The sequence below is a fragment of the Mytilus californianus genome, unplaced genomic scaffold (genome assembly GCF_021869535.1).
Source record: "Mytilus californianus isolate M0D057914Y unplaced genomic scaffold, xbMytCali1.0.p SCAF_9, whole genome shotgun sequence".
In the NCBI taxonomy this organism is placed as follows: Eukaryota; Metazoa; Mollusca; class Bivalvia; order Mytilida; family Mytilidae; genus Mytilus; species Mytilus californianus.
The window spans coordinates 51,243,860-51,315,948 of NW_026262745.1; the positions used below are offsets into that span (position 1 = coordinate 51,243,860).

Here is a 72,089-nt window from a genome sequence, read left to right on the forward strand (position 1 = left end):
CATCTCGTTTCATCTGGAAGTAAAAATATATGTATGGAAGTAACTGTCATACTAAAGAGACATCAAAAGAAAGATATCGAAACTATCGATGTTCTCTTTTGTGATGAAATATCAGAACGAAAATAATACATTTCATGTGACTGTATCCGTGAGTGTGTATTAGGTATTTAATTATGGAGATGTGGCACTGTTGCAACCATACTACCAAAAGAACAAAGACGAGAAAATATAAAGATCACTATATGGATGCAACAACTAGAAACACCATTACCATATGGTAATTCATAAAATGCCCGGTATGACAATTTACGCAAGAAAATAAATTTCCTCATCTAAACACACCAATGAATAAAAACAAATACAGTATAACAGACTGTGAGTAACAATTACCACTGGATTACAGGTTCCTTACTTTGGAAAAGGATATAAAGTGTGTGGCGGTTTCAACACGTCTGCGACTGCTCAACGCTTACCTTTCACATCAGTGTAACACACACAACATTTTACTATCCGGAAAACAAGATGTGGGGTGCCGTCTCACCTAGAAGAACAAACTACTACGTGTAGCTACTCTTTGAATGCTTAACACAATAAAACATAAAGTCAAATGAGGCAGATATTAATGTCATATTTTTAGTCAACATTTTTTTTAACCAAGCCTCAGCCAAGTTGTGAGTCAAGGTATGAATGATACCAAGCTTTATACTCTGTTCTCAGTATTTCATTAGAAAACTATTGAGAAGTGGTAAGAAGATTGCCAACCAGACAAAAAGATCATATAGGACATCGATTTGAACAAATGGCTTTCTGCACTGGGTAAAACGCACACCTTAAGGTAAACTAAAAAAGGTCCGGGGTGAAAAAATGAGAAATTAAAGAAAGCTGCAATCAAAATAATCATCAGACTTTAAAAGTATCCAGTAAAACGGAATAATACATTAAAAGATGAACAAGGGACTAAAAGGAAAATATTAAACTTTTCATATTTCTATGAAAAACTAGTAAGTATTCATTTTCCGGATACAAATACAGGACAAATACGGCGGAAAGAGGCGCAAAATTGCTTTCCATATTAAGAATGCATAAATATGATATCTGAAATTAACAAACGTATTAGATATATCAAAATATGTTGTCAATTAAAAAAACATACACAAAAAAAAAAAAAAAAAAATGTTAGTATGTTCATGTATGTTTTTTAAGAGATTTATTTTCACATAGCCTAATATATCTCTATCACTCATAGGGTCTTTGCATCGGAAACAATACAAATTTTATTCTAAAACCAGTTGTTGGCATAATAGGGGTAATGTTCTTATATCGTATATTCTATGGTGGTATGATACTAAACCCCTAACGGGAGGGATTGTGCTTTATTTTTATATGATGAAGACTTTAATCTTTCAATCAGTTTAATTGAGGTCTGGAGCTGGCATGTCAGTTACTGTTAGTAGTCCTTTGTTAATGTATGTATCATTGTCATTTTGCTTAGTTTCTTCTGTTACCTACTCTGACAACGGACTCGGACTTCTTTTAAACTGAATTTTACTTTGCTTATTGCTGTGTGTTTGTTTATTCCACATTGGCTAGAGGTAAAAGGGAGTGAGATCTCACAAGACCTGTTTAACTCACTGCATTTGTGCGCCTGTCCCATGGCAGGAACCTCTGGTCTTTATTAGTCTTGTTTTCTTTTTTTTTTTTTTTTTTTTTCTCATTTATATGTTTCGGAGTTTAGTGTGACGTCCATTTCCGCTGACCTAGTATACATTATTGTTTAGGGGCTAGCTGAAGCCCGCCTCCGGGTGCGGAATTTTCTCGCTGTGTTGAAGACCCATTGGTGGCCTTAGGCTGTTTTTTTTTCTAGTCGGGTTGTTGTCTCTTTGACGCATTCCCCGTTTCCATTCTCAATTTTATAATTTATCTCTACGTAAAACATGAAACATTTGCTGACATTCAAATTGAATGTGCACCAATTGGACGTTTAGTCTTTTTTCAAACAAATTCTTTCTTATTTGATAAACTGCATTCAAAGAAGTCATTGGTGATAGGCATTTTTACATCCTTTGTGACTTTTATACTGAATAACATCCGAAAAGCACGAATACCATTAAAACATACGCATTTGAGAAATAAAATGAATTGGACTATAGTTAACAAATGGCTGGTATGGTGATTACTTGCGGCTATATATGCATGTTTAAGATTTCTAGTTTGCTAAATCAAAGAGTAATCTTGCGTCAACTGAGATATTTTAAATACATAGGATGACAAATAGGGTTTAGATAACAAGAGGGCAACAGAACTCCCCAATTTCAATTAAAACAAACAACACCATGGCAAGAAAGAAAACGGAATAAAAGACAAACAATAGTCCACAGTCACTTCACAGAACACCAACGATTGAATACGAACCCAAATTTTATTATTCGTTGCAAGACAATACTAGGTTTTAAGTTGCAATCGGTGCTGTCAATATCGCAGAAAAGAGAACCGAATTTGACTTTGACAAATATTTTAATATCTGAGATCATCTGTGGCACAAATTTCCTAACAGTCAACCTATTCATCATTACGTCTGTCAAACTTTCGAAATGATGACTTTAACTTTACCATTTTGCATTCTTGGTTCAGTTTATTCCTTCGTAATAACATGAACGGTACCAATTGTACTGCACCAGATGCGCATTTTGACAATTCATGTCTCTTCAGTGATTCTCATGGCCAAAATAGTTGAAAGTCAAAAACCTTAGAGCCGATAAAACCAAAAATAAATCAAAAAGTAAAATCAAACCCGGACAAGAAATCGGGGTTAAGCATGAGGTAGATACAATCATGGATTTAAAAAGATTTCAGAATTTATAACACAATATTGGTATTTTCGTGACAGTAGTGAAAAAATCGTAGATAGTGAAAAAAATCTTCTTCTTTTATTTTTGTTAGCCACATTTCTAAAGAACACAATTGGTTACCAAGTGTTAAATCTCTTAGTAACGATTTTCAACTTCGTTTAATTTAGTGAAAAAATTTGGCCTTGGAATACAAGTAAAACTGCTTCCTTATCCTCTAGATTATCTTTTTGCAATGTTTTCACTGTTTTCTATATAAACAACAACAAATGATAATAAAAGAAAGTAAATAAATTAACAAACAAAAAACTTTTATCAATGAACATAATAATGTTTGCAAAAACGTCCCGTGTTTTTTTGTTTTTTTTGTTTTTTGTTCTCCGTATGTTAAATGTGACATTCATCATGGTCATAGTCCATCTCACAAAATAAAAAGATAGAAAACAAAACTAGCGCAGTCGTTAAAAAAATAATCAAATTTAAAGTTAAGGTTTGTTGTGAAAAAGAAGCAACATGACTGTACAAATGTGTCGTATTTTCCAAAAAAGGCTACTAAAGTATTTAATTAAATATGCATTTTAACATTTGTATATTTAATTAAATACTTCCCTGTTAAAAAAAAGCAGTGGTGTGTATCATGGTTAATACGTTCATTTTAGAAACAACGATAGCCTGAATCATATTTAATTCTTTATATGTAAATTTAAGTTGGAAAACGTGTTTAAAACTCTTTGTTAGAACTACTACATTTGATATTCCAAAACTTTTAGGTGATTGTCCTTAAACTACTTTTCTATATGACTTACCGTTAACGTAAAGTTACGACTTTCGTTACTAAACCGAAATTAAAAAAAAAATTATTACACCATTTGGAACTCCTCTGGTTCTATCTATCTGTATATAACATAGCATAAAGAAATATTGCACGCATGAATTAATGTGAATATGTCAGCAAAAAGCCATTGACTGAAGGAAATCATAGTTTTTGACACACAACAAAACTGAACAGTTTAAATGTAATGCACATGTTTAAATTGATTAGTTCAAATGTACTGTCATATAACACCAAACGTGGTTGATAATGATCCGTATGTGTATGTGTTGGTAAAGGGGGTGAAGGAGTTGGATGTGTTTGTGTGTGTGCGCGGGGGGAGGGGTATGGGGGATAATTAGAGTTTCATTTATCTTCCATTGTAAGCTCAGAATAAATGTTTTTATTTTTGAAGGGCCCATCTTAAAAATGCACCCTTGTCCCTGTTCTACAGTCTTATAAGTCAGATTCATGTCAAAAGATATAGATATACCGACATGAAAGTAAAACTTGTACCTACATAATTGACAAAATACTTATTTCGAGTGAAATACTCATTTAGATAGGTAAGAATTCGAGTTAGAAAAAGGGAAAATATACGTATTACACATGAAGTTCAGAATCGAGAACACATTGACTTTTCTTGTTATGTTTTTTTTTTTCACTATCAAAAGGTTTCTGGATTATTTAGGCTTAATTAATATGTTACCGTATTTAGTGTAAGGATTTAATGTTCTAATACTTAATTATTATATTTCCTTTCGTTTGAAATTGGTGTTTCTCCGTTTGCTGCTTGCATAAAGTATGTAAAGATAGGAACTAGTATTATTTAGTCTAGTCTTGCAACAGTACTTATTCTAATACAGTTTGATGTTAGGTACACAACGGACAAAAAATAAAGTTTGGCGATTTGTAAGGTGTGTATGACACGTCGTAACCACTTTAATGAATTAATCCTGCTTCATCTCAGAAAAACTGGAATTACATTAGCTTAATCATGGATCACATCACTGTCTTGGTTCAAGCTGAGATAAACATGGATTTGCTAGGATATTTGGAGATAATCCGAAAAAGTAGATAAGCCGGGATATTCTTCAGTTAAATGTTTTACTTACCTTTTTGGAAAATATGTTTGCCATGGAGCAAAATTTGTCTTCATTTAATTTAATAATTTAACACAAAATAAAATCATTTATATTGTAGTCATTTCTAGAAAAAGATGCCGATACAGAACCACCGCTTTCTGGGCAGATAGTACCCCCTCCAAAGACCTACAGTCATTCATTAAACGTACAAACCAAGCCGCTAGTGCTTCGTACATTGTATGAGTCCTATGAATATGACCTCGGGTTCATGTTTTATATTTAACGATGTAACTCCAATTCATCTTTCCATATGTCAAGTAATGCTAAGTACTTATAATTAAACTGCATCTGAGTTAACCAAATGGAATGACGATGATAAATTACGCAAGTAATGTTGACAATGTGGGTCTGTATAAAAGTAATTTCGTATTATATATGTATGAAAGATAACTATGGAATATTTTCAGGTATTGATGATTGTGTTTCACGTCCATGTCAAAATGGGGACACCTGCATGGATCGAATCGATGGATTTAACTGTTCTTGTATATCTGAATATGATGGAATTTATTGTGAGAAAGGTGAGATTAAAAGTAACGGTAGTTTATATGAAAAGTTGTGTACATTTTGTGGTGTATGATTTATTCACAGAATCTGTTTTAATGCATCTTGTCTTTCACGGCCGAACTAATAAAAACTCTTCATTAAAATAAATGATGGGTACGTTTTTCTATTTATTTCATCAGAAGGTATTGGCAATGTTGGACGTATTTAGACCAAAAAAGTAAAAACACACTTGTGCACCTCGGAAAATTTTAATACATAACAGAACAAAGAAAAAAGAATGTTTGAACAAATTCCCGAACTCAAGGTTAAATTCAAACAGGGGGAGGTTAAAAAAACATTACAAATTTAACGCCACACCAACGGAACGATTTGACAACTACTGTCATATTCTAGACTCGTTACAGCCATTCTCAGAGGAAGATAATGAGTTAAACCGGGTTTTCAAGCTAGAGAAACCCCCACTTAACATGCATTGTGTGTTTTAGGAATAAGTTTTTTTAGGTATTAAGATTCATTTTTGTTCAAGACTGCAGTTGGTTATAAAATAAACAAACGTTTACCATTTATCAGACATGGTCCACTCAGTTTACAGTTGATATAGCCGATATCAATTGTCTCTCTATTGTACATGTAGATCAATACAATTCAAATCTATTATTACAGGAAGGATATATTTCAACCACTTCAACAAGCAGATCTTATTTTGGCACTTTTTGCAGTAACAATAAAATCCCACAAAACTTGTATTGTTCTAAAACTAAGAATGTATTCATTTTGATCCTACAAAATTGTAAAATTTGGAAAACTGTAGTTAATTGGTTTTAAAATCTCCTAAATCCATTTTCAAAGGTTAAAAATCAATGTAAAAATACAAAAACGCAGGGAATTGCATAAAATCCAAAAGTGTGTGCACCGAATGCGTTGAAATAGTAAGCATATATCTTCATATGAATCGGAGTTCCTTCAGACACTTGTCAAAAACAAGAAGATCAAAGAAGCCAGGTTATTTAATTTCACTTTCAGATATATTGATGATGTTCTTTCCATTAACAATCCGAACTTTTCTGATTGGGTTCCATTAGTATATCCACCAGAACTAGAAATAAAAGAAACAACAGACACGGCTTCCTCCGCCTCATTTTTAGACTTATACCTCGAATTTGACATACACAGTCATCTCAGTACCAGAATCTATGACAAACGAGACGATTTAAATTTTGAAATTATCAATTTCCCCCCACCTTAGTAGCAAAATAACAACTTCACCTGCATATGGGATATACATTTCCCAACTTATTCGGTATTCAAGAGCTTGCAGCTCCTACTCAGACTTTGTAAAACGTCACCAGTGTCTGAGCAGAAAGTTGATGAACCAGGGGTATGTCAAAGAACGTCTCGTCCTTTTTCTATAAAAAATTAATCGGAAGGTACCAAGACCTGTTGATAAAAATTCCATATCAACTTCACAAATAATACACGATCGTCTTGAAGTATAGATTCTGCGTACTGACGTTGTTTATCATCTTAATAAAGTGTTAAAGTATTCTTTTATTTGTCTTTATCAATATTACTTTTACTTTTAAGTCTGTTTTTTGAGATATCCATTTGACGTGACTCTGTACTTATGTATCCCGTCATACTTTGAACGACAAAATTATTTTATTTATTAATATTACTTTTACTGTTAAGTCTGTTTTTGTGATATACATTTGACGTGACTCTGTACTTATGTATCCCGTCATACTTTGAACCACAAAATTATTTTATTTATTAATATTACTTTTACTGTTAAGTCTGTTTTTGTGATATCCATTTTACGTTACTCTGTACTTATGTATCCCGTCATACTTTGAACGACAAAATTATCTTATGTCTATCTGTGCGAATTTTAAACGCGCGATTCTACGCCAGTAATTAAAACCTTCCATCCTTTATGGGTGGATTTTAAATAGATAAATTAAATCGTATAATAAAAAAGCAAAATGAGGATGTTAAATTTGATGTAAGCCTTTTTGTTCTTCTTCGTTACATTTGTTTGTTTTCATAGTGAATAAGATGATAACACAACGTTGACTGCTGTACCCCTATTTTTGACATTTTTATCTATTTTGTCTGTTTGTTTTGTTCACGCATCGTTGTCAATATAATGGAATTTGATGCGACTGTCAAACAAGTGTGAGTTTTAACTAGCTATAAAACCAGGTTCAATCCACCATTTTCTACACAAGAAAATGCCTGTACCAAGTCAGGAATATGACAGTTGTTATCCATTTGTTTGATGTGTTTGAGCTTTTTATTTTGCCATTTGATTAGGGACTTTCGTTTTTGAATTTTCCTCGGAGTTCAGTATACGTATTTTTGTGATTTTACTTTCTATTTCAAACGAAAAAAAGTATTGTTTTGAGAAATATTATAAAGTGAACAAGGTTAGGAAAATTGAAGTGCAAATGTTATATTTCTATGATAAGGTTAAAATTTTATCGATTCAATAAGTATAATTTATATCTTTATTATACCACAAATATATCAATCAATAATAAATAAATGGAAAAATTTCAAGTCTCTAAACTTGAATTCAAGAGACGGTAATGGAAAGCTGTAAATCAGGAATACAACTGAACACCTGGTCTATTTCTCGTATTTCTACACTCAAAATATTGTCAAAATAAAACAGTATCCAGTGAAATGTGAATAAGTTCTTTTTCATCACCGTGAAAAGGAAACAAAATATTGAAAAAGTAAAAAAGTGATCCATTTGAAAAAATTAAAATAAACTATATTTTTGTCTAGCATTACAATTTGAATTATTACAGAGGTTCATTTAAGAGAAACAGAGGTCCAAGTCAATGAAAACGAAAGTGCTTTGTTGATTGTGTCGCATATCATATGGACACGACATCAACATTGTTCTGGACAAGATCAGTTGACAATACCAGTGTTGTAGTGTCTGAATATGCAGAAGGGGGTGATAGTATGTCACCTAATCTATTTTTTGCTAACATCAAAAGGTCAGATGAAGGAATTTATAGATGCCATGTTCAAACGGTTGACGGAATAATTGAAACCAATAAGGTCCAAGTATTGTTTAACACTTGTTTGTTGTTAATAATATTAATATTAGTTCGAATAAAGTTATAGTAGATACAAAAACACAAAATATTCAACACACAAACTTATACTATCGATAAATATTGTGATAAAAACAAAAAACAAAAACCAACAAACATCAAACTTACGAACTTGCAAGAATTGTAACTTTAAACACCTGTAAAAAATTCGACATCAAGAGAAAACGTTTACTTATTAATTTTTTTGATTTTTAGTTATTCTGCAAAAAGGCTAAACCGTTTCTTGATAATTTGTTTTCTTTAAAAAATCAAGAATTCTCTAAATATACTGCCAAAATTCACTAAAAGGAACTTAGTTAATATAAACTGTCATTTCCTAACTTCAGATATTTCAGTTTTAAACGGGAAAATTTACAGAACATTTTTGACAAAAGGGACGATTTTTCGTCCATTTTCCTTCATTTTCTACATAAGGAAATGCTTGTACCAAGGCAGGAATATGATAGTTGTTTACCATTCGTTTGATGTGTTTGGATTTTTGATTTTTTCCATTTGATAAAATACTTTCCGTTTTGAATTTTCCTTGAAGTTATTTTACTTTTTGTTACTTTTCCTTTTTTGACGTTGGTGTTGCATTGGCCACATCTTACGGTGTTATATCCCAACTTGTAAAGGCGTTTTTGATTCCAATAAATGTAATCTATGTATTACTGGTAAATTATTAAGTCATGGGTTTTGTTACCACAAAATATCTAAAACATTTCTAAATCATTCATAGATACACATACAAGGTTTTGAAAGTTGTATATAAAACACTAGATATTTTCAATAAGTCATTTTCACGGACACTGTTATACCGACACCGATACCTACACTGACTAAAAAATAGAGGGACCGTATAAAAATGTCAAAATACCAGTACAGTGTATACTAAATGAATTTAATTTAACAATTATAACTAAATTAACGAGGTAAATCATTCTTAAAAATAAACGCATATATTTTTAATGTGGTGACCCTGTAAATGGGGTGGATATCCCATAGAAGTTAGTTTGTTTTCTATCATTAATAATTCGGAATCTGAGCTAAAAACAACAAGTGCTCTCATTAGTTTTGGAATTCTTTTAGTGATGATTTGTGCTATTCCAACTGTTTTTCTTCTTATTGTTGAAATACACTGATTGATTTTATTCAAGCAGTAAATTACATTTCATGTAGTTTTTGGGGGTAAAATAACCAAAATGGGTATTAATCTTATCAAAAAAGAAAATCGGGTACACCGTTTTACGTCAAGCGTGTTTGAGTTGACTGTTTTGTCCAGAAAACGTATAAAGCAAAAATATTTGATAAATCAGTTTCGCTTCAGAATCATTATTTTTATATATTTAGGCTACATTTTGATATAATAACATTACACATTCACAGTATCAAAACAGGAAATAAATGGGTGAAGTGAAATACCTTTCCAATGTGTCATAACAAAAGAGTAGGTGTGTTTGAATAAGCTTCATGCTATTTCAAATGTTTAAACTGGAAGTGTATTTCTTACTTGTATTTTGGTTTACTTTCGTTTTTTTAGTGAAAAATTTAGGCATATTAATTATTTTATTCATGAAACATATAAAAAAAAGTGGGACACATAATAAATAAGTCCATAACTTTATTAGTGGATCTTAAAAATGCATATCTTAAAAAAAACATGCGTGTGTGTGTGTAATCTAGGGTAAATATTCTTCAACCTCTGCAAATGTTTAGTCTGCCATTCCACATAATACTTAAATTAAATTTGTTTAATGTTTTTTTTTAACAATCAAAAATTCCCCCTGACAATCAATCAGACAATAGTTTTTAGTTCACAAAAGGCCTTAAAGTACATGAGATGCTTTATAGCTAGTAGATGCATTTGTCTTTTAAAACACAACTGTCATGTAAGGATCGTAATTATGCCAAGTGGATAAATGTATCGGTTTTCAAGAGCTAAATTGACAGCGCGGGTCATTCCTACAATGGCTTCAATTTTCACGATTGAAAATATTATCGGTGTAATTGAGAAATAAATTTGACGTAGTAGAATCCTGGCTTTCTGATTAAAGTTCTACTAATTTACAAAAAGCCTCCACCCTTTTTTTTAAATTATTATATGAAGATCGGTCAATTCTCAGCTTCTAAGCAAAGCTAATAAATCAACAAATTATTGAAAATATTTTTGTTAAATAAACAATATGTAAAATGTTAATGCCTGTGCTCATTGTACACCTTGAGATGACCCCATCTAAAAAAGGTTACCTGTCGTCCAAGGCATAGATGTAAGCGTCAGTGTCGATAAGTTTTCGAAAGTGTCTATTACAAACGAGATAACACATCATTATGTGTATGGATATGTTATTTATCGATACCGTAAATATATATACGATCAGGCTAAACTTATCGATCCTTTAATTAAACTTATTCTCAAAGGTTACCAATTTTAAACTGTAATTGGATCTTTTAATGTTTATTTTTTTTTTTATTATCGCAATAAATATTGTTATCCATGAATTAAACCAAACTAAATAGTATTGCTGTCCCTATTAACATTCACGTTCCTACACTCTTTTAATACCTTTATTTTGGCATTGCTTAATGAATGGCGTCTTTTACACTAATTCCATTGGATTTTGGATATGTACTGATTGATAGTCTAAAATTCTATGATTATTGTATTAGTTATTATCGGCTTTGAACTAGCTTTCAATAACTGCCAGTTCTCTCAGATCTGTACTGTGTGTATTCAGTCATGTAAGTGTTATTATTGTTTATTTTTTTCCTTTGTTCTGATGAGTTAACTCCTTTTCAACTGATTTTTATTGATAAGTCGTATGATGTGCTGTTACAACGTCGTCCCAGTTTAGAGGTAAAATAGGAGGGGAAGGGGTGGAAGACCGCAAACAAATTTAACCCCGCAACATTCTGTATGTGTTCCTTGTTGTATTTCATATTTAATTGGTTGTTTGCATTGTTTAATATTTGTATTTTCTTGGCTTTTTATAGATTTCTATGCGGCATGGGATTCTTCTTCCACCGATATATATGCTATTCAAGTGTCATGCCCTTTATTCAAACGATGCACTAGTTATTGTATTACGCATGGGATAATACACAGATAAACAAGTGGATGGACAACGGTTAACCATAACACGTGCCGTCTATTCGGACGATAAAAACTCAAATTGGCATATGATGCATACGAAATTCTATTTTGGTTTACCAACAAAAAATTAAACAAAAATTATAAATTGCATGCCTCCGAAGAGGTTTTCTTCATTTACCTTCATCAGGAACGCTCAAAGCAGTTTATTTTACATCTAAGTAAAGTGTATATATATCTTGTTTAACGTTTATTATGGACACTATTTCATCTAATGTTTGACGTTTATAAAACGTTAGAACTGTGGGCATTTCGTTTTACTGAATCCGTCATCTATGCAAGTATATGAGTAACGCGTCATCAACACTTATTATTATTGCATTTATTCAATTAGTTTAAATATATTTGGTTTGCTTAAAAACAAACCAACCTTACAATTATCATAGTCTAAGGATATGTCTAGCCATGAATATATAACAATGTAACATGCATACAAGTTATTTATATTGTACTAAATAATTTATCTATTGAATAAAGAAATTTCATTGTATTTAGAATTAAAATTTGTGATGACGTGAATCATAGAAGCCCATTGTATGCACCATGTTATGATAATTATATACATATATATGTTTGAAATAAAAAAGACAATTTATAATGTTACGGTGCTTCAGATTACCCAATGGTTAATATCATAATGTCGCAATAGTTTTCGATATTAGTTTCGAGACTTTTCAAACTGGTATGTTACACGTGCAAAATTGGTTTTAAACTGTTGGTCAGTTTTTGTATCACTTTGTTACCATGGTAACTTGAATTTAAGTGGATGTTACGTGATAAAACAATTGCTAATAAAGATTTATAAACAACATGTGGAATCAGAAATGACTTAATATTATCACTGTACTGTCAAGTTAAAATTCCTTTAGAACACAATTTTAATGATTTACTTTCAGCAACTGTGATGTGTCCATGCAGGTGTGCATACAGGAGAAAGTTAGAGTATTGGGCCTCAAAAATAGCTCCAAATAAAACACTAAATGAGCTGTTAGAAGACTTACAACCTATTATTCGGAAAATTAAAGTAGAACTGTCGGTTAAGAAGAGCAAGTTATCGTTGGAAATCAGCAAACATATATCAACTGTAGACAATCGTAAATCCTCTCAGATAATTGGGGTGGTTGGTGCCGTTCTTATCATTATAGTTTTAGGAGTAATTCTTTTACTTGATTTTTCGACTTTATTGTACCACTTTAGAACAGGATTTTCCCAGAGAATATAATGATATTAACTGATAAAATGAATGTTAAACAAGATTACATCTTAAGATGTGGAATTACTAATTACATTAATATTGACTAGCTTAAGGACATGAAGTATTAAAGAAATCTTGAAAATGCTGTTTATTTTTATGAATAAATAAAACTTGTTTAGTACACTATAAAGTAAACAATTATATATTAAATTACCAATAGTCCTAGGCCTACACTTCTGTTATTGAATTCGTTTTGTGTGTCGATGCTTTTTCTTGTTTAATTAACAATAGTATATTATAAAATATTGTAAAAAATAAAGAATAAAATTATTTTATTGAAACTGAGGTAAATTTACATTATTATTGCAAAACACTGAAATCGAAACAAAATAGTAGACAGTTGTTCTCTTTATAAATTAAAAACTATTAGAATTCGATTAGATAGAATGGATTGTATGCTTTCCATCTATTATCTTATTATTTAAGTAAATAATTCATAATATGAACCATTATTAATCTTTTGTTGTTAAGACTGCTGTATTTGTCGTTCAAACAATGAGATATAGTTTAAAAAAAAATATCATAAAACTAAAAGGTGGCGATCAATTACTATTGTCAATATCATAAGTAATCTCTATTTGTTTAGTCTTCTGTTTTTATCCCTTAAATAGTGAAATATACTTTAGCAGAACATATCATAAAACTAAATGGCGATGAAGATTTGTCTCATTGGCACTCATACCACATCTTCTTATATCTATGAACAATTATTATTCAATTCCATAATATCTAATTCTTAGAACTATTCAACCTGACAACTGAATGTTATCTACATATAGAACAATTGAAGCGTTACTTCAACTCGAAATATAAAAGGTTAAAATCAATTAAAACATTATAAAAGAAAATTTTGATCATATCGTTTCGTCTTTGAAACAAAACACACATACAACATGTTTTTCATGTTATTGGAAACGTGTAATTAAAGTGGTTGAAATTACTTTTCAAATTTGCACGTTACTTTTAACTGCGAAATCTAAATATTTAAAATGAATTTAAAAGTAATTAAACAAGTATTGATCATATCGTTTCGTCTTTGAACCAAAACACTTTTTCATATGTTTAATGTGAAAAATGTTTTTAATGTGGGTGCAATTGCTTTTCAAATTGTTTTACCTAAAACCATCATACCGATATGTATATTTTCATTTTAGAATGTTGAGTGCTGTTATTTCTTATTTCAAACTTATCATAGCAATATGTTGTATTCATAAATAAAATAAGGCAACTGCACTCTTTATTAGGACAAGGATTAGGATAAGATATTAAATGTATCAAATATGTTTGTGTTCAAAGAATATTTTATGAGATATTTTAGAAGTGTGGAATACAAATAAACAAACAAAAAAGTGCAAATCCTTATTTTAAATCCCAAATTAAACGAACATAAAAACTCAAACTTTGAAACAAGGCCTATAAAAAAATGAAAACAACACGTTAAATGATTTCATGCGTCTGAAGTGCTTTTCTTGATTTACCTTCATCAGGAACGCTCAAAGCCGAATATTTGAAAGTCGAGGATGTATAAGAACCGAAACAGTTGATGAGCTATACGACAAAAAAAAACTTAAAAAATAGCCAAATCCATCTACGGTCAACTTTGCCTGAGGGAGTTAAAAAGCTTAGTTTCTTTACAATTTCAAAATTTATGAACGGATAATGTTAGAAAGGTTTGTTATAAATCATGTCAGTACTGAAGTATTGACTACTGAGATGATGATACCCTCGCGGACTGATAGTCCACCAACAGAGGTATCGCCCAAGTGCTGTAAAAAATGAAAACAACACGTTAATTAATGTCATGCGTCAGAAGCGCTTTTCTGGATATACCTTTATCAGGAATGCTCAAAGCCGAATATTTGAAAGCCTAGGTTGTTTAAGAACCGAAACAGTTGAAGAGCAATATGACAAAAAAAAACGTAAATAGCCTAATCCATATACGGTCAACTTTGCCTGAGGCACTTGAAACCTTAGTGTCTTTACAATTTCAAAATTTACAAACGGATAATTTTAGAAAGGTTTGTTATAAATCATGTCAATACCGAAGTATTGACTACTGAGCTGATGATACCCTCGGCGACTGATAGTCCACCAGCAGAGGCATCGACCAAGTTCTGTAAAAAATGAAAACAACACGTTAAATAATATCATGCGTCCGAAGCAATTTTCTGGATTTACCTTCATCAGGAACGCTCAAAGCTATTTGAAAGCTGAGGATGTATAAGAACCGAAACAGAATAAATTGATATTTGCAAGAAAAAAAAACGAAATTAAAAATATCTGCTCTTTTGATATACGACGGCTTGTATCGATTACTTAATCTTTAAATACGTAATTTTTATATCTGCTAATGACAGGCGAATACGTTTAATATTCCATAGGTAGTTGTCATGTATTGGCAATGTAAACAAATTGAAGGACAACTTATAGTCAAATATAAGAGAATGATATGATTCGGTTGCCAGATCACTTGACAATTACTACGGAGTGATTTACGTATTGTATGACATTAATATCAAACATTAAATACTTATGTTGATTAACAATTTGTGTTTGATCAATGTCTGTCATAACATATGAAAAATACATATTATATGAATATCTAAAAAGAATTAATGTGAATTGATGATATCCACAGTAATAATCGGAAATTCTTATTTTACATTGATATCAATTAAACATTCAGAGCAATACGTATTGTACGGAATTGAAGTATGACATATGAAAAATGGTTTCCAAATTACATTTTGTTTTTGTAAAAATGGTTTATCATTATTTTAATGTATCAAAAGTAGAAGTAATGGATTAAAAATTAGATCTCATATTGCGTAAAAGAAATAAATAAGCAAATTAGTATAGACTTGAAGTGAAACAATTGCATGAGCATTTACTTGTATTTGAAGGTAAGCTTGTAACTACTAGCTTGGTGTTTTAATCAAGGTGGACGTAGAGACAGGGTCCGAGGAAGCGAATTGGGCATACAATTTTACAGAGAATGATAAGATTTAATCTCTGGTTTATATTTTTCCAGACAGTTTTGTTGTTCGACAATTTTCTGTGTATTCTCCTTATAAAATCATTAAAGTATATAAAGGCATTCATCCAACATTCAAAGATATGATTCTCTGCGACTGTCTTACCAGTGAGAGTTTAGCTATCTATAAAACAATGTTTACTCCATTTTTTACATAAGTTAATGCCTGTACCAAGTCCGGAATATGACTGCTGTTTTCCATTCGTTAGAAGTATTTGAGCTTTTGATTTTGCTATTTGATAAAGGACTTTCCATTTTGAATCTTCCTTGGAGTTCGTTAATTTTGTTATTTTAGTTTTATTTCTCCGTTCACGATATGAATGTCTTTAGAGAAAAATATGAAAAAACGGATCTTTACTATGTGACCAACTACACTTCATATTTGATTTGGCCTCCCATCAGTTTTAATTCGAGCGTCAGTGGCAAGTCTTATGCAGACGATATGGGCGTTTTCTTAAACCCAGTTAGAAACCTTGTAATTTTGATGAGTTTTTACAAACATAGAATTAACTTTAAGGTTAAACCACAAAAAAAAATATTCATGAAAACTGTGAACAGTTCATGACTTTGGAAGAAAACCCTTACATACTTAAGTAATGAATGAATAGATATTAATGTAATTACAGAAATGTAAATAAATAATCCGTATGGAGACCAACTGCCATAAGGTCAATCAAGTTAAAATGGCTGCTTTAAAATGCAGGTGCACTTGTTTGTGAACATTGATGGGAGCTACGAAGGGGTAAATGCTATCGCCGTATTAGAGGCTCATCACAAACTAATGGTGTTCAGTTGTGCAATGATGTAAATGGTTTACTTATTATGCCGAAGACTGCCGAAGAAAATGCCATTGTAATGGAGTTTTTACAGCTATGGGGGTATTATTATATCTGTTTACATTATCTAAGATACAATATACCTCACTTAATGCAGTTATAAACTTTTTGCTTTATTCATATAAGTTTCAACTATTTGACAATTCAACAAGACTACGACCATGGACCAAGAACAAATGCATGTAATGTTTTGTCTAGAGTAAAGTAATTGCAATAAATATAAGAAACAAACTGATTTGAAAACACGAAATGAAGTTAACAAAAATGTGAATCACCCCTACCATGAAAAAATAAATAATCTTGAATTTAAATGCCAATTTTGTTTTATTTTTTCTTGTCATAATTTTCAACCGATGTCAACAAATGAGTAAAGAAAATCCTCAAAACGAAATTCAATCAAACTTGCACTGATCCCTCTTTGTTATACTTGACATTACATTGTGACCTGTAATGTTCTGTTTTAGCATGCTTTATTTTTGCCGGTTCCCATACTGAAACATGGATTTCTACATGTCTTCTCATTATAATTGGAGATGGGAGGCGACATTTACCTGCAATGGAATACTTCCAATTGTTTATCGTTGGTTTTCTTCAATTTGATAATTTAAAATAAATTCGTAATTTAGATATTATTTAACGAATTTTTCCTGTGTTCGGTTTAATGTTTTTTTAAATATCACGTTTTATATTTTTTATTGATCAAGTTTTGTTGACACCTGGGTAAATTCTCATTCTTGTTTATTGGGTGTATATTTCAAAAAATCCCGGCTCTACAAGTTTTTGCATGAAATCTGTCTATGTACACGGAGTTTGGGCTAAAATAAGGAGATGTGGTATGATTGCCATGATACAACTATCCACAAAATTCGAATGAAGTGGATGTAAACAAATTATAGGCCACTGCACGGCTTTTTAACAATGAAAAAATCCAATATCGTATAGTCGGCTATAAAAGGCCCCGAAAAATATGAAACAATACAGTTGAAAAACGGCATAATGTATAACAAAACAATTTACGAAAAACAAAAATAACAGACAAGAACCAACGACAACAATGAACTACAGGTTCCTGACTTGGGACATGCACATACATAATGTGTCGGGGTTAAACCTGCTTGAAAGCGCTATCCCTCTCCTAACAGTTGTAAGGGCCATGGACACTTTCGAACTTGCCATATCGTTATCAGTTTTGTTTTTCAATTTTGAAGGTAATATCGTGATTTCGAACAATGGAGACAGATTAGACATAACAGCATTTTATCCAAGACGAACTTACTTAATATCAGAAAGTAAAAACCATATACTATCAGCAAAAATGAATTCATAACACAATACCAAAGGCAAAAACACTAATAGATGCGATACATGTATACCCAGGCATCATTTTCGTAACCGGTATTTTGCATAAATGTGCCTGAATTTTGATATCAATTTGTATCGGCGATAAGTCGAATTTAATAACGTAACAATCAAAGAAAGGAGGAGGGGTAACGGAAACGACTAATAGGACACGCCCGTTATCATCTTTGATACATATATTCCAAAATCAGTCAACTAAATCTTGGTAGAGTCCAAAAAACTTTCGGAGTGATGACTTCAACTTCAAAACGTAAAACCCTAGATTTAAAAGCTTCGTTGCAAATGTTGGCATTGCTGTGTTAACTAAATAAATTCAAAACACAAATTCAACCGAAGGAACGAGAAGGAATTGTAATCAAAACACGATACAGCATCTTTAAACGCACTTTACATAACTGTTAAAATATCTTATATAGACTTTTAGTGTATCCACCACTAATAAAAGAGGTAAATTTAACATGTAAATGTAGATTGTACTGATATTTCCCAAGTAAAAAAACTCTAAAACATAAAAAAAAAGCATCAATACATACATATAGAACTCATACTTTAAAGAGAGGCGAAAGATACCAAAGGGACATTCAAACTCGTAAGTCGAATATAAACTGACAACGCCATGGCTAAAAAAAGAAAAACAGACAAATCGGTGTGAGCCAAGGCTCCGTGTTGAAGACCGTACTTTGACCTATAATGGTTTACTTTTATAAATTTTGACTTGGATGGAGAGTTGTTTCATTGGCACTCATACCACATCTTCTTATATCTATAAACAATAGTACACAAAACACAACATGGAAAACACGAGCCCTACCAAAAACTCAGGGTGATCTCAGGTGCTCCGGAATGGTAAGCAAATATTGCTCCACATGTGGCACCCGTCGTGTTGCTCATGTTAGTACAAACCCGGTAAAGTCTAATACGGTAGGTCACATTCGTGAAAAGGGGACGGGATTTTAGTTACGATATTAGGAACATATCCGCTATCATCTGTGAAGTGGATATTCCGTAACGGTAAACCAACTCGTGATAGCGTCCGTAAAATTTACGAAGGAATGGTTTCAACTTCACCACTTGGAACTCTTGGTTTAATAGCTTCCTTGTAAGCAGCAACCCTCTATCAAGGAAATCATGATAGGAAATACAAGCCCTGGAGTATCGTATCAACTGGGAGATATATACTCCGTATGCAGGCGCTGCTGGAACGTTGCTACATAAAACTGTACCCTTAGATATTTTGATAATTTGAAAATTAATAAAGCAAAAAAAATACCCTTCTATGACAATCGAAAGTAATCCGAAAATTCGTGATAGATACTGACAGAAAAACAAAGATTGCAAGTTACAACGAGGAACACGGAGCAAATATGTTTATTGTGTAAAAGGTTTTTACCCTTACGTTCGGCTGGCATGATAATTTATTTTCTCGTGTGAATTTAAAATAAAAAGTATGCATTCACACCGATATTGAACAACTTTTGACAGATCTAATTGGTTACAATGTTGCATGATTGCAAAACGAGAATAACATTTTACATTTCTGTTTTGTTTTTCCATACGCTGACATAGCATGTGTAATTGTCTATTGTAGCTTAAATAGAATGTGGATTGGCTTATCAAATACAAACGAAAACAATGAATACACATGGGAGGACGACACAAAGCTTATCGATACTGGTTATAAAAACTGGCGACCAGGTGAGATTATTTTAAAGAACAAACACAACTACTGCAAAGTTAATGTTAATTCGGGACCTGCTTTTGGTGTTTATGGGGCAATCAAAGCGATATCAGTTGTATAACACCAATAACCTAAATTATTAGACAGTACAGCAGACCAACCCAAATTTAAACATTAGATTCCGACAAGAGGAAATAACAGCGACAAACAAAACATTATCAACATATCCAGTCATGGTAGAGGCGCACTATGTTGTAGGATTTAACCAGTTGAACACGGAAATAAACTGCACATGATTTTGAAAGCAGGGTCAAAATTCCCTGGCTACTAACAGGAGCTAGCTAGGGTAACAAATAATCTCATCATAGATATCAGGATTGAAATTGTGTACGCAATACACGCGTTTCGTCTACAAAAGACTCATCAGTTACATTCGAATAAAAAACTGAATTTCTTCAACTTAAAGCATTCAAAGTTCTCTTGTCTTATGCTCAAGTTATGTCAAAAGTAAAATCACAAAAATACCGAACTCCGAGAAAAATTCAAAACGAAAAGTCTCTAATCAAATGGCAAAATCAAAAGCTCAAACACGTCAAAAGAATGGATAACAACTGTTATATTCCTGACTTGGTACAGGCATCTTCTTATGTAGAAAATGGTGGATACAACCTGGTTTTATAGCTAGCTAAACCTCTCACTTGTATGACAGTCGCATAAAATTCCCTTATATTGACAACGATGTGTGACTAAAACAAACAGACATAAGAGGTAAAAATGTAAAAATAGGGGTACAACAGTCAACATTGTGTTATAGTCTTTATCACTAAAAAAAGCAAACAAATATGTAACAAAGAAACACAAAAAGGCAAAACAAACAAAGCACACAAACAAAAATAACAAAAATTTACCATAGCACAATAACACAATGATGTGATGTATAAGTACCGAGCCACGTCAAATGGATATCACCAAAAATAGACTAAACAGTTAAAGTAATATTTAAAAACACAATTAAAAGAATACCATAACACGTTATTAAGATGATAAACAACGTCAGTACGCAGAATATATACTTCAAGACCATCGTGTTTTATTTGTGAAGTTGATATGGAGTATTTATCAACAAGGTCTTGGTACCTTCCGATGAACTTTTTTAGAAAAAGAACGAAACGTTCTTTAACATACCCCTGGTTCATCAACTTTCTGCTCAGACACTAGTGACGTTTTACAAAGTATGAGTAGCAGCTGCAAGCTCTTGAATACCGAATAAGTTGGGAAATGTATATCCCATATGCAGGTGAAGTTGGTATATTGCTACTAAGGTGGGGGAAATTGATAATTTCAAAATTAAAATCGTCTCGTTTGTCATAGATTCTGGTACTGAGATGACCGTGTATGTCAAATTCGAGGTCAAAGTCTACAAATGAGGCGGAGGAAGCCGTGTTTGTTGTTTCTTTTATTTCTAGTTCTGGTGGATATACTAATGGAACCCAATCAGAAAAGTTTGGATTGTTAATGGAAAGAACATCATCAATATATCTGAATGTGAAATTAAATGACCTGGTTTCTTTGATCTTCTTGTTTTTGACAAGTGTCTGACGGAACTCCGACTCATATGAAAATAAGATAGGTCGGCAAGGAGAGGCGCACAGTTCGTTTCCATAGGAATGCCGACAATTTGTAAAAAAAGTCTACCTCCAAATTCAACAAATATGTTGTCAATAAGAAACTTCAGCATACTGATCACTTGTTTCTCTGTGTAGAATTTTTACTTTTTTGTTCACTATTAACAAAATATGCCAAATTTATAACGTATGCTACCATTTTTATGTTGAAAAGCATTGTGGATTATTTTTTTTAGACGATGTTTCAATTTCACATGGGGAATGGTGGTATACAGGGCTGAAAAGCAAAAGTTTTGATAGAACTAATTTAAGAAAAAGATCGAGGTTTAAAATTATCCAGAAGTTCTTTAGAGTTTTTTTTAGAATCCACATATGGTTAATACCACTATGTAACCGCCCCCACCAAGGATGACTGGGGAGTAGAAGTATGGTCACTCTTGGTCTTGTTCCGACCGACAGTAAAACTTTAACCTTAGTTAGGCGTTGGTTTGGCTGTGCGGGATGTACATGTTCGAGGTCACGTCTGTTCAGACTGGGGACGTAAATTCCAATGCCTCGTGAATAGAGTGTGCCAATCTCTTTGCACATTAAGAACCCTTGCAAAAACGCTTTGAGGGGTCCAGATGTGGCCTGTTTCAAGGCCAAATTTCTGTCCGTATCAATTATATCCTCATTTTCTAGTAGCATTTCAAATTTCCCCGATCTCAATCCCAGACGGCTTCTATTAAGGACCTACCTATTGTATTTATTGTTAATTTGTTCTCGTCCTGAACACGAATGAAATATTTGCCACTGGATGTTAAGCAACCAACCATCAATCAATCAATCAGTTTACCCGGACCCAAATTATATGAAGATGGATCATACCTGAATAAATTGAGATTGAACTGTGGTTATTTTTTATTGGAGTTAGTTTTGCCTAACAGATGATCATTTAATTCGAAGCTTAGCCATCGTGCTCATGTCTTCTCATTCCAAATTAACGTTAAGTACAAACTATATTGTATTATATTAAAATGTGTTCTTGTCGGATTCAAATAAATAACATTCATGCCTACGGTTATTAGATATAATATTTAAGTTTTTAAGTGTTATGCTTACTTTCTCATTTACACAAACGCATGTATGTGTTACGAAAGTAAACTATTGAATATATCTAATGTGTGCATCGTCTTGACATTTCTATTTTCCAACCATATAACATACAATACGTTGTTCCTTACACATTAACAGTTAGTGGTGTATCTTATGAAAGTACATCCACATTATTATCAAATTTGAGACAAATTAGAATTTGTAACTGTGTCTGTGTTTGTGTGTATTATGTCAGTTTCGCTGTTCTATTTAGACGCATACCAGCTTACAACAACAAAAAGCAGACAAAAAACAAGTTCAAACAAATCAATGTAAATTCCCCTCTCTTTTTTGGTAAGGTTCGTGTTGCTCACTCTTAAGTTTTCTATGGTATGTTTGTCGTTTTTCGTGTTTTTTTTTCAATGGCATTGTCAGTTAGTTTTCGAGTTTTTCGTCTCTTTGTTAAATGATTGTATTTTATATATTAAACCACATATGTTATTCAGATGATAGATTAGATGATAGAAGAATAACCGATTCGATTTATATTTCGCAATAAACGTTTTTAATTCCACTTAAATAACAGGAGAACCAAATGGTGGTGTTGACCCAATGTGTGTGGAAGCTCATTTGACAGGATGGAATGATAATCCGTGCTCTAGATCATTCACAGTTGTATGCCAGCAAATTGAAGGTATTTCAAATATGATATTGTTTATTTATATCTTACAAACGCTGTAGTGAGACCGATCAGTATCATGCACATGAACTCAATTTGTGCAAAACAGCAGTTGCCGCAATCTGGTAAGCATAAATTGCCCTTACTGCATCAGCCGGAATACGATTCCCAATAAAATCTAATTGGAATTCTCGATAAGTTTGAAATATATATCAGTACATTATTACGATATAATTATAGACCATTCTTTGCTTTTAACATGTTTAAGACGTCATGTGTTATACTTTTAGTTTTGACTGCGTTTTTTTAATTTACCATCTGTGCAATACATCTTCATCCCATAGTAGTGCCTCCGTTATATTTACCAACAAATATTACAACACGATTAATTAAAAATCACTTATTTGACGTGAATCCAATATATGTAATTTCATTGTTTATTTTTCTAATACATTATAAGCTTGCTTTATTCTTCGAAAATAACACTAATAACAAAGTATGTTTACTCGAGCGAAATTGGCTCTTTAAGATTAATTTATACTAGTGCTTTGTATATTGCTTGTCAAGATAGAACTTGGAACTAGCATTCAAATACTAATATATTACAATCTTTGGCCGATTGTAATAGAACATTATTATTCATCTCACCGCCTTTAAAAATCATTTGAACATTATTTGCTCACTCGCAAGACATTTAATTAACCTTAATTGCTGTATGTAAAATTTTGAGACTGCTCCGGTAACATAGTTTTAATAAAATAAAATACGAAGTTGAAGTCCTTTAGAAAAAAACGAAAATTTCGTTGTGTAAGAAATGAACATTTTACAGACAGAAAACTGGGAACAAGTTCATAAACGAACGTTAATTCTCTGTAAGGGTGTTTAAATAATTTTCCATTAGAAGAACTAACTATTCAGCCTCTATACATTTTCTCGTACTTGACAGTCTTTAAAACAGCATTCAATTACCACAATAACATAAATCCTGTTCTTTGCAATTGCACTATTCAATAGAAAATTATGAAAGACATATTGAAAGAGTTGGTCATGCTTTGTTTCATAAAAAAATGGCTTGCATAGATATAAGTTTCTTGTCTTAGGGATGAATACATTTTACTTTGTAAAAAATCACTCTGATTCAAACAAAAATTTCTCTGAAACTGACATTATCAAGATGCTTGATTTTGTGATTGCTAACATTTTTGTTACGTTTGGAGCACATGTTTTTCACCAAACAATCGGTATTCCCATGGGAACCAACAGTGCTTTCTTCTTGCCGACTTTATCCTTTATTCCTATGAGGCTGACACCATACAGGAACTTCTTAGGAAGAAAGAAAAGAAGTTAGCAATATCCTTTAATTTCTCATTCCGCTATGTAGATGATGTTCTCTAACTAAATAATTCACAATTTTGTGACTACGTTGAACGCATCTATCCCATCGAACTTGTGATAAAGGGTACAACAGATACAGTTAAGTCTGCCTCATATCTTGACTTACATCTAGAAAGTGACAATGAGGGTCAGTTGAAAACAAAACTTTACGACAAAAGAGATGATTTTAGCTTCCCAATTCTGATTTTTCCATTTCTATGTAGTAACATTCTAGCAGCGCCTGCATACGAAGTATATATGTCCCAGTTGATACGATACTCGGGGCTTGTGTTTTCTAACATGATTAACTTGATAGATTGTTGCTGCTCACAAGGAAGTTGTTAAATCAAGAGTTTCAAGTGGTGAAGTTGAAATCATTTCTTCGTAAATTTTAAGGACGCCATCAAGAGTTGGTTGACCGTTATGGAATATCTCTTTCACAAATGGCGACGGATATGTTCCAATTGTCGTAAATACAATCTCGTCCCCTTCCCCCGAATGTGACCTACCGTATAATACATATCACCGGGGTTGTACTTAAATGAGCAACAAGATCTGCTCACCCTTCCGGAGCACCTGAGATCATCCCCCGTTTTGGAGGGGTTCGTGTTGCTCAGTCTTTGTTTTAATGTGTTGTTTTGTGTAGTGTTGTTTGTCTGTTTCTCTTTTTTTTTGCCATGGTGTTGTCAGTTTATTTTCGACTTATGAGTTTGAATGTCCCTTTGGTATCCTTCGCCTGTCTTTTTATATAGTTGAACTGTCTATTTACCCTTTTTCAACGAATTATAACTAGTATATGTGATTGTCATTTTTAATTCTATGCGATATTCATGTGCCTTGCTTCCAACAGCTCTTTGATTGGTCCGTAGGTGGTTTGTTGCAACGCTAAATGGCTGTCCTTATTCAATATATCCTCATTTTCTAGTTGCCGTCCAAATTTCCATACCTTCATACCTACTGTATGTATTGTTTATTTGTTCTCGTCTTAAGCATCCGTGATATATTTACCACTGGATGTTAAGCATCAACTAGCTGAGTTGCAAATTATAATTTGAATATTGTAAAATAAACATTCATTCTTTTAACAGTCTATTTTTAAAATGCTCTTTCTGACTCTTTTTAAAATGCCTCACACACTCAAAATAGAACTGAAGGGCATATTTAAAAGGTAAACAGTCTGTCCGTCTTGTCGTCTGTTGTCTGTCGTCAGACCGTGTACATATAAAACTCCTCACAAACGCCTCAATGGATATTAATTAAACTAATTAGAAAGAAAATAACCAAACTTACTTTCTTCAATATACTAAAAGTATTGCAGGACGGGATATTTGTTGTTTTTTTTTAATTACAGCTCTACTTAATCTTGCGTCCGAAACGTTGTGTCCAGAACATACCTCACAGTGGTTATTCTGATATTTACACTCACATTAATACATTGCATGTATTTGTTCTGTTTGGCCTAACAGATATTACAACCAAAGAAAATGAAAGTATTACCCTTACATTTGGGGTGAAAAACCTGCAAGCCACCACATCACTATTCTGGACAAGATCAGTAAATGGTACCAGTGTAATTGTTTCTCAGTATCCGAAAGGCGGGAACGTTACATCGCCTAGTCTGGTCTTTGAACATGTTAAATGGACAGACGAGGGATTGTATAAATGTCATGTGACTAACATTTCCTGACTGACACAAACAGCTGAAACGAGTCTTTTTGTAAATGCAAGTATGTAGAAAACATCTATATTAATTTTATACTCGTTATTTGGTGTCATTCGGTTTATGTGTGATGAATTCATCTACATTCAAATACAATAAATTCTTACACTGATGAGATATAAAGATAGTTGTGCCCCCTTCATATACACGGATTTTCTTACAAATCCGTACGGATCTCACAAATCAAGGTTTTTTTTTTTTTGAGATTTGGCCACTTTTACGACCGATTTAATAGTTGTTACGAGTTATTGCGAACTATTTGCTGTTTATAACGGATTATTACGAGTTGTAACGATGTATTTCCAAGCGATTTAAGGGCATTTTAAGTGCTTTTTACGGATTACTACGAGTAAATTACAGAATATTACTATTCATTGAAGCGTTTACATGTTGGTTATGATATGTTAGCGTGTTGTTACGAATATAAACGAGTTAGTTTCGAATATTTACGAGTCCATATGTCTTTGTAGTTGTGATGCCTTTCCCCAAATCGTAAACAATATGCGAGAATGCGTTAAGCTTACGTATCTTTTCATAACTACATGCCAAGTGCGCGTAATAACTGTATATAGCTAGTAGCAATCCGTAATTAACACGACCAAATTGAAACTGGTAATCATCCTTGAATAAGCCGTAAAAACATGTAAACTAACCGTAACTAATCGTAAAAAAAATTGGTAAGAGTTCTTTACGGATTATTGCAAGCAGTTTACGGATAGTAACGTTTTGTTGCGAGCGGTTAACGAGCGGTTTTCGATACGTACGGATTGCTACGATTATTTACGTAAAAACTTATCCATGGACAACCGTTAGAAGAACATGTAAAAACAAACTGCCTCTCCTTTCAAAGATTAATTGTTAAGAGTGTCTGCGAATTGTTGCAATCATTTACGGATGATTGCGATTGACTACGATTTGGCAAACCGTAAGGACTCGTAAGGAAAATTAATAATTTTTGGACAACTCTGATTTGTTCCTGTAGTTACGAGTACTTTACGAAAAGATACGTACGCATTCTTACATATTGTTTACGATTTGGGGAAAGGTATCACAACTGCAATAACACAAGGACTCGTTAATACTCGATACAAACTCGTAAATATTCGTAACAACATGTAATAAAACATGTCGTTACTAACATTTAAACGTTTCGATGAATACTAGTAGTAATATTCCGTTAATAAGTTCAACGGTCAAAAATGCATATACACCGATTGACCTTTTTTCGATTAAATGTATTTGATAACAATGATATGAAAATAGTTTACAACAATGGGAGGCCTCGATGATTGAGTGGTCTAAAAAGTCGAACTGTATTACCAGCCAGTCACTCTGAGTTGTGAGTTCGAATCCCACACGTTACAGGAGTGTTCTACTCCAATCTTTATTGACTAGGATTGTCATTTTTCCTACCGAAGGTCGGTCGTTTTCTCCGGGCACTCCGGCTTCCTCCATCAAAAAACACTAACAGCCACGAAATAGCACAATGGTGCTGAATAAACAAAGCTAACAGTAGTATACCGCTGTTCAAAAGTCATAAATTGATCAAGATAAAACAAATCCGGGTTACAAACCAAAACCGAGGGAAACACATCAACTATTATAAGAAGAATCAAAAGAACAACAGAAACACCGAAGTGCAACAAAAACAAACGACAACAAACATAGGAACGAACTATTTGATAACAACTGCCATATTCCTGACTTGGTACAGGACATTTTAAGAAAAATTGGTGGGTCGAACCTGGTTTCATGGCATGCCAAACCTCTCGTTTTATGACAATGTTTAAAAAACACTACGTGACAGTGGCGTTATACACTAATCAATAAATCAATCAATCAACACAAATGATACAGACCAAAAGCAATAGGTATATATATATATATTTATTGCATATTCAATGTGCCCAATGAATATACAACTGCAGATTTGTTTTGTTTCATTTCTTCGCAAGAAAAATATAAACAACAAACAAACAATTGAAATTTGAAATTTGGCTGATTATTTGTCATGGCATTTATTCAACAATATTCAACAATATAAACCAACAAACAACCAACATCAACAAACTGGCCAACAAATTAAAACTTGATGACAATTGGTCACTGAAGGGAAACCAACAGTAAATGCATAACAATTTCTAGCTGCTGGGCAGATCCATAACAGCTTAATGAACGATATTTGAATAAATCACGGCCAGTTGAATCATGTTGATGATGACATCCAACGCATTTTCCATATTGAACGGAATGCCATGACGATAGATATTCTCTTTTTAATTATTCCTGCAAATTCCTTGAATATTCAGGTTTCATTGGATCTGCCGATGAATATTGAAACGTCTGACAATTTTGATGATACATGACAATCTAATTGGAACATTCAATACATTTGGATCTGTTCACCATGTAATCTGAAAAATAAACTAAAAACAGCAGCAATTTTGTTTGTTAAAGGGAGGGAGGGTGGGTTGTGCAATCTTGTTGAAAAATACTCGTGGAATGAAAATTTAGCGGGAACACGTGTTTATATATGACCAAAGTCCACGAGGCGCTTCAAAGCATATTCTTTCGTATGTTTAAATATATGGTTGTAAGTATTTAAATGGCAAAACGTAAATAATGGACTGACGTACATTTGAAACACAATAAACAAATAAATGTATTGTTAATGCAATAAATCAATTTAATTATTAGATCATTAAATTTTATTATTGCATATTCAATGTGCGCAATGAATATACAACTGCAGATTTGTTTTGTTTCATTTCTTCGCAAGAATAATATAAACAACAAACAAACAATTGAAATTTGAAATTTGGCTGATTATTTGTCATGGCATTTATTCAACAATATTCAACAATATAAACCAACAAACAACCAACATCAACAAACTGGCCAACAAATTAAAACTTGATGACAATTGGTCACTGAAGGGAAACCAACAGTAAATGCATAACACTTTCTAGCTGCTGGGCAGATCCATAACAGCTTAATGAACGATATTTGAATAAATCACTGCCAAAATTGGCATTTTAGTGAACTCTCAATCAAATGCTAATCCGCCATGACAATTTAATAAGCAGCATAAATTCAATGAAAATATAATCAACTAGTTGTTATTCTTTTCAACATACAACAAAAATAAACAAACAACATCATTCATGCATCGGATAAACAGAATTATTTGGTATATAGTAAAATTGTTCTAAAGCAGTTTGAAATGAATTCAAAAATATATCATTGCCAATAAACGACAAATGGACGCCATCATGACTAAATAAAGATTGATGTTTGTCTTCAAAATCAGAATGAGTTATAGTGTAACCCCCAGTTTTATTTAAATGTGATTTAACTCCCCTATTTGTACGTTTCCTGGTTGCATCCATTGCTTTCAAATCTTTTGAATATCTCCATTTCAACCTTGGTAAAATGCTTGAAAAAATAATTTTACCTCCATTCACCATACGTGCAACTATATCTAGCATAAATTTAATATCAAATAAAAGTTTGGCACAGTTAACAAGTCCAATATCATTGCCACCACAGTGAAGCAAAACAGCATCTGGTAAACCGCAACAATGTATCAAATTCTCTACTATTGGTACAACGTTATATACTGACATACCGGACATTCCTGCCCACATCAACTTGTAGCCTAACTTATGCAACCCCAAATCATTTCCCAAAGGTCTTATTTGACTATGTGATGAGGCTTTGGCAACCAAGGAAGATCCAATAATCCAAACCACAAAAATGCCTGAAAACAATTAAAATTATTTAATTTACCAAACGACTTAGCCTTATATATGATTTAAAAGAATTAGAATTCCATCTCCCCAGGGTTTGTATTTCTTCATCCGTTTTGCCTTCCAAGGCTGCAGTAGTTGCAGCCCCTATTCGGAATGAATGCGTATTAAACTCCTCAGGATTCAAACTAATAAAATTCAAAGCAGACCTTAAAACAGCTAAAAACTGAAAACGAGTCAATTTATTGTGATTAATATGACAAAAAAGTTGGCCTTGAGAATCTGGACGTAACTGTAAGTAATCTTTTAACATTTTGACAACACACAGTTCGTTATCATTATCATTTGAAGACAATATTAAAGTTGTTGAACAACCAATTTGATCCGTCTTTGAAGACAGTATAGTAACAAACACTTCAGAATCAATATCATTAAATTTAATATTTGATATTTTTAAAACATGATTATCAGCATTTTTGTTAACATATGTGATTTCTCCAATTCTCATAAATCCAAAAAAGGCTAAAGCAAATGCTGCCCTAAACAGTTTTGTCTCATAAAGTGACTTACAAACATGGTGAAGAATTAATATAAGCCGTTTCAATACATCAACAGTAATAGGTTTTCTTGAATCAACTCTTTTACATTTTTTCCAAAATGAATGATTTGCTATAATCATTCCAATTATTAATTTTCAACTTATGATTAATTCCTGATAGATATGTTTTTGCAGTGGTGTAGGAATAACCATTTTTTGAAAGATATGCAACGTAATTAATTATGTGATCAACAGGCGGTGGCCAACTTTCCTGTATTTGAAAACTAGTCCGAAATTTATTAAATGAACAGATTGCATTTTCATACACATTCGTTGTATTTGAAGAAACAGAGTGCTGTAAAAGTTTATTCACTTCGTCTTTAAAAGGTTCCAGAACTCCACTGGAATTGGATGTGGACGATCGTTGGCTAGTGGTGCTAGACGTCGAAATTTCTGAAAATTTGCACGAGATAATGCATCAGCAATTGCATTGTCCTTTGACAAAATGTGAACAGCTTTAAACTGAAAATTACCAATAAGTGAACAGTAAACAATTAACTCAAAATGGACATAACTCGTTCAGATTTGCTTGACTTTTTGTTTAAAATATTCACTACTGCCAAATTATCAATGTGAAAAAGTATGTTTTTCTTGTAAAATTGATCAAACCACAAAAATATTGCAAGTGCTATTGGAATGATTTCAAGGTATGTTATATCTTTAAATATTTCTGAACTATTCCATTCTTTAGGCCACTCGAGAAAAGTCCATTTACCATTAAGATAAGCTGAACACCCTTTACCTAATCCACCAGCACTATCTGTATATAGTTCAAGATCAAAATTTGATATCCATCCTATATCATTTATATACGAAATCCCATTAAACTGTTCCAAAAATAATTTCCACATTAATAAATCATTTTTCATGCCTGATGTCACCCTAATAAAGTGAAACGGTTTTGAAACTTTGCCCATGGTTGAATACAAACGACAACTAAACGCTCTTCCAGCAGGTAGAGCCTTTGTGCAGAAAGCTAATGAACCACATATTGACTGCAATTCTTTTAACGTTACTTTTTTCATGGCTGACAACTTAATAATTCTGTCTAAAAGTTCTTCAACCTTTTTATGTGGAATTTTAACAAGCATATTAACCGTATCAATTGTAAGACCCAGATATTCAATCAGTGTAGTTGGACCTTCAGTTTTTTCATTTGCAAGTGGGACTCCTAAATTTTTGCAAATTTCATCATACTGAAACATCAGTTGTTCACATTCATCAGAATCTGATTTGCCACCAAATAAAAAATCATCCAAATAGTGGTCTATATTATTTGAACCAGACTTGCTTTTTAAAACCCAATGCAAAAAGGTTGAAAACTTTTCGTAAATAGCACATGAAATTGAGCAGCCCATTGCCATTGCCTTGTCTATGTAGTATTCATCTTCAATTTTAAAACCAAGTAAGTCAAAATCTCCTGGATAAACCGGAAGTAATCTAAATGCTGACTTAATGTCCATTTTGGCTAATTTAGCACCTTTTCCAAGTTTCTTAACCATATTAACAGCATTATCAAATGACGAATATTTAACCGAGGTAAACCTTTCATCAATGAAATCGTTAACACTGCTCAATGGCGGATATGATAAATGGGTAATTAGACGAAGTCCCACAGTTTTTTTAGGAACTAACCCAATAGGAGAACATCTAAGATTAGATATTGGTCGTTTACAAAAAGGACCTGCTATTCTTCCTAATGATATTTCAGATTCAATCTTAAATCTAGCTCCAACAGGATTTGACAAAACAGATTTAAAATTTTTTGATTCAAATGGAAATCTTGGTCCATGATAATTCAAACTAAATCCAAATTTAAAACCATTAAACAAAATTTGTTTGTCTTGTTCATTAGGATAATCTCTTAAAAATAACTGTAATTGTTTAATATTAATAGGTGAATGTCCTATCTTCCAAATATCATATCTATCCTTTGAAAAATCTGAAAGAAAGGTTAATTTCAATTCATTTTATTAAATCTAGGTACTGAATACCTTGTGTTAAATGGTGGCCTATATCTATTTTGTTGAACAAATGAAGGCCTGTTTTGTCGAAACTGGTATGACATTTGAGGTCTATTTTGGTTAAACATTGGTGGCCTCAATGATCCATAATGAAAACCTTGGTTACCTTGTAACCTGTCAAATCTAACACATGATAAGGCTGGATGTTGTAATGAACATTTCATACAGTTATGTCTATAAAAACACTGAGATTTCTGACAAAATCCTTTAAAGTTAAAATCATAACAAGGTTTTTGTAAGTTATCCTGATAGACTACAGGATTAGGTGTGCCTTGCGATCCCTTTGCAATGAATTTCAACCAAAGAAAGCCATCAATCTCAGACCAAGACTTGGAGTGATTTAGTGATAAACGTAATCTAAATTGTCTATCATACTGGTAAACTCTATCAAAAGGAGCATCTGATATAGCATCTCTTATGATTGACATGTATGTAAACAAGTCTTGTGCTAAGCTAGCATGCTTTTGAAGAAGTATTTTAGAAAAATTTGTATAAGCTTCAGTCCATAATTCAATGTTATTTATAGTATTGACCTTTGAAGGTTTATTGGAAATGACAAGCATTCCATTTTCAACAGTAACACTTTGTTTCTGGTCCACATTGCTATAATATTGACTATTTTGTTTAAGTAGAATACCAAAATCAACATATTCAAAATTCCAAATTTTTTCTTTTATTTGTTGAGAAACAATTATATCAATTTCATTAGCACATGGCATTAACAAGGGACCAGTATTATTTAAAGTATTACCCGGTCCAGCCTGAACTGCTGTAGTTTTCAGCTGTTTCTGAGACGGAGGCTGATTATTGGGCTCCACAGGTTGATCTGCTTGATGATGCTCTGGCGCAGGACGCCTTCTATTTCCACGTCTACCTCTGTTGACCACTTGGACAACTTCCTCAGGGACGGGTTCCTCTTCGGGTGCAGGTTCTTCATGAGCAGGTTGTTGAACCCTAACGTCGTTTACCCTGGGCCGTAATCTCCGACGATATTCATTCCTTCTCCTAGGCATTTTATAAATGAAATCAATATTAGTATAATGTTTATATATATATAAAGATGTTCTAATTTATAAAACAGATTACATTGATGCTTCGACTGCATATAGATAAAATCGTGAATTTAACAACTGTTCCGTACTTGAAATATATATATAAATATAAATGTGTATATAAGTACGCATCTTAAGACAGCTAGAAGTGTATAATAACCCGCAGTTGTAAATGCAATATATTTGTAATAATTGGGCGTTCCATAACTTGATAACAGGTATAATATAAGTGTCAATTTATTATATCAAATTTAAAGACGGCTATATACATGTATGTACAATAACATCCAGCAAACTGAACAGCAGTTGATTTTTAATTAAATAAATGCCGTTACATTTGTAATAATCGGGCGTTCCGTAACTTGAATAACCGGTATAATGTAAGTGTGAATTTAAATCAATACAGGTAGATAAAGTACGCAATTAAAATAACTAAGCGTATAATCGTAAGCAAGCCTACACATGCATTTCATAGCTAATTAAATGAGAATATTCAATGCTACAATGGTAAAATAGAAACAAAAACTTACCGATAAAAATACCATGTTTAAGAACTGTGAATTAAATTCAACAACCAGAAGTCAATGAAATTAAACGGTAATAAATAAGCATATATTTAAATGTAATATTGAATTGACAAAAAACAATTCATGTATTTAATTGTGAAAGTAAAGGGAAACAAAATTACGACCCCGTGCAAACACGTGTTAAATTTAAAGTTACCTGTTTTACTTTATCGTTACAGGTAAAAAGTTTGCTCTTTGAATGTAAACCAAATTAATAAAGTGAATTTAAATGCATAAAAGTAAACGTATTTAAAGTATAATGAATAAACTAAATCAACTTATCTTATTAACGCTCTGGTCCTATCCTTGTGCAATCTTGTTGAAAAATACTCGTGGAATGAAAATTTAGCGGGAACACGTGTTTATGTCTAGGTTAGTCTATGGAAAGGTATATACTATGAAATTTAGAGCGAGGGGCTTGCCCCAAGCTCTTAATTTCATAGTATATACCTTTCCATAGACTATCCAATTTAGCACATATTTACAACTCGAGTAATCTTTTAATTGGTCTGTTGATAGTTTATTTTGGCTGACTACTTGTATCACAGGTGTTTGTAAAACGGAGCTCATTAACGAATTTTGTAAATCTACTCACCAGTATCATTGTAAAATATGTGATTTCAAAAGGCCCTTCACTCCAGAATGAAAAGATGGTAGCTGCTGGTGTAAGTATGTATACTGATATAAAGCGGTGTTTTACTATACATGTTCTTCTTAGGTAAGATGACAAAATGAATTGACCAAAAGCAGGTAATAATGAAATTGCAGTGGAAGCTTTACATGTTTTGAAAACATTTTTTAATTTCACAGTAAAACTAAAGCTATAATAAATTTGAAACATATAGATAGTTTGTCCCCAAAGATATAGTCTAGCAGATAGGCATTAAAAAGCAACTACAAATTAATCAGAGATTATAGGTTTTGTGTGTTTTTTTTTATTAGTTCAAAGTAAAAACTAAAAGATTTATCAGAATATGTTTATATATATATATATATATATATATATATATATATATATATAGGTGGCACATTATCTTCAGACATAATCACAGTTTTTCAATTCATGACATCGTCCTGAACATGCATGAAATATTTGCCACTGGACATTAAGCAACCAATAATCAATAAATCAATCAATTCATGACGAAATAGATCACTTTCCTTAAGAAAGTTTAAAAAATTATTACCAAGTTGCTTTAATTTTCCTTCACAAGTTTTCATAGTACACACTTTTCTGTGTACAAAATAATTGCATGGATGATACATTATCATAATTTTAAGATATTGTTGTACTCTAATCAAGGTTTAAAGAACCATATGTATTACCCTTTATTTTAATGATAAAATTTGCAATTGTCAAAAACATTTTTTAGATCCAAAGATTTTAATAGCAGGATATTTAAAAATCAATGTGAAAACTAATTACAAACTATTTAATTTAATGTCTTTTATTTGGAACACAGCATTTTATTTCAAAATAGCCAGTGGCAATTTTTGTTTTAAATATCTTGATTACGATACAATGAAATCTTACCCTTGTGGTCATTCATGCGTAGTTACTTAGTACACAGGAAAAGTATGTACTATGAAAATTAGAAGGCAAATATAAGCAATTTGATTGGACGAGAAGTTGTAAGTATGTGCTAAATATGACCAAAGTCCACGAGGCGCTTCAAAGCATATTCTTTCGTATGTTTAAATATATGGTTGTAAGTATTTAAATGGCAAAACGTAAATAATGGACTGACGTACATTTGAAACACAATAAACAAATAAATGTATTGTTAATGCAATAAATCAATTTAATTATTAGATCATTAAATTTTAATAAATAAGGAGATGTGGAATGATTGTCAATGCGACAACTATCCACCAAACTTCAAATGGAGTGAATGTAAGCAATTATAGTCAACCATGCGTACGGCCTTCAACAATGAGAAAAACCCATACCGTATAGGCGGCTATGAAAGGCCCCGACATGAAAAAACGAAACAATTTTATTGAGAAAACTAACAGCCTAATTTATAACCAAACAATTTACGAACAACAAGACAGACAAGAACCAACGACAACCACTGAACTACAGGCTCCTGACTTGGGACAGGCACATAAAGAATGTGGTGGGGTTATACATGTTTCATTTATCTTATAGAATGGAAAGAAAATTTTACAAATTGCTTTAGAAATGTCAGACTTCATGCTTCTTTGTCCAACTGTTGATAATGTAAATAATACATGATAGTATATAACTAGTCAGTACAAAATCCGTATCTAAAATATTCATGATGTACGCAGATAATGATAAAATGTGTTATTTTTCTGCAAGATTATGACTAACTTAATTGTATTTCAAAAAATATATAATACCTGTCAGAGGAAGCGTCGTTTTTTTTTTTTGTTTCTTTTCAATATTTTTAGAAAAAATGTGTCCATGTAAATGTGGATATCGGAGAAAACTTGAACATTGGGGTTCTAAAATACTTCCTAATTTGACCCGTGAAGAATTAGAAAAGACACTGGAATCAGAATTACAGAAGATTGAAAAGGAACTAGCAGTAAATAAAAAACAACTGTCGTCTAGCATCCGCAAGCGTATATCTGCTCCTGATAAACGCAAATCTTCTGAGACTATTGGATTAGCCGGAGCTTCTTTTATTTGTATTGTCGTTGGCCTTGTTTTACTGATTGATGTACTAACTTTTGTTAAGTTTGTATAATCTGGAATAGCCTTTGGAATTCTAAGAAAAGAGTCAATGGCAAAATGAGCACGATAAGACAAAAACTCGAGAGAAACAGAGGAAATATTGAAATAGTAGAATCGAATGCATATCAGAGAACTACATCACTAAAGCAATGCGAAAGACATTTTTTCTTTCTTAATGTCATTAGGAAACAAGCATATTTAGGAAATGTTCTTTTAATCATACTTGGTGGCTTAATTGATAAAAAATGTTTTTGTTAGACTACTGTTAATCATTTTGACAATATTTTGCTGGTTGGATCAGAGTCGGATTGTATCCGGGTATGGTGAAATTCCAGCTCTGAGTGTTCATCTAGTACAAGACATGATTCATCTTTTTTTTTAGTTTTATATCACATTAAAATTGAGAATGGAAATGGGGAATGTGTCAAAGAGACAACAACCCGACCATAGAACAGACAACAGCAGAAGGTCACCAACAGGTCTTCAATGCAGCGAGAAATTTCCGCACCCGGAGGCGTCCTTCAGCTGGCCCCTAAACAAATATATATACTAGTTCAGTGATAATGAACGCCATACTAAACTCCAAATTGTACACAAAAAACTAAAATTAAAAATAATACAAGACTAACAAAGGCTAGAGGCTCCTGACTTGGGACAGGCGCAAAAATGCGGCGGGGTTAAACATGTTTATGAGATCTCAACCCTCCCCCTATACCTCTAGCCAATGTAGAAAAGTAAACGCATAACAATACGCACATTAAAATTCAGTTCAAGAGAAGTCCGAGTCTGATGTCAGAAGATGTAACCAAAGAAAATAAACAAAATGACAATAATACACAAATAACAACAGACTACTAGCAGTTAACTGACATGCCAGCTCCAGACTTCAATTAAACTGATTGAAAGATTATGTCTTCATCATATGAATATCAGGCACAATCCTTCCCGTTAGGGGTTTAGTATCATACCATCATAACATATATGAGAAGAATATAACCCGTGTCATGCCAACAACTGGTTTTTAAATAAATGTGTTTAGTGCCGATGCAAAGACCCTATAAGTGAATCAATATTAACGCCAAAATATGCAATCTTTAATGACCTGACAACAGTATCGTAACTATATCCCTTCTTAATAAGTCTATTTAAAGGTTTTGTTAGCTTCAGAGGTGAATACTGACATTTTTGTGCTTTATAAAGAATATTTCCATAACAAATTTGATGTGAAATACCTGAACGTAAAAGGAGTCTGCATGTTGAGCTATATTTACGAATGATGTCCTTATACCGATGATAAAATTTAGTAAATGTTTTGACTAGTTTGTGATATCGAAAACCCTGGTGTAATAATTTTTCAGTAATACATAAATTTCTCTCGTCAAAATCTAAAACATTGTTACATACACGAGCGAATCGTACAAGTTGAGATATATAAACACCGTAAGATGGTGACAAGGGAACGTCACCATCTAAAAATGGATAATTAACGATAGGAAATGAAAAATCATCTCTTTTGTCATATATTTTAGTATTAAGCTTTCCATTAATGATATAGATATCAAGATCGAGGAAAGGGCAGTGGTCATTGTTAGTATTAGCTTTATTCAAAGTAAGTTCAACAGGATAAATTTCTTTAGTATACATACTGAAGTCGTCATTCTTGAGAGCCAAAATTTCATCCAAATATCTAAAAGTATTATTAAATTTGTGTATCAGATGTTGTTTCGATGGGTCTTTGCTGATTTTTGTCATCAATTGTAACTCATAGCAATACAAAAAAGGTCCGCAATAAGTGGTGCACAGTTAGTCCCCATTGGAATTCCGATAACCTGACGATATACGGAATCTCCAAAGCGAACAAAAATATTATCTAACCCATTTCCGTCCTGTATTGCATGTTTTATTTGCCACTGGCGTTTTACATCTATCCATTCATGTAGAATTTACAAAAGAATATTATTAATTGATACTGTATAAACGTCGCTTTTCCTTACAGATATTTGGCTTTTTCATAATTAAGTTACCCGCAGTTTCGAAGAAAACTGTAAAAATTGCATATGAACATACATATGCGTTCTTCAAATGACTCCAGACCTGGTGGTCTAGAGGTAAGTGCGCAGTAACTGTGCCTCAAATGTCACATAGACCCTATGTGAGTGATTGCTTTTATCTGGCGTCTGTCTTCTGTCGTCGTAGTCCTTTATTTTTTTTACAAATATGTTCTCCTCTCTAAAGACATGGTAAATTAATTGGCAATGATTGTATCTTGCAAAATTAGCGGTAAAAATCAGTTACCACAATTACCGGACTACACAGTGTAAAGGAATTGTAAAAATGTATTCATACTTGAACTCCGTTTTAAAAAGATATAATATCATGGACAAGAGTTTTCTCTTTTGCCTCATTTATATTTTGATATGTTCAACTTGTAATTCATATTTGAACTTTCATTGATAAACTCTTCCCGATTTCTAGTTTCTGTGATTTGTATCTATTGCGTACATTTCAATGCTTTATACGACTGAATAATCAACTGTCCCAGATTATGGGGAAGGTTGGGGCCTTCAATCGAGTTAAACCCCGCCCATTCTGCATGTGCCTGTTCCAAGTCAGGAGCCTGTAATTCAGTGGTTGTCGTTTGTTGCTGTGTAACATATTTGTTTTTCGTTCATTATTTTGAACATAAATTAAACCGGTAGTTTTCTCGTTTGAATTGTTTTAAATTTGCCATTTCGGGGCCTTTTATAGCTGACTATGTGGTATGGGCTTTGCTCATTGTTGAAGGCCGTATGGTGACCTATAGTTGTTAATTTCTGTGTCATTTGGTCTCTTGTGGACAGTTGTCTCATTGGCAATCATACCACATCTTCTTATTTTTTATATTCAAGTACGTATAGACGACTTCAGTTACATATTGTACCCCTTAAATAATCCTGCATTAACATTATGTAGAGGATTGGGTTTTATTTCTGTTTGCTGGATGAAATCTGCATGGAAGTACACACACCGATAAAGGAGTAGGTCCGGTAAGGGCCGATTTTGGCCTCAAAATTCAGGTTCATCTGATGAAAGATTTTGGACACTTTTTAAACACTTTAGTGTCTACTTCAGTCGATTCAATTAGTTTATGTGAAAGATTTGAACTAATTTAGTCATTAAAGACGCTCAAATTCCAGCTTAAATATGAAAAATCTATCAAATATGCCATAATATGTCAGTTTCAGATGGTTTTTGTCAAAAATGAAAGTGGCCGCATCCGTGTTTATTCTCAACCTTTATATATGTTATGTATTATCATCAAATACAACTTACATTTAAATATTAAGAATGAACACAAATGTGGCCACTTCCATTTCAGACGGAAACCGTTTAAAAATTAACCAAAATGCTAAAATTTCGAAGATTTCAGTAATTTAGCATGAATTAATGATGCTAGTACCCGATACATGTGCATTGTATTGTCAAAAACAGCCCATATTTATGTAACAGAAGTATTCTTCTTTCCAATAAATAGCTAAAATTTAACATTTAAACAATTTTGTAAAACTGCTTTATTTTGGGGCCAAAAAGGGGTCTTACTGGGCCTACTTCTTTCGAAAGGCATGATTCCAAAATGTCATAAAAAAATTGAGTGTGCAGGAGTACGGGGGAAAGGGGAAAGAGTAGTATAACCCCGCCATACGTTGATATTCCTGCCATATGTAAGGAACATCGTCGAACTTTATTATAAGTCAAACCTTACATACTGTTTGATTGATTGATTGGTGTTTAACGCCACTTTCAACACTATTGTGATATTTCGTGGCGGACAGTTTTTATTTGTGGAGGAAGCCACAGTGCCTCGACAGAACTACGGACCTTCGGTAGGAAAACTAAAAATCCTAGTCAATTAAGATTTAAGAAGAGTGCACCTGCCACGTGCGGGAATCCAACTCACAACCTTAGTGTTGACAAGCAAGTGATACAGTAGTTCGACTACTTAGATCAGTCGGCCACCGAGGCCCTTCTTAAATACTGTAATTGCGTGAAATCATTGTTGTCGACAGCCAGTGATGCACACGAACGCGTTTAAATACCAGGTGTCTACATCCACGCTGTTCAGGATTCTATCCTACATTCAAGACAAGTTAGTAAATTTCAAAGTTAATTTCGAACGAAAATTGGTAAATTAGTTGTAATAAATGATCAAAAATAGATAAACAGATGACAGACTATTTGATTTTCCTAAGACAAAGATGGATGCAGAAATAAATAAGTCCTACTCATATTTCAATTATGAAGTTATTACTGATAATCTTACATGTAAGCTGCAAAGTCGAATGTTCTACAAATGACAAACTAAAGAAATTTGTGTATAGTTTAACAAGACTAAGGATACCAAAATACAAAAGTACTCTTAGCGATAACAATCTTGTCATTAAGAGCAAACACAGTATCGAAGTCTTTTTCACACGTAAACTAACTCTGATTGTACTGTGATCGTGTAATTTCCTATCCAGATGAGTGTATACTTATACATCTAACGTATATCTAATACTTTTCAAGAACAAAGTTATTTCATATTGCCGATAATCATATCAATTGAATATTATTAATTAACGTATTCGATTTGTTTGAGTGCGTAAAGATCCTTTCCTTTCTCACCACAGTTATTATTATTAATATGCCAATACAAGCATGAAGCGTGAATTTAAACCGCTTGTGGGTTTGTTTATTTGTTTGTTTTTGTTTAACACCACTTTTAATGACCTTGGCTTAATCATGGCAACCGGATTTTAGCGGTTGGGGAGGACAGAGTCTATTTCACCAAATGATACCATCGTTTTAGGGCAAATGAATTTTTTGTTTTTCTTCCAATTGACGCGAACCCATACACCCAACCTATCACCTGAACCTCGATGTTAACTTGTTTAAAATACTGTTATTTATTTTAATTTTTTATCAAATACAATGTAATACAAACACATACATCTATAGTTCTGTATTAAATAACGAGATTCCAATTAAAATGAGCTAAAAGGTTAACATTGTTTTAAATATAAAATGAAAATACAAAACAAGTAGTATACACAATCATAATTAACGATTCGAAATTAAAAGTACATAGATAAATGCCACCACAGCAAATATGAATGCAAAAATTGCCAATATGTCTATTTTGCTGACTTGTTTCTGTGTTGGATCATCTTGACGTGGGTTCAAAACCTGAAATAAAAAAAAAACAAAACATGTTTATAATTTTTTTTTAATCTAATAACATCATTTACGTTTTAACCATTTAAAAACTATGCTAAGATTAAATAAGCAATAACAAGCACATTTTTTTGTTAATTATTCTTTACATAAATCAGCGCGTTAGTTTTCTTGTTTCAATTGTTTTACATTAGTCATTTTGTGGCTTTTTATAGCATGCTATGTGGTTTTGCTCTTTGTTATAAACCGAACGGTGACCTATTATAGTTGATAACCTTCTATGTCATGTGTTCTTTGATAGACAGTTGTATCATTGGCAATCTTATTTTTATACATGTACATGCACATGTAGTCGAGTTAAAACATCCCAAGAACAAATAAATGTTAGTTCGCAATGTAAACTTTATAATGTATTTTTCCTAGATAATAATAATAATAATAATAATAATAATAATATTAACATCACATTACCAACAACAACAGCAATAAAATGCAGATTAACCTAACCAAAAGTGAAAACTTGTCTGTAGACTTGTGCAAATATTGGAGAATGCATATTAAAATTAATACACTACACTGAAAAAATATTTTTTTGGATAGAACAGGTGCTAATTTTTGTTGTTTTCTGTTTTAGATAAATTCACTACGTCATAACTGTTTTCTCGGACCAATGTTTGTTATATGTCTGTCTTGTTTTACTGACGTCATTTTGTTGGGCTGTTCAATATAGTTTTTATAAGAATTCTTCGACTGTTTTATAAAATGTTTATATATTCTGTTATTGTAAATCTTATTCAGTGTTATGACCTTCGGTCTCATTTATTCTTCTCATTACACTTTAATTATATACATACATTAGGCCGTTAGTTTTCTCGTTTGAATTGTTTTACATTGTCATTTCGGGGCCTTTTATAGCTGACTGTGCGGTATGGGCTTTGCTCATTGTTGAAGGCCATACGGTGACCTATAGTTGTTAATTTCTGTTTCATTTGGTCTCTTGTGGAGAGCTGTCTCATTGGCAATCATACCACATTTTCTTTTTTATATGACTATTATTTACAACATGAAAAAAGCTTTCAATAAAATTTGAAAGAAAGTTCATAATCATTTGGTTTTTCCCATATACATTTAGGGAAAAAGTAATAATACACCCTCGAGCTCAATGAAAAACTAAATTATCGTACACAATTTGCAGTTCATTTTGAGCTTATTAGCCTTTAATATAACAATGTGAAAGGGCCGATCAGCACTATAGGTACTATACATATCCTGTTTCAATTATATTTACGCAAAAGTTGCAAGAAGGGGTACTAAAATATAATCACCATATGATTTTCAGGCTGATATTGGGCTGGTTTACAGTTTAATCTAAAGTAAGATTTAAAGATTTTTTCTGAATTGCCGTATTCGGTATAGGATCTGCTCACTGCTGAAGGCCGTATGGCGACCTATAGTTGATAACATCTACGTCATTTGGTTTCTGGTGGATAGTTGTATAGGTAGATAGGTGCACATTTCTTAAAAAAGAGGCGAAGGATGCCAAAAGGACATTCAAACTTACAAGTCGAAAATAAACTTGATGATTAAAAAGTTAGGTAGATGACAATAGTTCATTTGTCATCTTGAAAAATCTAAAAAAATTTTGTCAAGTTTTTAAACAATCAAATATATCAAATGATAATCAGTTTACGCCACTACCAGAGTAGCATGCGTGTGTCTAGCAGTCTTGATTAAGCAGTAAACATATTAACGTTATTTTACCTGTTTCATGAACTGCAATACTGGTACATCCAGCGATGGGATAGTTGTATCAAAATGTACCCCTTCGCTATCGATGGCATCACAGTAATTTATGATATGAGCAAACCTACACTTGGGTAATGCCAGGAGATGGCGAAATGATTTAATTCTGTCTTCTACGACATTTGGTGGGTATTTGTCCCTGCATGTCAATACTCCATAAACCGGTATTTCTGTTTAAAAAAGAGAAATGAAAAATATAATCATTCCAAATGTTCAACAGCACTTACGTTTTCTTTGGCGTTTTTCTGTATTGCATAATCATGATAGTGTCTTACTTTATCTTGGCCGTACTCCACATATGTGATATTGCAAGGTCCAAAAAAATCTTGCTTTTTATTTGTTGTCTTTTACTGAAAGAGGTAGGGCTGTGTTTCCCTGTGCTTATTTCACTCATATGTCCAAAATATAATTTTTAAAGGTATTCAAATTCAACTTAAAAATTAATATTAAAAAGAGTGTATATCATATTTTGCATAGTTTCATAAAATCAAAATGCTATTCTGCACTACAAGGTGCTGTTGAGGCAATTTGATAAAAATAAGGCAAATTGTACATGCTTTTGTGAAAAAATTTGAATCAACGGAAATCGTTCACTAAAATAAATTAATGCGTATCTTAGAGACAATTATACATCCTTTTACTATCAATTGAATTTTGGTTTTGGTTACCGATGCCCTTATATATCTTTGGAAAAAATACTCAAAATTTGCGAAATCTGTAAAAATTGCGGTTTTGAGTTGTCTTCTGATGTTTATAATTAGATGATATGTCTAGAAATCCGCCATAATATTGTCAAAACCATTGACTACACACTGTGATACTTTGAGTTCAAGTTACGATTTAAACACTTATTAAAAATGGCTCTGGAATGAAAACAATTCAGAAAAAAAATTGCTCTATTCTATCTTTTCAAGTGGGTCTTCTCTGTCGCTTCATTTAATTTCACTCAATGTATACAAAAAAAGTTAAGTGCTCTACAGCTTTTATCCCGATGGTATTTGATAGTTTTCCTTTCATTAACGATTACGATAATGCTTTTGTTTTAATGTAGAATGTTGCTTACTCCAACCAATGCATTGCTGCTATTTTGATTTCTTCATTCAGCTATTTTTCTGTTATATTTAGAAATGGTAGTTCCATTAAAGAAAAATGAACCATAATTTACATCTAATAGCTTGAAAATATTCAGCTGCACTGACCCACTGGAGCATTACAAGCTATTATTGTCATTTTGTTGCCATTATATCTACCCGTTGAACGTACATATGTACAAATAGATATAAGAAGTACGTTTGTAAAAACTTCTAATCTCTCTTCTGTTCACAACAGAGGCTGTTTCCATCAAACGTAACAATAACCTACCTGAGGATAACTACTTTGTCAATAATTAAGATGCCCATGCTTAGAATATATATACAAGAGGCTCATGAGAGCCTGATATCGCTCACCTGCAATTTCAGTTTTGGGCATTTGACTTATTTGTAGATCTTACTTTGCTGAACAATTTTGTCGTTTACACTTTCTCTCTTTCTATAATAATATCAAAGATAATACGTAACCCAAAATTGTAAAATTTCCTAAAAATTAACTATTTCTGTACAGTAACCGAACAATAAGTTGTCCTTTTGGTCTGAAGATTACTTGACAGGTAGATCTAAATCTGTTTAACACTCTTACCTGTGTCAGTTTTGCTCTTACTGCTTTAGTTTTTGAGATGAAAGCCAAAAACCTCATTTGACTCTTATGTTCTATTTTTAAAAACTGCCGACATGTTTTCGAATGGATCAAATCCCCGAATACAATCTATAAACTAGATACCCTACGGAACATTCAATTAAAGTTTTTAAATATTTGGCCAAGTAGTTTCAGAGAAGAAGATTTTTGAAAAAAGTAATTAGCAAAAAATGTAAACAAAATAAAAATGTTTGAAGGGCAATAGGTCAATTGACTATTTTGATCATGTTGACTTATTTGTGGATCTTACTTAGCTGAAAATGTATTGCCATTTATATTTTCTCTCTATCTATTTTAATATTAAAGAAATGTTCTATTTTCAGCCATAACGGCCATGTTTGTGGATGGATCAAAACTTCGGATACAATTTACAAACTAAATACCATAAGGAACATTCAATTAAAGTTTGGAAGTATTTGGCCCAGTAGTTTCAGAGAAAAACAAATTTGAAAAATTAATAGACGCACATAAAAATGTAAATAATAAACGTTTCAAGGGCAATAACCCCTTAAGGAGTCAATCGACTATTTTGATCATTTAACTGATTTGTAGATCCTACTTAGCTTAACATTTTTGCTATTTACACTTTCTCCCTATCTATTATAATATTAAAGATAATAACCAAAAACTTATCAAAAACAAATTATTTCGGACAGTAACCCTACAATGGGTGGTCCAATTGGTCTGAAAATTGCATAGCAGATAGATTTGGACTTATTCATCACTTTAACTCCTTGTCACTTGTGCTCTAACTGCTATAGTTTTTGAGATAAAAGCCAAAAACTGCATTTGACCCCTATGTTCTATTTTTAGTAATGGCGGCCATGTTTGTTAATGGATCAAGCTACGGATACAATTTATAATCCAGTTACCCTAAGGAACATTCAGTTTAAGTTAAGAAGTATTAGGCCTAGTAGTTTCAGAGAAGAAGATTTTTAAATGTTAGCAAACATAATGAACAAATTGTGTAAAATTGTCTTTAAAGGGCAATAACTACTTAAGCGGTCAATTGACAATATTGGTTATATTAATTTTTTTGTATATCTTACTTTGCTGAACATTCTTGCTGTTTACAGTTTATCTTTATCTTCAATAATATTCAAGATAATAACCAAAAACTGCAAAATTTCTTTAAATTACCAATTTAGTGGCAGCAACCTAACACTATGTTGTTCGATTCGTCTGAAAATTTCAGGGCTGATAGATCTTGACCTATTGAACATGTTAACTTCGTGTCAGATTTTCTCTAAATGCTTTAGTTTTTGAGATATAAGCCAAAAACTGCATTTGACTCCTATGTTCTATTTTTAACCATGGCGGCCATGTTTGTTGATGGATCAAAACTTTGAATACAGTTTATAAACAATTTAAACCCTAAGAAACATCCAGTTACAGTTTGAAGATATTTGGCCCAGTAGTTGCAGAGGAGAAGATTCTTGAAATAGTTTACGACGAGGACGGACGACAACGACGACAGACAACGACAACGACAGACGACGGACGACGGACGATGACGGACGCCAATTGATGGCATAAGCTCACATGGGGCTTCGGGCCCCGGTGAGCTAAAAACCGCCAAATTAAAACTTTCAGCATGTATGACCTACATTATTACCATACAAACATTATATATAATTATAGAGTAGATGTGTGTAAAGAAAACCATAAGTTGTTTTAACATAAACGATGCCTACTGGGACAAACTGTTGCTGAAATTTTTCGATGGCGGTAAATCATTCAAAATTATGCAGGATATTTTCCCATGTGAAATGGTCGCCCAAGTCAATATCAATGTATCAACAAATTAGCCCGAAAACCAATTAGAACGACGATCGGACAACACAATAGTCAAACAAATGATGCATTTCTGCACTGGTTAATACTAATAGCATGTCATAGTTACCTCTATGCTTTGTTGAAGCTTTCCACACTGCATTTAAAAAACTCTCTGGTATATTAACATCAAGATTTGACGTACAGACCACAATTATCCGATCAACCGGACGATGACATACTCCCTTGTTGTATCTTCCCAATAATGCTTCCGCGCCATATTTTGTTGCGTAGTCTTTGGCACTTCTTAATTCTTCATCTTCCTTTATTCTACCAGTACATAACAACTCGAGAAGTGCCACACTTTTTTCGGAGTCATCGTCTTCAAATCCAGTCATGTCTAAAAAGGTCGGCATGAGATAAGCGTCTTGTACGCTTCGTTTGTAGTAAGTATCTTTGACGTAGCTATAACGAAATAAATTAAACAAATATGTTTAGTCATGAAATCGTGTATATAGCAAATTTTCAACATGTATGATATTGTGTAAAGTGTTTTCATCGTACAGTGACAATACATAAATAATAAATAGCCGATTCATTTTTTATTATAAAATAGATAAATAGAAAATTCCCTATAGAGGTTGTATTTTAGAAGGTGTGCTCGATAAAGGATTGGTCTGTGTTATTTTGTTTATTGGGAACGACAGTTTAAAATGCTATACGAGTCCAAATACAAAAGACATTTCCAGGCAAAATATTTTATATCCCTCGAAGTGCCTTCACTTATAATATTTTATCCATTTATTGATAAACAATAATTGAGGGTCACCAATTTTTTTTTTAACTGCAAAAATCATTGTAGTGCATGTGTCATAAGTCAAATGCAGTGTAAAAGATCACGACTTTGTGCAACGCTAAAACTTGATATAAGTCTCAACAGAATGTTGGATATTAAGTGTTCATTGCATTGCATAATTATGTAGCTTGAATATGCATATTCAGGACGAGAAAATGAATATGAACCAGAATTTGTATTAGACCTAGACGTTGGTCAAATTTTTTAACATGCTAGTTCACAGGGTCCACAGGATGACATGGCACTCTACCCGGACACATAATTCTGACTCATGACCATACATTTTCCATCCGAGGCGAGCAAGCTATTACAAGACCACAGAGGCGTTTATGAATATTCAAGATACACATACATGCACATGTATATTCAAAACATAAGACACAAGAATATGTGGCAGTAACACACCGTGGCTCCTGACATTATCACATTTCCATGTGCGGAAAACCACTTAATTGAGGTAAACTTTTATTTGGCATATAATTTTAAAAGTTTTAAAATTGGAACGGGACGGATGAACGGACGGACAAACAGTCAAAAAAAAATAATAACCCCTTTCTATCATAAAAGAGAGGCGAAGGATACCAAAAGGACATTCAAACTCAAGTCGAAAACAAACTGACAATGCCATGTAAAAGAAATAAAAGACAAATAAAAGAACAACAGTACACAAAACACAACATAGAAAACCAAAGACTGAGCAGCACGAACACCACCAAAAACTGTGAGGGATCTCAGATGCTCTGTACGGGTAAGCAGATCATGCTCCACATAAGTTGTTAAAAAAAGAATCCTACTAACCAAAACTACAATAAAAAAAAATCCATGCGTGTCTGTGTCCGTTTTTTATACGTATTTGTTTGAGTTTCACTCCCAACATTTCACAAAAACAATTTGTGAGCAATGACGTTAAATTATACCCATGGATCTTTAAAAAAAAAGAAGGTGGAAAAAATACTGATTTGGTAAAGTGTAATCATGTTTTTCTTGAAGGTGCATTCCAATAAATTCCATATTCCAGCTTATAAAATTCCACTGAATTTGAGAAAGATGACAAAGTGTTATCAGATAGATGCATCTGTTATCAGTATTTTTGAGTCGGACAAAAGTATCTTGAAATAAATTATAGAATTATGCTAAAACAAATAAGTTAGTCGTGTACATCTTTTACATTCCGGCGTGTTTGAAACTCTTGTTTTAACTTCATAACTTATAAATCAAAAATGAAAATATCATTTCGCTTCAGATTTCATTATTATTATAATTTCAAACTTAATTTTGATTTTAGTTGTTTTTAACATTCCTCATTTGAGATCTAAATATATGGGTCAAGTGAAATGACCAAGTAATGATCGGTGCATTTGATTCCGGTAACTGGATTACTTATTCCTTTAAAAGGTTGTTGTCAATATCATTTTCAAGAATTTGATTACAAAATTTGGAAAGATTAAAAATAGCGAATTGGGTTAATTTTTGAATAGCATATATTCCAACATAATATGTGTATTCAACGAGCAAAAAAAATCGTGTAGTCTATGCTCCCCTCAGTCATGGTTCAATGCAAAAGGCCGAGATACGTTCAGATACGTTGGTTATGTAGAGTAATGTCATTTTATTGGAAATCTCTAATAAGACCTTACCACGACTTACACGATCTAAAAACGAGTCTACTACGACCGAACCACGACTCCACTACGTTTCCCCTACGTTGTCACTGTGCTCTTCGTTTGCTCATGTGTGTCCACGGTTGAACTACAGGTAGAAGTTAATGCAATCGTTTTTTTTTTTAATCAACAGAATGAGGTCGTGCAATTATCGTGGCTAGGACGTAGAAGTGTCGTAGTAAGGCCGTACTGAGGACGGCAAGCGCGTAGTAGCAGCGTACAATTGTCTTCCTCATCGTAGTATAATCGTATCAATATCGTAGTATAATCGTATCAATATCATAGTATAATCGTATCAATATCGTATTAGAAGCGTAATTAATACATTTTACGTAGTGAAATCGGAGAAGTCGCAGTGAAATCATAATAAGGTCTCAGCGAAACCTTTTCCATTGGGTTCCCGATTGCACCACGTTTCCAATACGATGCTTCTACGCCCAAACCTATCTTACTATGTCCTTACTACGACCTTCCTACGCTTCTACTACGACTAGTTTTGGCCAAGACTGCACTTCGAATGTTTTGAGCATGTTCAAAGTTGGTCGTGGACCTCCACGATCATGAAGACCTTGGTACGTCCTTACTTCGACCACCACGATCTTACTATACGACTTCCAAATTTTTTGATAATTTCTGAGGTCGTAGCGGGATCGTGGTCCTAGTGAGATGGGGTATAAGAAGAAACATGGACGATTATAGTTCCAATCTTTTCAAAAACAATACCTTCATTCTAATATGATTGTCTAAAATATTCTGTTATAATTGAAAATGAATTCATTAGCTGTAGTCAGAGTTTAAGTCATAGGAACACAATACTTGTGACGGAACATTTATTTGATTTTGTTGTATTTGTAAAGAGCAGGACAACATTCTTTAATGGAAATGTACGTACTGATTCACCGGTATTTATTTTCTAATGACTAAAATCCACCAGAACAAACAAGATATTTCAAAAGTATAAAATTAGTCATTAGAAAAACAACAAAAACACTTCAGTCAGTTGTAGCAAAAAAAAACGTAATGTACTACCTGTTGTATAAGCGTACTGGTTGTGTAACATTCAAAGACAGCAAACATACGAATTTACGATTTACAAAAGGTTCCACTAAGTCTTGCCCTTTAGCCCATTTCTTTTGACAACGTATCGCTCTCTTTGTTTTGGGAGTTAGAATATTATATTAAAAAAGATAGAACATTTTGTAATTTGTTAATGAAATAACGATACAAATTTTACTGCACCAGATCGACAAATAATGTACCGTCAGTGATGCTCGAACCAAAATCTTTGAACATCCAAAACCTGATCCAAACGTTGAATAGCTGATCAAATCAAATTATAACCTAAAGTACAGTCATATCCAGACAGGAATCAGAGCTTTGCATGGGGGCGATATATAATTCCTTTTAATTTAAAATGATTTCCGAAATTCATATTTCTACTGAACTTTTTGCATTACTAAGTGTTATCATGGTTATGTTGAATAAATAATAACTATTGTCAAAATACTGAGAAATGCAAGTTTCTGAATAATAGAATCAATACATGTATGTACACTACGCACAATTCTAAAAATATATAACGGTTCCCAATATGACCATGTTAAGAAAAACTAAGTGAATAAGCAGTCCGAAGTTAACATTATTCTAACTGGAAAAACTATCAAAAATTTAAATATTTGTTAAAATCATTTTGGGTTTTTTTTTTTTTTTAAATAAAAAAAAAAAACCAAAAACATTCTCCTTTCCAGTTATTGATGTGGTGTATACTTCAATCAATAAATCAAGATCAAAATATATATATATATATATATATATATCATGTATATATATAATTTTAATATTGGTGTTGTTTTGTAAACTTTTTAGGCGTTTATATAATTTATTTATTTTGTGTACAGGTATCGTTACTCGTAACGATTCAGCGCCCTCGTAAGAAAGATCGTTGACTAGTATCTAGACGTTATATATACAAGTCTTAATTGACAACGTTCAAACCTATGATTGCGTATGATAAGAACCGCGATTTTTATACGTGTGCATGCAAAACAAATTGCTTGGCTAAATACAGCACAAACAACATTTTCCAACAGACCAAAACAAATGAAAAAGTAGACGTTATATATATATATATATAGAGAGAGAGAGAGAGAGAGAGAGAGAGAGAGAGAGAGAGAGAGAGAGAGAGAGAGAGAGAGAGAGAGAGAGAGAGAGAGAGAGAGAGGAACATACAAACCTTTTGAATCTTGTTGTACGCTGTCTCTGTGCTCTGCCAAAACTTCCAAATGGGACTATTTCTGTCCAACTTTCTGTACTAAAACTAGCGAATATGGTGTTTAAAAGTGACGATTTACCTCCGCCGGGTGTTCCTACGATTGCAATATTCAAGGGTGGTTTCCCTGAAACATTTGTTCCAACAATTTTCTGGCATTTCCTGATCAGTTTATTCTTTTCGTTATATTTAGGGTCTTCTTTTGGATCAGTATGTGGAATTATACCATGGTTTTTATTGTAATGCTGTTCTACGAAAGAATTCTCCCACACATCTCGTTCAACTTTTATTTTTGTGCGGTCCATCTGGAAGTAGAAAATTGGAATAATGATGTAGCTAAATGGCGTAAACAAAAATCAAGTTTCCTCTTTTGTGGCGAAATATTATAACAAAATAAATAAAACCGCATATGACTAGGATATGCAGCGTAAAATGAATATAAAAATATCCATTAAGACTACGGGAGAATGGTGCGGACAATGACAGGTCATCGTACTGCCTTCAACAATAAGCAAAACACATCGATTATGTTCAAACAATACAATTGTGAAAGCCAAAGTTAAAATTGTTGCCTCATCAATGAATGAGAAAGAAATCTGAAATAACCAACCGAAAATAACCAGTGAATTCGCCGTTTCAGAATCTAATGCATTCTGGGTAATATTTTAAAAAGCGTACACCAAAACGTTGTGATTGGTTTAAAACGTACTGAACAATAGAAACCCAACCAATGATGTAACGTTATTTTCATTTTGGTGTATGAACAATGAGATTACCCATAGTCCTTTAGATTCTGAGAAGGCGAATTGCAGAATTGTGGCTTGGCAAAGGCATATATAGAGTGACTGATCATCCGTGTTTAACCCTGAACAGTGTTGTAACAACATTGCAGAATTGTGGCTTGGCAAAGGCATATATAGAGTGACTGATCATCCGTGTTTAACCCTGAACAGTGTTGTAACAACATTGCAGAATTGTGGCTTGGCAAAGGCATATATAGAGTGACTGATCATCCGTGTTTAACCCTGAACAGTGTTGTAACAACATTGCAGGATTGTGGCTTGGTAAAGGCATATATAGAGTGACTGGTCATCCTTGTTTAACCCTGAACAGTGTTGTAACAACACATCATACGAACAAACTGTACAAATCAGTTGGGAGTCTGTTGGTGACAATCGCAAAATCGGTACTACGCTTAAAATGAATTTAAAAAAAAAAAACATACTACAATACAAAACGAAGGTACCAATCTAAGAGTATTCGCAATTACTAAAACCTGGTACAAATCCCAGTACAATGAATTATGTTGAAAAAATAAAATCCTATTCGTACTGTAAACGTGCTAGATAATTAACGACAGACAACTTATCAGCAGCTTCGTACAATACACTGTTGTATTCAAATCCATAATTGAAACAAAACTCAATAAAAGTATATGATAAAAAATAGCTTTAGCAAACAAGAAGCGTTGGTTCTTTAGAGGATTGAATACCTCTGGTTATATGGTGATATTAACACCAGAGAACTTCATGGAATTCGTGTATCCAAAAGTGCAAAAAATAAGGATTAACCATTTGTTTAAATACCACACATTTTGTACAGTCATGTATCTTCCATTGGTATTTAAACAAATGGTTACTTATAATAAGTATCAAATCAAATATGCCGTGTAAATTAAATATATTTTTTAATTTAAATACTTCCCTGTTAAGAAAAGCAGTGGTGTGTATCAATGTTAATACGTTCATTTTGAAAAATTTCCTTTCAGCTTTTAAATATTTTGACAAATTATTGTTAAATGTACGAATATACGAAAATGTGTTCAAAGCCTTTGTTACCATGTAAACGCAGAAACAATGATTGCCTGAATCATATTTAATTCTTTACATACTAATTTAGTTTGGAAAACATGTAGTAATGCTACATTTTACTTTCCAAAAGTTTTAGGTGATTGTCCTTAAACTGCTTTCCTATATGACTTACCATAAACTTATAGTTACGATATTCGTTTCTAAACCGAAACTAAAAGTTGAATTGCACCATTTGGAACTCCTCTGATTCTATCTATTTATAAAATAAAGAATAAAGAAACATTGCACGCATGACTTAATGTGTATATGTCAGCAAAAAGTCATTGACTGAAGGACATCTTAGTATTTAATACACAACAAAACTGAACAGTTTAAATGTAATGTACACGTTTAAATCGATTAGTTCAAATGCATTGTTCTATAAGCTTAAAAATAGTTAAAAGACAACCGTATGTGAATGTGTTGGTAAAGGGTGATTGGGTTGGGTGTGTGTGTGTCGGAAGGGGTGGAGGTTGGGGTGGGGTAAGGGGGATATATTTTCAAATATATGTGCAAGCTAAAAAATAAACCAAAGGCTTTTACAAAATTTTAAAACTAAATCTACAGTTTGTTACGAAATAGGCCGTATTTCTTGAATTTTAACCTTAAAATATTTTTTTTTTAGTAAGGAGCATCCAAAAAGTGTACCCTAGTCACTGTTCTACAGTCTTAGAAGTCAGATTCGTGACAAAAAATAAAGATATACATGAGAGTAAAAAGACGAATATCTACTTCAGAATTGAAATAATACTTTTTTTCGAGTTTAATATCGATTAAGATATATAAGAACTCGAGTTCGAAAATGATATATGAACTTATAATAACATGAAGGTCGGAATCGAAAACACGCTCAAATTCCTTTGAGTAGGACAGTGACTTTTCTTTGTTTGTTTTTTTTTTTTTTTTTGCTGTTGTTGTTTTTTCACTATCAAAATGTTTGTGGTATCTTTACATTTTACAGCAATTTATTATAAGAATTAAAAATTTTACTCTTCTGATTGTTATTTATTATATTTCCTTTCGTTTGCAATTGGTGTTTCTCCGTTTGCTACTTGCACGACGTTTATATAAATAAACTAGTTTTACTTAGTCTAGTTATATAACAGTACTTATTCTAATACAGCTTGATGTTAAGTACAACTGGCACGAACAAAGTTTAGCTATTTGTAGGGTGTGTATGACACGTCGTAACCGCTTCAATGAATTAATTCTACTTCAACTCAGAAAAACTGGGATAATATCAGCTTAAACCCGGATTACCTCACTGTAAGTTTAAGCTGATATAAACCTGGATTTGCTAGGATATTTGGAGATAATCCGTGATTTTCTCGGTAAAGTTGGATAAGCCGGGATTGGATCCAGTTAAATATTTTGTCTTACCTTTTTAAGAAAATAGAATTTGTCTTCATTTAAAATAATATTAAAATTAAAGAAAACCCATCATTTATATTGTAATCACATTTAAAAAAAAAATACAGATACAGAACCACCGCTTTCTTGGCAGTTATTACCCCAAGAGACCTACAGTCATTCATTAAACATAAAAACCGCTAGTGTTTCGTACAGTGTATAAGTCCTATGAATATGACCTCGGGTTTATATTCAACGATATTTTCATCAAATTTCTTTTAAAGACCACACCGAATAAATTTTAGCAATTATGAATGTATTACAACGTTATTGTCGATTTATTATGGGTGAAGCATATATTTTATAAGAAATTTAAAAGTTCCGATATAACATTTCAACAAAACAGATAAATATAAATATCAGCGTTAAAAACGAAGAAATGCAAACAGAAATAGCGGGCGTATTACATTTGCACGCATTTGGGGATTATTTCTTTTTATGTTTGCGCGCATTCATTTTACAGATAACACAGGTAAAATAAAGATCATTCATAATAAATGTATGACTATATTTTATAGTTATTATGAATTTTGACATATTAATGAATCTAAATTATATATTTTCCTATTGAACTCTAAAAAAAATAAAGTGATCATGAGAAATTCCGTAATAGCTTAAGACATATATATGTAACGTGATTGCGAATATTTCAGAGTGAATAGTATTCGGTTTCATAATTTTACCGAATAGTGATGACTTTAATAAATAATTTAAGTCAGTTTGTAAAGTTGTTTCATGGCACACACATGGAGATTCTTCGTTTGTCCCAAACAAATCGGAGAAAAAATCATTAGTGATCGATGGATTTACTTTCCGTTTCGACAGAACACTTAAGTCATGGCGATGAACCGTTATAAAATGCAAAGATATTTCACCAGATTCCCTATTTCTTTCAGGTCTTTGGACATCACTACCATCAGCAGAATACAGGCATACTACAAACGTCCCGGAATCATTCCAGTGAGCAATTGTATTCAGCACATCCATGTATTTCAATGCAAGTTACGACATGCAAAATTAATACTTTTAATCTTTAAATTCACTATGTTTTTACATTTTTATCTGTATATATTTCCAGAACTGAGTGCTTGTGCACAATAAAACGGACTTATCCTGCTCGGGAATCATAGTTAAATAAATAATTAAGTATAATCTACCTGTATTTACTTGAGTTTACCTGTAAATGAATGCACGCAAATGTAATCAAAAGCTGCGCGCAAACGTAATGATTTTTCCGCGCAAATGTAATGGTAATGCGCGCAAATGTAGTGCACAGAATAAAGCGAAGTCATACGTTATAAGACTTATATTCCGTGGACAAATGTGCATGAATAACTTAAGATATTGAAAAGGGGAAATGTGGAGTTTTCGTTTAAGAGACAATAATTACTTTACATGTATGTTTCATAAGAATCCGCTCTTTTGAGGCATTTCATAATCAAATCGTAATTCTATATGAAATACAACATTCATAACTGCATGTGCTTCCCATGACAACGTCACTCCAATGCATACATGTAGGAAACAAACGAAATCTTCATATAACTCGTTATTTTATTATCGTAGCATATAAATGTAATTACAAGAATGAAATGCTTCTTTTTTTTTCTTAATTTTATAGGGCAACCGTTGTAAAAACTTTGATCGTGCGCACATTGTGAGTGAGTGCTTCATACAAAGTGGTCTTCGGTAATCACTTGAACACCCCAATAACATTATGAAAAAATAAAAGCATTCAATTCTTAAATAATTAAACGGAACAACTTGAATACAGGGGCAATGACTTGGGAGATTATCCTCAGAAAGAAAAAGAACAAACAAATGATACGATAAAATATCTTGTTCAGTGATTACGTCATCAGGCTATCTTCAGAGATTGCTTTATCTAAATATAACATACATATTTATTATAAGGTTATATCCTAACGATCCTACTGCCTGTCGATACTTTTGTTTTGGCATTGCAGAAGTCATGTCTTCTTTGACTGTCCATGGTGTTAAAACACTAAATCCCTGGGATATGTTTTAATTGATTTTAGTCTCTGATGCATGAATTTTTATTATTAATTGCATTTGGCTTTTAAGTAGCTTTCAGTAACTGTGAGTACTCTCAAATCGTACTTTCGTGTTAATTTGACATGTTGACACAATTTGTAATGCATTTCTGTAATTCAATGTTTACTTATTTTGTGTTATATCTCGTCTCACTATTTTTGATATGTACCACCATGTATTTAGTATGACGATAAATTTTCACTTTATTAATGTTGTAAAAAAGTTTACCTGTGTACGTTGTTTTATTTAACGCCATTACGTCTCAGGTTAAAGTTGTCTTGTTGACACTGTTCCTACATCTTTTTTTTTATTAATATTGAATTTATATTGTGTCATCGATCAAACTTATTCGTTCAGTGTATGTTTACTTCTTTTTTGTTTAAATGTCTTTTTGGTCGAGTTAAGCCATTTCAATTGATATTTTATAGTATGTCTTTTTATGTTGTAATGTTACACAGACTACTGTCTCAGGTGAGGGTGAAGGTTGGCGCCTGTTAAAACCCATTGCATTTTTATGCACCTGTCCTAAGTCAGGAGCCTGTTGTTCAGTGGTTGTCGTTTGTTGGTGTGGTTCATAAGTGTTTCTCGTTTCTCGTTTTTTATATAGATTATACCGTTGGTTTTCCTGTTTGAATTGTTTTACACTAATCATTTTGGGGCCCTTTATAGCTTGCTGTTTGGTGTGAACCAAGGCTCAGCGTTGAATGCCGTACTTGACCTATAATTGTTAACTTTTTATACATTGTGACTTTGATGGAGAGTTGTCTCATTGGCACTCATACCACAGCTTTTAATTTATATCTGAAAAAATCGAATCTTTATTCTTCAACTATTATATTAGGAGTATAGTTCTTTAAATCATTTTTATATAGAGCAAAGAAATCCTACGAAGAATGCATGTATTTCAACTATTTTAATGAGGTAAGTGTAGTAAAATTAAAGCAAAAAATGGAAAAATGCCACACGCGATTTAGATTGATTGATTTATGATTTGCTTAACGTCAAATGGCAAATATTACATTCATGTTCAGGAAAAAAACTAATTAACAATACATACAATAGCTAGACCCTGTAATAGGGGTCGACTGAGATGAAGGGAGGACAATTTAATCTGCCACTGGAAATTGAGGGTACATTTGATATGGACAGAAAATAAACCTGGCAATAGGTCATGCACAAAACCATCAGAGATTTGTTGCAAAAGTTCTTAATGTTCAGAGAGCGTGGCACACTCTCTACTAGAAGCATCTGATTGAACGTCCTAATTCTTACTGGACTTGGCTGCGAATTTTACATCCCGCACTGCCGAACGGACGCACCACTATGGTGAGCGTTTTACAGCCAGTCGGGAGAATATCAAGACCAAGGGATGATAATATTACGGTACTCATCAACCTTTGGCTTGAGCTTCTGTATGCAGTCTGTCGCGTTTGAATAACGAAACGAGTTGGTAAAACAGAGGGCCACAGTGGGTTACCATAGGAATGATCTTAATCTTTGGTTGAAAATGCAAATACACATAAAGCCGACCTACTATTTTTCAAGATTTCCTCCTGCATAATAGTCGTGGTATAAATAATAACTTTGGTATTCCTCAAGTGATTTGTTATTACCTAATTCCTATTTCAAGCAGCAAAGTTAATGTGATTGACAAACAAAAATGATATAATTGCTTTCCAATGGGGTTTTGTCTGCAGCGAACGATACCATAATTATCGTAACATTTGGATCTTTGAAGATAGATGTCTGGGCATTTAGAGTTCTTGGCAATATACACATCAAAGGAATTTCGCTTTGATTGATGTTCTTCATACGAACAATTAGGAATTATCATTGATCATATGAATAAAAGGAGATGTTGGGTTAAGGGGACAAAACACAAACAAATTATAAAAGACATCTACAGAGGTCAAGAAAACGGTATAAAAGATGAGTGCCTGATCTGCACGATAAGCTCTAAATCATTATAAGTTTACCCCCCCCCCCCCTTTCCCCCTCCCCAAAACAAGTTGTGAAAAACATCAAACATCTGCTAACCAGATTATTTATATAAATATCATAAACACCTATTGCCAGCTTGATTTCATCGGCGGATAACATTGACATTTGTTAATGAAATGTGCCATTTTAAATGTTAAGCATCCAACCAGTCCGAAATTTCACTGACGTCCTCTGGTTTTATTTAAGACTTGTTGGGAACGTGTGCAGCCAACTTTCAGAAACTATATAGAGAGGTATTATTTGTTTTGTATTTTCCATTTTGTACGATGTTGCAGGCACCTTAAGGACCAATTTTTCTTTTCTCTAAAACTAACGCCATGTCTTCGCAACGCAATCATGATATAGGAGACATGATATAGGGAATGAACATATCACAGATGACACCATTGGATATGTTTTACTTGTGTAGACATTTTACGATTGTTAATCTAAAAGCTGGATTTGAAATAACAAATCAGCTTGCATGAGCATGAACAACATGTTGAGTTTCACTCGTGGAAAAGAAACTGCCTTTCCTTCAAGAACACGTGATTCACCACCGCATTTCTTTTCAGTTTGTTTAGTTATTTTTTTACCTATGTGTGTGTTGTCTTTGTACTGTTGCTAGCAGTGAGTGTTTTCATCTACTGTGGATTTTGATGCCTACATTGTATCTTTTTTTTTTTCTTCTGTTTTTGCATTTGGGGTATCACGCATTGAGTTATACTTTCTGCTCAAACAATTTTCAAAGAAAGTTAAAAATAAATTAACCTCCTCGAGTTGTTCTATGTTTCATTGTCGAACCTGTCACCGATATATTTGACCATTGAGATAGTTGTGTATGTTATATGAAAATAAGAAGATGTGGTATGATTTTCAATGAAAACAAATATGATATACAGCAACAAACGAAAACCACTAAATTACAGGCTCATGACTTTGAACAGGCACATACAGAATGTGGCGGTCTTAAACGTGTTTGCAGGCGCCTAACCCATCCCATCACCTGGGACAGTGGCGTAACAGCACAACATATCAACAAACTATAAAAATCAGTTGAAAAGGACTCAACTCATCAGATTGACACAAAGCAGAAAAGCAAGAACCAGAAACAGACCGGACGTGGCAGGGTATTTATTATACATCCCCACAACAAAAAAGACACTAAGTACGGATCTGAGAGTACTCACAGTTACTGACAGCTATTTCAAAGACAATAACAAATAGTAAAAAAATCATGTATCTAAGACTTAGGTTTGTCCATTTGTGTGTATTTCTGATATTTTCTATTCCTGTTCGTGAGCATAAAACTTGCCTTATCGAAGCGCCTGATCTCACCTTGTTGAAAGTTTATACATTTTAACATACATGCTCAAAACTAATCCAGGTGTCGATATCGTCGATACAGACTATGCCGACAAGATATCGAATCAATATCGAAGAACTTACACATGTATACACTCATGACATAACTAGATGTCGATTTCGATGACGACACCAATGACAATACCTAGGTTATAGACTCGATATCGATGATGCCTTATGAGTTTGAATGTCCCTTTTGGTATCTTTTGCCTCTCCTTCAGATAATAAAAAAAAGTAAGACCTATTAAGAAGATCACATTTAGACCGAATATAAAGATTGATTTGGGGTAAGATGATGGCTGATATGTGATCAATTTGTTTTTTCCCATTGTAACACAAAACCTGTATTTTTCCGTAAAAGGTGCTGCATTTTGTAAGGAAATCATTATTGTATTTAAATAATATTTTAATTCAGAATATTGTTTTTAACAATGTTAATAGTATGTGCTATTTATTCTGTATATATATCCTTACTAATTCATCTCAATAAGAGCACCGTGTTATGTATATATAGAAAGTGTCAACATCTTTCATTAATATTACAAAATGCCATGTATCTAAGGTTATTAATGAAACATCAACTGGATAAAACTCAGGGCCGTAAATTACATGGAGGCATGTAGGCAGTTGCCTCTTATTAAGGGCTGACAAAAAAAGAGAAAATAATGAAGAAAAAAACAGAAAAGAAAAGAAAAAATTGGTTAAAATCATGCAATATTTTAATAGCATTGGTTGTTAGTTTAACCAACATGATTAATCATAATGGCAGGTTATGTTCGGTATTTTGATCTGGTAAATATCGCTGAACGGTACCCAACTCCTTTGCACACGTAAAATTTTCCCGCCAATTTTGTAGCACGGGATTTTCCTGTGGCGCATTCTCGGGCATATAACAAATCCTGCTGTCTCGCCATATCAGTCTGAGGAACAAAATGCGAGGTTGAAACTGGTCCTGATTTTGCGCTACATTAAATGGTAAACATAGAAGAATCGTCATAAGTTTTGCATAGACTAACCAGTTGTTAATAATGTAAGTATAACTGTGAATTTTATGTCAAGAGCCGAGGTTCCATGACACATTAGTTTATATGATTATAATAACCGGTCCCGATCAGTGTCGAGTGAATTTTTCTCTATTCTAGACATATCCGAAAGACAGTCGATACGTTGTCTCTTGTATTTGAAGTCCCCCGTTAATCCCGTCATTATATATATTTCACATTAAGAGATGGGATTCGTCCTGGCACAGAAAAATCGCCTAAGCATTTGACAAAGCCTTACCGAATAAAACTTTCAATGTAAACAAACAGTGTTACGTTAAAATAATTTGAATTTGATAATTAAAGTTATGAGTTAATCATTAAGTATGCATTTTCATTTTAAGGTTTGCAAATTGTGTCTCTGAATCGATGTCAAAATGAAGATCGACTGGGAAAAAAAGCAGGATAAACCACAAAAACTTCAGGGGGCTTTCATTTCAAGTTCGCAAATTGTTTCCCTGAAACTGACTAAAAATAGCTTGTGAAGAGTCATAAAGCAGGATAAAGCGTAAAAAAATCTTACTTTACCGGCAACCCTAATCTAACTCTGGTTTATAACTGTATTCAATGTATTCCAGGCGTTTATTTATTGATATGTAACAAAAAATCTAACAAGTTGTTGATTCTGGGGAAGTACATTGCATACAGGGAAAATGCCCGAAAAAATATAATTTTCTCTTAAAATGGGTCCAAACATTTTTTTCGCCTCGCTCCGCTTGGCGATTCATACTCAACTGCCTCCTCTTACATGACAGGCAACATACGGCCCTGAAAACATAAGTACATAACTGATGTAAATCCATTTCTTACTTAAGATAGGAATGTCAAGTGTTAAATACTAAGGTAGAAAATATTTAAATTGATAAATTAATCATGATGAATGACTGTAGGTCTTTGGAGGGGGATACTATCTGCTCAGAAAGCGGTGGTTCTGTATCTGCATCTTTTTCTAGAAATGATTACAATATAAATGATTTTATTTTGTGTTAAATTATTAAACTAAATGAAGACAAATTTTTCTCCATGGCAATTATATTTTCAAAAAAGGTTAGTAAAATATTTAACTGGAGAATATCCCGGCTTATCTACTTTTTTTTAGAAAAAATCACGGATTATCTTCAAATATCCTAGCAAATCCATGTTTATCTCAGCTTAAACTTACAGTGAGGTAAGCTGATATAATCCCAGTTTTTCTGAGATGAAGTAGAATTAATTCATTAAAATAGTTATGACGTGTCATACACACCTTACAAATCGCTAAACTTTGTTCGTGTCCGTTGTGTTCCGAACATCAAACTGTATTAGAATAAGTACTGTTGCAAGACTAGACTAAGTAATACTAGTTCCTATCTTTACATACTTTATGCAAGCGGCAAACACCAGGCTCAAGCTAGCAGCCACTCGCTAGCAGCCACCTCGCTTGCAGCGATATTTCAGATATGTCTATAAACCTAAAAGTTGCATAAGATTCGAAAGTACTTAAATGTTTTTATTAATATGTAATCACTAAATTATCTGTTTTTAATATATGATTAAGCAGTTGAAGACACTATTCAATGAATTTTAAAATTTCATTTCCTGTTCATTAAATTAAAGACAATAGTATTCGCTTTCCATATACGAAACAGCGTACTGCACGCTTTAAAGTTTTAATAGTCAACACAATGAGTGTATGTAGAATCTAAAATAATTATGAAATTATTTAAATGCTGGCGAAATTGTTGTTCCATGGTGTCGACTTTTCTATTAGAAATTATTTTTGTGATATTGTGAGAAATAGCTTTCCATATGTCAAATAGTTCCCGAAAAGTATCAATTGTTCTGCATAACAAGAATAGAAAGTTGCACTCGTGCTTTACTATTTTTTTCTCAGACAAATTTGTTTTGACGAAAGATTCTTCTTCTGAACAAGTGGATTTCGCTTATATTTGATTGGACGAAAGGTTTATTTGTTGTACTTTATGTATGGTGTGCAGGAAAATTATAAATTAGCTATTAAAAAAACAAACCTATCTTTGGACCTATGGTGAACACAAACCATGAGTTGTCCCATCTGAGCCTTTTGGCCCATTGGACCTTATACCATTATCTATCATTTGCACCTTGTGGGTAAAAAAGAATTGCCGTAAGGAATTTTTGACAGACTTTTAAAAATTGGGGGTAGGCATTTTTTTAAAACCTATCTTTGGACCTATGGTGAAGACAAACCATGAGTTGTCCCACCTGGGCCTTTTAGTCCATTGGACCCTAGACCATAACCTATCATTTGCAATTAGTGGGTAAAAAAGTATTGCCGTAGGGAATTTTTGAAATTTAAAAATTGGGGGTATGCATTTTTTGAAACCCTATCTTTGGACCTATGGTGAAGACAAACCATGAGTTGTCCCACCTGGACCTTTTGGCCCAGAAAACCTTAGACCATTACCTATCATTTGCACCTAGTGGTTAAAAAAGTATTGCCGTAGGGAATTTTTGATAGACTTTTATAAGTTGAGGTAGGCATCTTAGACCCTTGAGACGAGACCTAAGTTCGGACCTTTGGTGAAGACAAACCATGAGTTGTCCCACCTGGGCCTTTTGGCCCATTGGACCTTATACCATTATCTATTATTTGCACCTAGTGGGTAAAAAAGTATTGCCGTATGGAATTTTGACAGACTTTTTAAAATTGGGGGTAGGCATTTTTTAAAAAACCTATCTTTGGACCTATGGTGAAGACAAACCATGAGTTGTCCCACCTGGGCCTTTTGGCCCATTGGACCTTAGACAATTATCTATTATTTGCACCTAGTGGGTAAAAAAGTATTGCCGTATGGAATTTTGACAGACTTTTAAAAATTGGGGGTAGGAATTTTTTAAAAACCTATCTTTGGACCTATGGTGAAGACAAACCATGAGTTGTTCCACCTGGGCCTTTTGGTCCATTAGACCTTAGTCCTGAACCTATCATTTGCAGTCAATTTGTAAAATAGTTTTGTCAAAGGATATTATTTACAGTTGTGTAAATAGGCCGATTGTAAATCACTTTGAAACTTCAAGTAAAAAATAAGCATCTGACTTGACAAATGAAACATAAATGGCAAACGGAAAAGTTACTACGTAAAATAGGGGTAAGGAGTTAGGGTTAGCAATTTTCTAAATAGGAGTAAGAGATGACATTTCTGAATGTATATTGTTTGATTTTGTTTTAGTGAAAACAATTTTAAGAATGAAATAAAAAACAAGTGCTGTTGTAATTAGTTAAACATATAATTATGGGGAGAATTAAACTTGCCTATTTAGAAAACAGTTATTCTAATGATTTCAACTTTGGAATACGCAACATTCGTCCTAGTCATCCTTCACATTTTGATTATTTAGACGAAGAGTCTATTTATGAAACAACACTTAAAAAGAATGTGATGGTATAAGTAATAATGATATGGCTTTCTTACAAGATGATTTTGTAAATGACAACTAATATGGCTTTCTTACAAAATGATTTTATAAATGACAACATTTTTGAGGAAAAGGTACAGGAGCAAAATCAAGAAACTTTAAAATGGAAGGAACTCCCCACCTCAGTAATTTATCAAATATTAGAGGTGATAGAAGTATATGATAAGTTTGGGAAAAGCAAATACTTTCTTTGAAAAATAGGAACATTTGGAAGGACCCTTTTTGAGAAGTACGAGTTTTTAAATAAGTAAAAAGACCAAACAGGAGTATTTCTCATACGATCTTGTCAGAAAGTAAAAACAAAGAATTAATTTCTGATCTGGTATTTTAGTGGATTAGAAATTATTTGGTAGTGATGTTTTGTGAAAATTTTCCATTATCTAACGGAGTATAATCACCTCAGTGTACTGTGAGTAACACCGAAATGGATATTTGTTAGGTGTTTGTTAAGTTGTACATTTCTTTGTAACATGTTGTTGATGTTTTCGCTGGAGTAAGAACTAGTATTTAGTACAATACTTAACAAGGTTATACCATTAACAGTAGTATAACTAAAAGTTTTGTTTCCTGCATGAATATTTGTGAAAGAATAGTAAGTCTCCAAATTTACCTGAGCCATTTCATAACTCTTTCCATTTTATACGTTCATCTTTTTTTTATCAGAATCAAATTGTAGGACTCTATCTGAGATCACCAATGCAAAGGCTTTTGTGTTCGCTGGAACAATATTTTCCCGAGTTTTCTTCGATTTTAATATCAACAACAGGCTCTTAAAACTTCTCAGACTGGTGACTTACATCGATGACGAATAAAGGGTATATGTCTATAAAGTCTAAAAGGTTAAAGTTACTTTTTCGAACAAGTTGATCTATGTTGAAGAACGTTTTACGAAACATGGCTTCCAAGTACACCATAGATACTTCACACTGTGTGAAGAGGTCGTTGCAGTCTACGGCTGGATTACATTCAAGGTAACATGAATATTTTGTAATCGACAGTGATCAAACACGGCTGCGTTATGGTTTTGGACGTTACTTTTATCAGTTTGATGAGAGGCAGCGATGATGTATCTGGGCTTCTTCCGTTCACTCAGGCAGATAATCGCCAGGTGAATTCTATTCTGTGGAACAGATATGGAATAGCACTGCCTCAGTTGAGTTCAGATTTGCTTTGGAACGTTTTGTATAGCTTCATCTCGTTTTCGTCCGTAGTGACCACGCGAGGAACGAACCAGGATAGTTTACGTTATAATATCTTTGCTGGATCTGGCGCTGCTACTCTTAACACTGCGTTTACATCAGAGTCTCGCATGAGTTTGCGTCCGTGTTTTAATCTATACACGATTTTGTCATAATCCTCTGCGAAACCATAATGAGTTTTAAAGGTATGGCGAACAAAAACATTCCTTTAATTGAAGGCTTTGTGGTAATATTACCATGTCTAGCTTCAAAACCAGTGTTATCAGCCTCGGCATTAGTCGTGAAATCTTTATATCACAATTGATTGAGACCTCGCGATTTGCTAAAGTCGTCGGGATACGTCAACAACCCTCCTATAATAGTCGCTCTACCTGAATCATTGAGGTATTCAATCTGCTGACCGTACAGTTAATAACCGATGCATTTGAAGAGATAATTGATACTACAGTTGACAAAGAATACCATATCTACATCTGTGTCATCGTTTTTCAGAAGTCTCAGCACCAAAAGACAACTCTCAGACGGATGGACACACAGATACTGATTTTCGATGTTGATTCTTATTTCAGCACCCGAACTATTTAAGGATGCTCCAGTTTGCGGTTCGTATTCATGGACTTGCTATTTTTGAATACTTTCATCAAAAGACAAACCTTCTATGATACCATGTATATCATTCATTTATTTATAGCGATTGGCGTAGTCGTGAATGGTTGTAATACCACTGCCTGAAATGATATTGTTCAATGTTTTGCTTTTAGATGAGACGTTGTTCATACGGGTTTGCTGATGAGGAGTCTTTATGAACCACATGATCCACAGCTTTGCTCCTTTTTCAACACCTTTGAGAGCTGCATTAGTGGAAGCAGTCATGGCTTTACACCTCAATGTCTATGCGACAAAAGAGGTCCAGCTAACTTGGTGATAGTATCTAACCAATAATATATTTACATGTGTATCCTTCTATATGTTAAACATTTATTTATAGAAGTTTACGATGAATCTGTTTATACTCCTAATTGTTAATAAATTCATTTTTTTTTCATGGTGCGGAGGATGTCTACGATCTCGTTGCGTACACCACTGTTCCTAGCTTGATGAGACGCAGCACACGTCTCTAATTATATAAATAATCGATATAAGAGTTGATCAAAGTCTGAGGATAGATATATGGGTTGTTGGAGTCCATTATCATATTTATATATGGTTGTAGATAATTGAGACGATATTGTTCAATTTGTAACTCTCACTAGCTTTAGGAGTTCTGGAGAAGACTGAGTTTCCGTTGTAAATGGCAGCGGTGTTTTTTAAGATCTCACCATAGTGTTCCAAATCAACAGGTTCATAATCCGTGGGTTGCTTCATCACCATGAGGTCCCATAAATCAGGGGTTCTAGGGGGTTCCTTTATATCTTACTCCATTTACACAGATATCATCTTCATCGATCATGACCTGTGAATTCCCGATGAAAAATATTTGTGTTCAGAAAGTAAACCAAAGATATGGTCATCTTTATGAGGTGAAAATGATGTTCTGTTAGACGACCAACGTTAATAATGTTTATAGGTGGTTCGATAAGTGGAGGAGGAGGCATTGCATGTAGTGCTTGGAGATCTTCAATCGTCTTAGTGATCTGAGAAGCCGTTTTCTCTTGTGCTTCTACGACGGGTTTTAAAAAGTCTTGTTAAGATCACAACTCAATCCTTGTTTATTCAGTCGTTGTTGTAAGTTGCTACATTGCTACATTGAAAACAACGCTTGATATTGTGTAACTCCTTAACAAGAGTTTCACGTTTTTTAGGATCGGTGATGCTGATGCAAGTCATTTATTTAGAGAGATGGAACTTTGAACGATGACCGATGAACGACGACGATTACCGTTGAACGTTGAACGTTAAAATATGAACGTTGAACGATGAACGTTGAACGATAAACAAAGAACGATAAACGATGAACGTTCTTTAGCGTTTTAAAAGACGTTCAAACAATGGGGATAACGCATATGGATCAACCTTTCGATTTAACTGATGTTTTTGTATTCTTGGAATTTGAATTCAGTCATTTCATTTAGTAAAATCATAACCTATAAAAAAATAACATTTAGTAAAATCAACTATAGAATATAGAGAATATATATTGTCGTTCGTTACAAAAATGGTTATATTGTTTTCTTTATAAAAAAAAATAAGCTCTTTGACGTGTTTTTCCTAACGACTAATTATAAGATGTTCTTCGAACAAATCAGTGTCTGTATTAAGTTTATTAAAAGTGTATAAGGCATAGGTCTTGGATCGGTTGACACAGACGAGTGCATTGATGTCTCGTCGTGCACTACATGGTTGTTCTAGAGGTTTTTGTCGATGGTAGGTTTTTCCAAAATTCCAGTTATCGACATCATTACCATGACCAAATATATAACAGATTTGTTCAAAACACATTAAGAACATCGATTGAACCTTTAACCATTACGATCGAACTCCTGCTCACAGATATCATCATCACTACTACTATATAAAATGAAGATGTATGATTGCCAATGAATCAACTCTCAACAAGATACAAAGATGACACATAAATTAACATTATTAGGTCACTGTACGGCCTTCAACAATAAGATAAGCCCATACCACATATATGCGTATTGCGACAGTTGATAGATGGGTTGGTGAAGTGATTTGCCAAACACATGCAAACAATCGTATTTAACCATTTATCTTTAAGGAGAAAGTTGTTGAGAAATAGTGTCTTACCACAGTCTGATTTTCCTTCTGCTTCAGCAATGCATTTAGTTTCCGATAGCAGCATTGGTGATACCTTGCATGAGTAACGAACATTCCACCAAAGTATTGATATTTTGTTTTAAAATGATTTCAGATTTATTTACTTTTTCTTCGAGTTCTTGTTGTAGTCTGGATTCAGATGTATCCACTTTTTTTCGTTTAATGGTTGCATCATATTCTTTCTCCATTTGTTTTAAATCCTTTTTTTAGTTTCTCACACTCAGATTGCAATGCTTCGGTTTGACTTATACTGTCTTTTACCTGCTGCAGCATCCGTACCATAACTCGGAGGTTTTAGGCTAGTGATACGATTGTCGTTCATGGTCAGATCTTCGAGAAAACTAATCTAGTGATACGATTGTCGTTCATGTTCAGACCTTCGAGAAAACTAATCTAGTGATACGATTGTCGTTCATGTTCAGATCTTCAAAAAAACTATTCCCATTTATTTCCTTATTTTTATTTATTCCAAACTTGTCAATCATTCTTTTATTTATAGCATCAATGTAAACGACTTCATCAAAAGGTTAACCCTACGACAAACATTTTAAGACATACAAACAAAAGGGTTCAAAAAACCACTGTTCCTCTCATTTGACGTCAGTTGGTGTTGTAACAGACCCCAGGATTTAAGTAGTCAACTATCTCTTTGGATGGCAGTAGCCTGTAAATATAGGCAACAGTAGTATACCGCTGTTCAAAAGTCATAAGTCGATTGAGATAAAACAAATCCGGGTTACAGACTTAAACCGAGGGAAACACATCAACTATGGAAGGAAAACAACGAAACAACAGAAACACTGAGGTGCAACAAAAAACAAACGACAATGCTCATACATAGAAACGTAGTCAAAGTACATCTTTGTGAATTATTCTTATACCAACACGTCCAGTGTGTTCCTGACCTCATTACAGTATCATGGTTAAAAATACCGCATTCTTCATGGTGTGGTTTGGGTTGTTGGGTATTCCGCATAAATAGCCCGCTAAAATGAGTAATTTTTAGACTGTAGACCACTTTTGCCAACTCTCTGTTGAACAGGAGTGTGTTGGGAAGACCTACGTTGTATATTCCTATCATTTTATAATATTTACTTCATCAAAAGGTTAAACTACTAACAAACATTTTAAGACATACAAATAAAAGTGTCCACAAACCACTGTTCCTCTTATTTGTAGTGTACTAGAGTGAAGTTTGCCGATGTTAATCCATGAGATGAAATCGCGTTCGATGAAGTGGTGTTGGTAAATGATTGATTGTGACAATGAAATAACTTCTCAAAAATTATAAATATTTGGCATTAGCGATTTAACAAATAGAATATTTTTTTACCAACTAGGTGCAATGACAGGTAGTCTAAGGTCTGGTGGGCCAAAAGGCCCAGGTGGGACAACTCATGGTTTGTCTTTACCAAAGGTCCGAACTTTGGTCTAAAGAGTCATAGAGCCTACCCCAAATTTGTAAAAGTCTGTCAAAAATTCCCTACGGCAATACTTTTTTACCCACTAGATGCAAATCATAGGTAAAGGTCTAAGGTACAATTGGCCAAAAGGCTCAGGTGGGACAACTAATGGTTTGTCTTCACCATAGGTCCAAAGTTAGTTTTAAAAAAAATGCTTACTACCTATTTTAAAAAATCTGTCAAAATTTTCCTACGGCAACCCTTTTTTACCCACTAAATGCAAATGATAGGTAAAGGTTTAAGGTCCAATGTTCCAAAAGGCCCAGGTGGGACAATTCATGGTTTTTCTTCACCACAGGTCCAAAGGTAGGTTTTAAAAAAAAATGCCTTCCCCCCAATTTAAAAAAAAATCTGTCAAAATTTCCCTACGGCAATACTTTTGTACCCATTAGGTGCAAATGACAAGTAAAGGTCTAAAGTCTAATAGGGCAAAAGTCCCAGGTGGGACAACTCATGGTTTGTTTTTACCAAAGTTCCGAACTTAGGTTTAAACAGTCTTAGATGCCTACCCACTAGGTGCAACTGATAAGGTAATGTCTAAGGTGCAATGGGCCAAAATTAAAGGCCCAGGTGGGACAACTCGTGGTTTGTCTTCACCATAGGTCCAAAGTTATGTGTTAAAAAAATGGCTCCCCCCCCTCACATTTTAAAAAATCTGTCAAAATTTCCCTACGGCAATATTTTTTACCAACTAGGTGCAAATAATAGGTGAAGGTCTAAAGTCTAATGGGCCAAAATACCCAGGTGGGACAACTCATGGTTTGTCTTCACCAAAGGTTCGAACTTATTTCTAAAGAGTCTTAGTTGCCTTATGGTTGGAATAAACAAGTCTTACATGCATATACAAACCTACTCTTTTGCACATAATAACCATGTTTCAAAATAGTAAATAATCAATAAAAAATCCTGTACAGTCCATTTTCTTACATTTTTTAACTTGCATATCTTGAGCCCTGCTGTTTAGTAATACGTAACACATCTTCTCGAGTCAGGGGAGTTAATTACTTGTACAAGTGATTTCAAAAATCACTGATTTGCTTGATTTTTGGTTTTGCATAGAAAATTTGTAATAAAGATGTTATTAAGGCGTTATAAGAGCCATTTGCAAAATATTACTTGACTATCAGCGAAAATAGAATCATAATAGATAACCGAAGAGCTTGGGGCTCTAGAGTAAAATGATCATATAGCCCATGGTTGTTTATATTATGTACGTATTATTTCTATATTGTGGTTAAGTTATTGGACATTTTATGACAAAATTTGTAAGATTTTTTTTCCCAATAAAGATTAATATTTGTAAATATTAATTAATGACTATGCAAAGA

At 33.1% G+C, this 72,089-nt stretch overlaps 2 protein-coding genes and 1 long non-coding RNA gene across 3 annotated transcripts in view; all 3 read right to left on the minus strand.

The window, feature by feature from the left end:
• Positions 1 to 3,735, minus strand: part of LOC127714303 (uncharacterized) — a 17,657-nt gene extending 13,922 nt beyond the window's left edge. The window contains exons 1-2 of the mRNA XM_052220364.1: positions 3,653 to 3,735; positions 1 to 13 (exon numbers count right to left, since the gene is read on the minus strand). The exon at positions 1 to 13 is cut by the window's left edge and continues 307 nt beyond it. Of these exons, the coding sequence (XP_052076324.1) occupies positions 1 to 13 (13 nt within the window). The 5' untranslated portion in view covers positions 3,653 to 3,735. The remainder of the gene's footprint in view (positions 14 to 3,652) is intronic.
• Positions 3,736 to 28,178: 24,443 nt separating this feature from the next.
• Positions 28,179 to 34,547, minus strand: LOC127714392 (uncharacterized). The gene is made up of 3 exons (XR_007987713.1): positions 34,152 to 34,547; positions 33,321 to 33,574; positions 28,179 to 29,958 (listed from the first exon to the last, which is right to left on the minus strand). It is a non-coding gene; the product is annotated as an uncharacterized LOC127714392 (long non-coding RNA).
• Positions 34,548 to 41,792: 7,245 nt separating this feature from the next.
• On the minus strand, positions 41,793 to 54,260 carry LOC127714635 (uncharacterized). The gene is made up of 5 exons (XM_052220697.1): positions 54,164 to 54,260; positions 52,145 to 52,485; positions 47,525 to 47,859; positions 43,846 to 44,057; positions 41,793 to 42,096 (listed from the first exon to the last, which is right to left on the minus strand). The coding sequence occupies exons 1-5, from the start codon at positions 54,164 to 54,166 to the stop codon at positions 41,971 to 41,973; spliced, it is 1,017 nt and encodes a 338-aa protein (XP_052076657.1). The 5' UTR covers positions 54,167 to 54,260; the 3' UTR covers positions 41,793 to 41,970.
• Positions 54,261 to 72,089: the final 17,829 nt, after the last annotated feature.

What these genes read in the sequence shown, in the direction of transcription:
- LOC127714635 (XM_052220697.1), bottom strand. An exon ending in CGTACAACAAGATTCAAAAG is followed by an intron (nt 47,860 to 52,144) that starts GTTTGTATGTTC and finishes ATTTCGTTATAG; the next exon opens with CTACGTCAAAGATACTTACT. An exon ending in AGCTTCAACAAAGCATAGAG is followed by an intron (nt 44,058 to 47,524) that starts GTAACTATGACA and finishes TTTTTTAAACAG; the next exon opens with AAATACCGGTTTATGGAGTA.